Source organism: Prosopis cineraria, unplaced genomic scaffold (genome assembly GCF_029017545.1).
Source record: "Prosopis cineraria cultivar Desert tree isolate PC_DT_omini unplaced genomic scaffold, ASM2901754v1 PC1, whole genome shotgun sequence".
Classification (NCBI taxonomy): Eukaryota; Viridiplantae; Streptophyta; class Magnoliopsida; order Fabales; family Fabaceae; genus Prosopis; species Prosopis cineraria.
In genome coordinates, this window is record NW_026555332.1 from 54,148,906 (window position 1) to 54,205,030 (window position 56,125).

Genomic DNA, 56,125 nt, shown 5'->3' on the forward strand with positions numbered 1-56,125 from the left:
TGCCTAGGATGGTAATGATTAGGGAGTAGTTCTACGGTAAACATCATTCATTAAATTCCTCTTGTGATATAGGAACCTTTGGGTAAACATTTTGTAGCTCCTTAATCTCTTCTGATAGCCCAAGTATCTTCCATTTGATTTCCTCTTTATCCATTAGCTCATCCTCGTCTCTAAGGATGAAATAAGCACTATTTGCTACACCATTAAAGCCCATTGAGGACTCTTTATAAGATGGTGGTTTGCTTGTGTTTTTACTCCTAGAGCTTTGCTTTGAAGTCTTAGGTGCTGGGGATGTCTTTGTATCAATCATTTCAGCATCCTTTTCATCCATATAGTCGTCCATTATTGCTAGGGGTGGATCTCCAACCTTCTTCTTCTTTTTCCTATCATCATTTCTGACGTCCGATGGCCTATCCGGAGGTGATTTCCATTGTCTAGTGTCGTCCATGGTGTCAATGAGATGAAAGCACAAATCCAAGAGAAAGTTCTATCTTAACTCAAAGTCTCATGATGCTTCATAGGGATTGATTTACAATCGAGTTAAAATTTTAAAGACTGAATTATAATTAAGTCAAAATTATAAATACTAAAAGATTAATTTTCGCTATACTTTATATTATTATTGACATTTAGAAACAGTGGAATAGGAAGACACGGGTTAATTTTGTCGTTTTTATTTTCCAGGCAGTGCAAACCGTGAAACGACAATGCATAACAATCAGCAGCCCAAACCAGCCGGCAGCGACGACAAGGCGTTTTCCCAATTCCAAGTCGTGCCGAGGCATTTCAAATTCTCGAGGTGGCTGAACGTGACTCCGAAGGGCCCCATCACGCATCATAAACTAATTCATCCCCATCAGTTAATTAACATTAACAATGACCCCTCCCAGTATTTTCTTCGAAAAAGATTAAGAATAATAAAAATTCCGTGCCGATTCAAATTACGGTCCATTTCGTAATATCAAACGCAGGGGACCCTGACCTGCGTTTTCTAGAAAGACATTCCGTGGGATGGATTAAGCGAAAATAAAGATCGACAATAGAGCAGGATCAGAAAGAATTCAAAAGGAAGCTTAGATAAGGGACGGAAAGGAAGAAAATTGTAACAATCTCAGAGAGAGAGAGAGAGGGGGGCGGGGCGGGCTGGGTGATGACGATGGACAGAGAGAAGGAGAGGGAGATAGAGCTAGAGAGTGCAATGTACACTAACTGTTTGCTGTTAGGTCTGGATCCGGCTATTATCGGAGTTGGAGCCTCCAATGGCACCCCTCGAGTCGGACTCTTCCGCCATTCCAACCCTAAATTGGGTGAACAGCTCCTCTACTTCATACTCTCCTCCCTCAGAGGCCCAGTTCAATCCGCTAAAGTACTCTCCCTGTTCTGATATTTTGTCAACTCTTCATATTTCACCATTCGTGCATATACATTATATCTATATTTGTTTGCCTGTTTTGGCGGATGCTTCTAAATTTTTGTGTGATTTGCTCCTGACAGTAACTTTTTGGATCTCCAGGATTTTGACAAGGTTTGGCCAATTTTTGATTCGGCGCAATCGCGTGATTTCCGGAAGGTATTACTATTTAAGTACAATTGGTCATACTTTGGTATTTCTCGAGCACTATGTCCTGGATTTTGGTCCGTTTTCTCTTCCCCCTTTGAATTTGAAATTAGAAATGAATTTATTTAAATAGCGGTGTAGTTTTATCACTAGGTTGTGCAAGGGATCATTAGCGAGCTCGAGTCGCAGGGTGCGCTTCCTAGGAGCAATTCAAGAGTTTCTTCACTTGCTACGTGCTGTGGACCAAGGTCAATGCTTCTGCTCTCTCTCTTTCAAGCTCACCTTGGAAATACTCATTTTTTTATTTGCATTGTATATTGCTGGGAAAAAGTCTACAACATACCCGCTTGAAACATGTATATTTTTGCTGGTTCTGTTGGAGTTTTATTCGCCCGCATGTTTTGTTGATTGCAGCTGCTATAAAATGTTAACGTGTTTGTAGTTTCTAGACGATGCGCAGGACATTGCCTGTTGGTAACAAGCAAATTTAGATGATAATGTTTTTAATGCATTTTTATAGACAAGGCATTGTTTTAAATACTTTTATGATCATTGAATAGACGACATTATAGTGTCTACAAACTTAGTGGACAGTTGTTATTTCTGAAACTTAAGAAAGTTACTGAGAAGTCTTCGCAAATTGAACTAATTGATGGTAATGAATACCTTTTTCAATTACAAAATTCCATTTAAACAAATCCCTATTAGAATGCCACTGGGGAATCTCATGTTGTATATTGCACATGGAGGCTTGCAATTTATATTTCTGTTGAGTAGCTTTCAAGTTATTCAGATGTACATGGTGGTGCAGGTTTGTTGAACTTCTGTGGCAGCTTTCCTTGCATGCCTTGCGAGAGGTTCATAGACGAACATTTGCAGCTGACGTAGCTTCTAACCCTTTGCCTGCTCCATTGACTGATGTAGCATTCTCACATGCAGCTACTTTACTTCCTGTTACAAAGGTATCACTAATAATTATTAAAAAGAAATTATCCAAAGATTGAGTCTAAACCTAACTCTATGCATGCAGCCTTGTAATTAAACTTTCACATCCTTTTCCACTGTGACAATTTTCTTATAGATGTAACTGTTTTCGAATCTCATATCCTATAATGTTTCAAGAAACATGTTTTTAGTTCACTTTTACTTCTATTGCCATATTGCTCAATGTGACGGTTTGTGTAAGAAGGGAATTTTATTTTGTACTGGGATAAGGCTTGTTGTTGTTACCTGGTATACTCTTTAGTGCTCATGGTAATTATTATTATTATTATTTTTGGGTGATTTCACTCTTGGTTATCTAGTTGTGGTAACATGTATTATTTATCTTGATCGTTTCTCTTGGAAACAGTTGACTTGAACTTGAGGAACTAAATCATGTCCCTTGTTTTAAATAGGCTAGAATAGCACTTGAAAGAAGGAAGTTTCTTAAGAATGCAGAATTGGCTGTACAACGGCAGGCTATGTGGTCAAACTTAGCTCATGAAATGACTGCTGAATTTCGTGGCCTATGTGCTGAAGAGGTAAGCAGTTACTGAAGGTTATTTTTTGAAATTGGATCATATATAGTATATCTTTTCCCCTTTTCCCACCAAAATGTGTCACTCTATGTTTCTCTCAAATGTTGTAATGCACAACCTGGATGTAGGCTTATTTGCAACAAGAACTGGAGAAACTTCATGATTTGAGGAATAAAGTGAAGTTGGAAGGAGAACACTGGGATGATCTTGTATCCACTTCAAGTCAGAATTCTCATTTAGTTTCAAAGGCTACACGGCTATGGGAGTCTTTATTAGCTCGTAAAAGTAAGAATGAAGAATAAACCTCTTGCTTTTGTAGTACTCTAATTGACCATACCATCTCTATATTCATTTATAAAGTCTTCAAGAATGCGGCATTGTTGTAATTTTCTAACATGTTTTCAGGAATGGCACTTTGTTTTCTGTAATGTATGCCCTTTTGGGTCTTTATCTGGATGGGATAATTAACAATTGTGGACCTTTTGGGTGTTTGTTTGTCGCTACAGGACTGACTGATCTTTTAAAATTTTTAAATAGCATAAAAACAAATTATTTTGAACCCTAGTTGGCTGATTTTTGCTTCCTCAATTTTTCATCATATAAGAAAAAGGTACTGAATGTAGCTGTCACTAGTTGATGTACTGTTAAAAGTATCTCTTTTTTTATGATCACTTATCTCATAAACTCATAAACAGGGCCTAAGGTCTTTCCTCTATCTCACAAATTGTTTACTGTTTCTTCATATTGTGTAGCTCTGTTGGTCATGAAGGATTTGATTCTTGTATTCACTATAATTCTTATAGATATACTTATTTGGTACGAAGAGTTTCATGTCCATTCATTCAAGAAGATGACTGACTTCAGAGCTTGGTGCATTTTTTCTGTAAAAAAACCTTGGCAAATATCCTGAGGCATTTGTTATTGGACTCTAATAAAAATATGACATGTGTGGCCTAATCGTTCTTAATAGCAAGCACCTAACAGCAGTTAAGTTTTGTTAGTTTTGTTCTGATGTGGACTGGATGTTATATATAGTTCATGTTTCCCTTTTAATTTCTAATTCACTAATTATACTTCTCCACCTAGTTTGTGGTATTTCTTCTATTATGACATTCCACACTATAAAAATCTTTGTTCCTCCCTCTAAATATTTTCTCTCTTCTTTTTAAAAAAGCTAAAGGAAAAAAAAAGAGATAAGGTAATGATGATCTTGATTTTATTCATCATTATACAGGTCAACATGAAGTTCTCGCATCAGGGCCTATTGAAGACTTGATAGCTCACCGGGAACACAGGTAATGTAGTGATGCAGTATTGTTGGTTCAATATATAGAGATCATATTTGCTTGAACTCACTTTCTGAGGAATAAATATCAGGTACCGGATCTCTGGGACATCTTTGCTTGCCGCAATGGATCAGAGTTCTCAGGCACCTTATTCAGACATATTATCTGGTCAGCCTGCGGATTTGCCAGCTGTGCGTACGGATGAAAATGAGGAGAATGAAGGATTTCGTCTTAGCAATGAGATGCTTACAAGAGTTGACGATAGAACTGGAAGAGTCCACCAAACTGTTGATGTAGCAGAGGTTATACGGCGATGGACACATGCTTTGCAGCGTATTCATAAGCAGTCACTTCATTTGGTATGCTTTTCAAGCTTTTCTGTTCCTGTTCTTCTTGTGCCTTCTCTTTTGATCCTTACCCTTGCTTCCTTTTTCTTTGCGGAGTGAGGGGATGCTTCATTTGGCCTAACTTTAAGATACTTCATGATATTCTTTCTAACTTAGAAATATGGATTTTGGTAAATTAGTTGTTACATGCTTTGAGTTGTCACTTAAAATGATTGAGACATTAGGATCTCCTGTGTTGTTTTTTTTTTTTTGAGATTCATTAGCATTTAACAATAAGATGGAATATATCACATTATAACACCAAAATAACAAAAAAAAAAAAAACTTATGAAAGCTATATGTACAGAATATATTCACATAGAAAAGTTTATCTTTAAGTAGTATTTCTTATTAGTTTTAACTTTTAATTCTAACTCTTAGAACCAGGATTACCCAACTTATAAAGCCCCGTACTTCGTGATTGTGTTTATGAATGTAATTGTTTTCATTTTCTCATCTCTTTTGTCGCGGTTCTTTTCTTCTCTATCTTGACTCAAGAAAAACATTGCCAAACTTAATATATACTCCCTCCGTTAAAAAATATATGACATTTTTAATCGAATTTTAATTTTTAATAAAGTAGTTACTGTCTTTAAACTTACATCATATTTCTATATTTATTCCTATTTTATAGGTGTTTTACTTCAACATAAATATAAAGTAATTTATTTATTATTATGGGCATTTTTGGGAAAAAATACAATGATTACACCTTGAAACACTAGAAAATCCTTACATTTTTTAACATTAAACCCTTCAATAAGTGCCTTACATTTTTTAACAGGGGGAGTATTATTTTATTTTTTTTTTCAATTGAATCTATATAACCTGATTTATATCTTACTTAATCTTTCAAATTATGCTATTATCTGTAGGCAAAAGCAAATGATGGAGAGGGTCCAGATATATTGCGTAGTGCACAAGAAGGCGGGTCAAGTGGACATGCTGAATCTTTAGCAGCAACTCTTGCAGAGCATCAGCAACATTTGGCTAGCTTTCAGGTTAAGCATTAAAGCAATGTTTAACCACCACAAGATTTTTCCAAGGCTGAAGCACTTCCACAGGCAGCTTCAGTATCATTTGTTTTCTGCATTTTGATGGGGCCCTTTTACCATAATGACCGCTATCATGTAGAGTAGTTGTGTTATTGAGGAGTTACTTGCCTATCATTGTCTTCTTGTTCTGTTCTTAAGCATAAATATATTCAAATGTCAACTCATCTTCTCTCTTTCTTCAGGGAGGAGGGTAGAGTATTTTTGTAGAGTTGGCTTGTGAATGTCATGCCTATACCCCACAAGATTCATCTTTGTTGGATTTCTGACCTCCAAGCACTTTTTACGTGCAGGTCCTTATTAACCAACTGAAGGAAGTTGCTCCGTCAATACAGAAGTCCATATCAGAATGTACAGAAAAGGTGAACAGCATAGCCTCCAATCTTCCTCCGTCAAACAGACATCATGGGCAATCAACATCCCCTGTTCAAACGCAGAGTAGTGTGAGGATGGTAACTATTTATAATTCATTTCCTTCAATCTTTACTGATTTCTCTTGGATTTGGTTAAAATTATGCAGCAATTTCTGTTATTTTTGTGCACCATACGAAACTTAGGTCCTAAGAGTTAAAACAGAATATCACATATGTAAACGTTGTTATTTTAGTATAAATTTGTACTTTTATTTTATTTTAAAGATAAGAGGGAGGTCTGTATTAGCCTTGCCATGCATATGGGAGGTTGGTGTCTTTTATCCTGTTGTTTTAGTACTATTACTTCACAATCAGAGATCTGATTTTTTTTTTTTTTCATCATTTAGGATGGCAGCACTGATGATGTTGGTGAGGTGACGTCAAGAATATCTAATATTCAGCTTGATAAGATGTCAGCCAGTCCTCCCACTTTAAAGCTCCCTCAATTGTTTAGCTTGACTCCAACTTCTGGAAAAGGTGGAAATGTGCAAAGGAGGCATAGTACAGCTCCTCGGACCAGCCAAACTGAGAATCTTTCTGAAGGGAAATCTTTGAATCCTCATTCAAGTAATCAAGAAGAGACTTTACCAGAAGGTTTGCTGCATCTACTCTGCTGCTTGACTGGTGCATTGTTATTGAAACTTATAGGGTTCCAGAGAAAATTTTATCCGTGTCTTGGACAAACTGGCTGATGGCAGTATTTATGGGTTTTGATTTTCATTGTACGTTTTGCAGACAGTGCTAGTTTCTGCATCCATAATTTGAAGAGGTCAGTAAGAGAAGCAGCATTGTCGTTGCAGTCCTGCAATTCAGAAACATCACAAGACAGTCATTCTGATGGAAGTTCTGAGCACTTCTTTGCCCCTCTTTCAGAAACGGGGCTTTCTCATTTAGATGCTGAGAAAAAGGCTGCTTCAAGAAAGGCTACTTCATTGAGGAGTAAAAGATTATTTTTACCTCAAATGGATGATTCCTTGCTTGAGAGTCATACATCTGATGGTCAGGAGGAGTGCACGTTGGATGATTTTCCAGATATGTTGAATGAATTGGAACGACTTTCTGATTATGACCATGTGAATGGGTTTCTTTCATTTACTGGCTCAAATGCAACTTCTGATGCACAGCAGTCTGTGTATGACTTTGAGGATGCTCAAGATCAAGTATTCTCACCGCCTCTTCTAATGGATTCATCGCTTCTGGCAGATTCATTCGAGGACTTGCTGGGTATGTTGAGTTTACAACAAACTGTTCTGATTGTGGCAACCTATTATCTTAGTTTTTTTGCTCATCTTTTGTCATTGTGATATATGGTTAACTAGTCTGAGATATAATGTGAGGCCAAGTAGGGTGGGGTGAGGATTCGTTTATCCAACTTCAGAGGAACCTCTTTCTTTGGGTATTGAACTAGGGCTTTTGTAAAAGGTTTGTAGGAATTAAGATGCAGACTTTTTGACCCAATTCTTTAGGACTGGGAATGCAATTTGAAGTTTTTCCTTTTCTCATTGCTGTCTCTCACTCTTCTTTATACACCAACAAAAGTTGTTTCATACTCTGGATCAAGCATGTTTGACTGAGACATTTTTTATGCATGATTCCTAGAAACTCGTTAGCTCAGCTACTTTTAAGCCTCTTTTTTTTTTTGGGGGGGGGGGTTTATTCTTTTTCATGTCAGCAAGTTAATGAGGGAATCCTGTTTGCTGCAGCTCCACTATCTGAGACTGAAACAGCCTTGATGGAGCACTGAAATGATAATTTGGCTAACCCCTGAACATGATTGGGAAACGACATGATTGCTGTGGTGGGTTGCTCTTCATACTTTTTGTTGGGACATCACCTCCTTCAACTTTAATGACACGATGCGTGTGTAATTTCTTTTCTTGGTTTGGTATGTATTTACCATTCTCTATGCTCATCGGTTGTCCTTCTGCTTGGAGGGAACTCTGGCACCTGTGTTTTGATAGCTAAATTTGGATCGCATGTTGAAAATAAGAGTCCGACCTGGGTTTTGGAAGGTGAAGTTGGCTTTGACCAAGTAATTGTTGTTTGGACTTGAATTGTCCTCCTTGGTTTCCTCCGCTAAAAACTGTGACAACCAAAGAGGAGCGGTGGAATACATGGTGACATGAATTCATAGCTTGGTTGTGTTTTTGCTTCAAATTAGCTAACCGTGATTAATTCTTGGACTCTGACCAATGTATCTTACACTTGTGTATGAGTTAGGCATTGTCTCTTGGTGACATATCAAGAATTAAAAAATTGCATCTTATCTTATATAGTGTCTGGTAAGAGGACAATGCTCCCTCGTGTTCTTAATTACAGCTAATATAACTTTGAATGATGCTAGGATTTTGGCTGCTGGACAATTTAGTTGTTATACTGATGTGTATACTGAACAGATTAGTACGGTTCTTTCATCTAATTTTACTCCATCAACTAAAAAACTTGGTTTAAAATAGATAAACTTAATATGACTCCAACTATACCCGGAATTTTGTTCTTGTAACATGGAAGGCAATGGGACTGATATTTTGTTGTGATGCTTTGTTTTATACTGACGCTGAAGTTAGATCCTGGCGTGCTCTTGTTGTTGGAACATAGTCATGCTGTTTTAAGGAATCCAGGTATATGGTCATTTTATCCTGTTACTAGTCACTACTCATGATGTGAGGACAAAGTTATCATGTAAGCCTCTTGACGAAGGTTACGACTATCTCAAGCAAACAGAGAACAAATCTCGCCCCATGTTTCCGGGTTTTGCATCATAGTCACATGCCTCATTTGCATCAAATATCAATCATCGTCGACCATCTTTCGTTGTGGCCATTTCATCTAAGAAATTTTCGGGCTTAAGAAAAATGTCAAAACCTCCTTGATTAAAAGGGGGCAAAACAGAAAAAAAATCTCAAAGCATTGCCTTAGGATGATTTACTGTTATACTTTGCTGGAAAGCATTGCACTGCAATTATGGGAAGTTAGAATTCATGTCTCTAATGATATATCTTACGAGGGTTGATATCTTATCATGTCGAAAGCGAGGGTATGTATACTCCGAGGCCCACCCTCCATGTCCATGATATTGATGTTGAGTTTGAAGCACTCAAAAATTGTCACACAATCACATCGATGACCCAGCGAGCGAGTGGCCCACTGATGGCTGTTACCCAAAGCGAGTGGCATCTTCTTTAATTTATCGGAAAGGAAGACTGTGCTTAAAGAGAGCTCCTCTCTTTCCAATATTCATCTTCGAACGGCGACGCATCATTCTCTCTGGTTGGACGAACCCTAGTGTCACACTCTCACTCACCTACATGGCGCGTGTCACACACATCCCAGACTCTTTCCCTGACCTTTCGGGTTTCAAGTTTCATGATATGCTTCTACTCATTGTACTATATTGATGTTGGTTTTTAAGGGTGTTTTTGTTGCTGGGTTTGACTGTTTGAGAAATAAAACTACATACACATGAAGTTAAGCAACGGAAATTATATTATAATATATATATATATATATATATATATATATTTAGAAGAGTTTTGAGGCTTGAATTATACTGAGGAGGAAAGTTAAAAGGGAAAGTGGGAAGGAAGATGAAAAAAGGCGATACCGGCGGCAACAACGTAATTTGGCTAACAAAACTGTAATCGCAACTACTACCACTTCACCTAGAGATTGCTGTTCCTTATCCTTTTTATTTCTATTTCCACCAGAAGGCAATCGCTCTCAGATTGAGTGGCTGAAATCTAATCATTCTTGTTAGTATGGCTTAACCTTCTTCATTCTTAAAATTCCTCTGCTTTTCCCGCTTCGCTTTCTACTTTTTCATATTCCGCACCCGTCTTATTTTTTGAAAAATGGATAATCAACGTTGTTCTATCTTTACTTTTATTCATTTTTCAAAGCTTTGTAGGGTACAGTTTCAGCGGCTGCTATTTGGGTTTTGTAGATCAGAACCAGATCTTGTGACTGCCATCCAGCTGTATTTGCTTCTAACTCTTCAAAAAGAAGGAAGATGGAAATATGAGGTAACTGTTCTTCGTTTTCCTCTGCTTACTCTTTATTTTTGGTTCTTTTTGGTTTCCTCTACTTACTGTAGATGTATAGAGACATCAAGGTCATTTGAATTTGCTCGTTTTAAACAGGAAAAATCTTTCAAAGGACTTTTATCTTAGTTTTGGGCATGTGGTGTAATTCTGAGCTTGGCATGTCTTTGGATTCCAGATTTGTCACCAGACGAAGCTGCTTGGACGACTCTGTTCATGGCTTCTCCCATTTGAAATCTCATGTTTTGATGAATAAAGAAAACATCATTGTCTCGTGATGATGGAGATAGAAAGCTTCTGGACGTTATGTTTCATTAACTTCCTGGCTCTTCCTCCAACTTAGCTAATGCATTGTTGTATCCTGGCGCATCTGCATCTTGGGACTTGGGTTTGATGCTTTTCTGAATCCTGGAACGAGTTTCATTTAGTAGTTTCTTCTGAAGTGCATGACATTAATCTTTTGTGGAGCCAACTGGAAGTTATGATCAAACAGATATTAAATAGGCTGCCACGTAAGCCCTCCAAATCAGTGGAAAATCGAGGAGGGGGAACGTTGACAGCCTCTTCAACTGCTTCTACCAATGCAAGAAGCAGTGATTTAGCGAATTACCATTCTGGGAATTCAACTGCGTCATATATTTCAGGCCTTAATTCTTTTTCAAGTCTTGGACTAAATCATGGTGACAAGTTCTTTGTAGCTGTGAATTCAAAGCTTAACGGGAGTTTGTCTGCTTCTTCTTATGAAGCCTTGCCAAGTTTCAGAGATGTTCCAAACTCAGAGAAGCAGAACTTGTTTATCAGAAAGCTGCAAATGTGTTGTGTTGTTTTTGACACTGACCCAATGAAGAACCTCAAAGAAAAAGACGTTAAGCGACAGACATTAGTAGAGCTTGTGGATTACATTTCCGCGTCTAATGGCAAATTTACTGAAAACATGATGCAAGAAATTGTAAAAATGGTGTCCACAAACTTGTTCCGCAAACTCACTTCTCCCCCTTGTCAAAACAAAGTTCTAGAAGCCTTTGATTTGGAAGAGGAAGAGCCTTCAATGGACCCTGCATGGCCTCAATTGCAAATCGTGTATGAATTCCTTCTAAGGTTTGTTGCATCACCTGAGACTGACGCAAAGTTAGCAAAAAGGTACATTGATCATTCATTTGTCCTTAGACTGTTGGATCTTTTTGATTCAGAAGACTCCAGAGAGCGGGACTACTTGAAGACAGTTCTTCATCGCATATATGGGAAATTTATGGTGCACCGCCCATTTATCAGGAAAGCAATCAACAATATATTTTATCGGTTTATTTTTGAAACTGAGAAGCATAATGGGATTGCAGAACTGTTGGAGATTTTGGGAAGTATAATCAATGGCTTTGCTTTGCCACTGAAAGAAGAGCACAAGCTCTTTCTTGTGCGAGTGCTTATTCCTCTTCATAAACCAAAATGCATGCCTCTGTACCATCAGCAGTTATCTTACTGCATTACACAATTTGTGGAAAAAGACTGCAAGCTTGCTGATACTGTTATACGGGGTTTGCTAAAATATTGGCCCATTACAAATAGTTCTAAGGAGGTTATGTTTTTAGGTGAACTGGAGGAAGTCTTGGAAGCCACTCAACCTGCGGAGTTTCAGAGATGCATGGTTCCCTTGTTCCACCAATTAAGACGTTGTTTGAGCAGTTCGCATTTCCAGGTTTGTTAATCTTACTTCCTAGCTTCATCGGCTTTCTCTTCCTCTTTTGCTTCCCCTGTGATAAATTCTCGTTAAAGAAAAATGTTTGCTTTTTAAGCTTGATTTTTCACCTACGGTGGAAGGAATTTGCTGTAGACCATTTTTCATATCAAAGAATACTTTCATTTTGTTTAAAATATTTAATCATAGTGCATTTGCCTCCAAAGATAAAACTACTGTCCCACAAAAAATTATTTGAGATTTGGACTAGTGCTACCAATACTAGAACCAGTGTTATCTTCTCATTTTTTCTTAAATTCCTGTTTCTTAAATTCTTGTGTATTCAAATTTTGCTGTTTATATTTCTGAGAAACTTACTTTCAAAAGCTTATGTGGGATATTGTCAAGCTGGACATTCTGTGCTGATTTCAATGTTTTGTGGTCTTCTCATAGTTATCATTTTGCTAATTGATATTTAGAAATGAGTGGACAAATTTATGGTGTTGATTGTTGCTTTGACTAGTTAGTAGCTTTCGGATACCATATACCACCGTACCATTCATATGGTCATTTAGATCATCTGTTACGGAAGTGATTATACACATCATCAATTGTCTGGGTGTCATCTGGGACTCACCTATATGGGAACTTTATCGGCTGTCAATTGTTGAAGATTTTCGACCTGAGTTTTCATTGTCTGACACTTGATTTTTTTTTTTTTTTGGGTCTGTTGTAATATGACAAGCAGGACAGCGTGGAATTTTCTAATAACTGCAACCAAATTTGTTTCTTAAGATATACTGCCCATAATTGAAGGTTTCATGCTTATGAATAAATTATTTATCATATCAAGTAAATGGAATTTGTTCAAGAAGGAGGAGGAAGTTCAGAGTATGGGACCGATAACCTTGTACAGTTGCCAGCGACCTCTTCTATTTATCAGAATATATATAATCTGATTCGTGTCCTTTTTTGTTCTTGTTCTTTTGGGCAGTGGAAAACATATATGTCAGTTCTTATTCGTTGTTCCATTTTGTATTTGTAATGTCAACCATATTGTACCAGTGCTTTCTATGAAATTTTGTCAAATTCGTGACGAAAGCAATAATCGTAAAGATAGCCTTTGGCCATCTCTCTCATGTTCTGTCTCTAATCTGATTGCTTGTTCATTTTCAGGTAGCTGAGAGGGCTTTGTTCTTGTGGAATAATGATCATATTGAGAACTTAATCAAGCAGAATCGCAAGATCATACTTCCCTTACTGTTGCCTGCTCTGGAGAAAAATGCACAAAACCACTGGAACAAGGCTGTCCAGAGCTTAACAATAAATGTCCGCAAGATCTTCTTTGACGTGGATCCAGAGCTCTATGAGGAGTGCCTGCTCAAGTTTGAGGAAGATGAAGCACAAGAGAAAGATATTAAGTTAAAGCAAGAGGCTAAATGGAAAAGGTTGGAAGAGATAGCAGCCATGAAAGCTGCTAGCAATGAGCCAGTTCTAGTTTCGCCAAGAAATGCCTCGCGTGCACCATCTGGCTAGGCAAATAGAGCTTTCTTTCAGTCCAGCTGTTCCTTGATTTTTGATCTTGCAGAGCATGAGAATCTAAGGAATGACATTTAAAGCAGCTCATGGTTGGTTTTCTTGGTCATATACATTTAAGTTGCAAGGTCAAGGATGGGGCTTAGCAAAATGGCTCCATTTTATTTGTAAAATAGCTCCCTTCGGATCCATTCTCTCACCTCAGATAACAAGCATTTGGTGTGTATATATGGCATTGGGTGGACAAAATTGGGTGGTTTAGCCCCGGGTCTACCAGGGAATTTGCTTTGTAAAGCCTTTTCAGCTTGATGCTTTTCAGAATCGCAAAATGGCCTATAAAATCGTATCTGTATAGAACTAGCCATTGTTTTAGTGTCAGGTATGGGTTGTTTCGCCGTTTTCTTGTGGGGTGACATTTTATATATAGTACCATCTTAAGCAGCATTTTCCTCACAGATGACGGTCTGAGCTTTCAGTGTCATCCTTTGAGCATGAGGATGCTGATGGGGGGAATCAATTCATAGCATTTTAGAAAAAGGAATGCTACGGGCGTCCTGCGACTCCCTGGTTGAGATATTGAAGATAAATAGTAAACTTCATTTAACTAGTTTTGTTCCCAACAAAAGGTTAAAACTGGATCATTATTTCCAGCTAATGAAAGTGTTTATTGTTCGCATTGCTTTAATATTGGATAAATTAGAAAATTAATATTAAACGGTTAAACATTAACTCTTTTTTTTTTTTAATACTTGTGAATTAGATAATCATGTCTCATAAGGGGCGAGTATATTAAAGAAGATCGAATAGTTGGCACTTGGTAGTAATTGTATTTAAATGTTTTATAAGATACCGTATTCTATAGAAAGGTGCCTTGTGATCGAAAAAGACCACCGTCTCGTAAAGGCATAGAAGGTCCCTTAAATTTTGTTTGCCTCTTCCATCTTTGACTTTCCCTCACCAGCTCATTATCCGAGTTTACCAACTGCCACGTGTGTGCCAATTAGCAGGTCATTGATAGACCAAAAATGGTGGCAAAAATATTTAGGATTTGTATTAAGTGCAAGAGCCGTCATTCTGAACTCCGAAATGTTAATTAAATGATATCTGTAAATGCAAATATGACCATTCAGAATTATGAATTAAATTAAATGATATATGAAAACACGTAGCTTTCTCTGGTCACCGGGATGGCAGTATATGAGAAAGGGGCGGAAGATGATTCAAGGTGTGATATCATCCGTGTGGGAAGACACGGCAGCCACCTTGGAAAATTACCTTTAAAAACCAATCAAATTAATCGGGACGATGATGGAATAATGTTGCAAATGTAATAAAAAAAATTAAGAAGTACGTAATTGATTAAGGAGTCAAATTTGATTCGGCAATCTTTGCATAACCGTCAATACGTAAAATGGTGGAAAGCTCTCATGGACCTCGTAAGACCCAGTTTGACCATTCACCATTCCCAGCTCCCAGGTTGCAATATTTGCGGTCTGCATTTGGCGGTTGAAACGATCCTTCTTTCAAATAACTTACGAGGTAGTTCTAATATCTCAATTTTTGACTGCTCTGTGAAAAAAATCTGTTAAATTACAATAACACATACTCTCTCCCATCCTATATAAATTATTTGTTAGAAGAATGGATAATTTTTTTATGACTCACTTGTATAAAAAATGGAGTATTAATTATATTATTTTAATCTTACCATTTCGCAATTTACCATGAGTAATGTAAAATATTATACATGAGGAACAATGCACTCTCATATCTTAAATTATAAAATAATTTTAAAGGTATTTAATTGGTCAAAATATAAAATAATTTAATAAAATTAATGTTTTATTAATGATATTTTTTAATATTCACCTTCAATTAAAATGATTATAGATTTAAAATTACATTAAATAAAACAGATTTTTTAAAATTTATATTTCTGTTTTAAAAAAGTACAGTTATAAAGCGTTATTATTATTTGGCCAAAAAAAGAAAGTGTTATTATTGAATTTTTTTATATGAATAATTTCATTTTAAATTATCTTATAATTTAGGATAAAATTAATTTGTTTTAATGATAGTGAATTTAAAAAGAATGGTAAATTAAAAATTCTTTCTTTTGGCATTATCGATAATATAACTATATTTGTTTAAATTTTGACGAGTTAAAATAGCAAGTGATTCTTGGATGAGGCATAGTAAGAAATTATCAAGCACGACTTCCAATCGATGAAGCTCCAATTATGGGAGATTCCAGAACGTGATTAGTGTTAATGAAATTGTCTTATTAATCAATGTTCTTTCACACGATTCCCGACGCCGACTTGTTGCTCGTACGGTATGATATGATCTCAATTCTCAAAGCCCGGGAGTCGCAGAGTCACGTTCACGTGCCTCCAGGAACAGGATTTCGCGTAACCCCACAGACCACAGCTACAGCGAACCGCCCTGTACGACAGGTACCGCAAACCTCCGCCGCAGGTGCACGCATGTTTTTAACGCAGCAGATCATAGCCCCCTCTCTGGCCGCCACATGCCACATGTATCCCCCCCAGCACATTCAACAATTTAAAATGTAGCCATAAATTGAATTATTCTTTATTACCCCAAAAAACATAAAAAAGAATTATTCACGAAAAAATTTCGAAAAAAGTTTAAAATGCAAAACTAAAGGGTGCATGTATGTCCTCTGTCCATCACCGTCACCCACAGGCCACAGCTCAACCAAAACCTTCTCTCTCCGCCTCCCTTCTCCCTCCTCTCTGTCTTTCCCATCTCACCTCATCACACCCTACCACTGGAGCAATTTCGGGTTTCGAGAACCCTAACCCTTTTTATCAGCCTAAATCAGATCCTACCTTTTTATCTCCATGTTCTGACTCCAAAGTGGTCTTCATTTCTTGTGCCTGCAAAACAGAACACAATTTAGTACGGGGGAAAAAGGGAAGAGTTTTTGAATGCGAATTGAGTTCAGGTTGTGAGAGTGGGGAAATGCCAAGTGTAGCTGTGAAGCTCTACAGCGTGTTCTTCAAGTTCCTCTTGAAGCAGCGGTTGCAGAACCGGATTCAAGCTTCGCCCGATGAAGCGGACCCGTTCGGGGTCACCTCACGACCCGATGAATCCGTTGCCCCCTCCAATCCTTCCTTCACCGACGGTGTTGCCACCAAGGACATCCATATCGACCCCTTCACATCTCTTACTATAAGAATCTTCCTTCCCGAAACTGCACTAAGGTCCCCAGAATCAGATGCTGCAGTCCTACCCAGACAGCCTAGACATAGCTATGGGAAATCCGATCTTGAATCTCGATCTTTCCAAGTTGATACGACGAATCGCAGTTCAGATTCCCATCCCTTGCGGCCTAATAATCATGGTAAAAGCAATGGTGTGGAAGGTTCAAATTTGGCCGGCGGGGGGGTGTACAGAGGTTACTCGCCGGTACTAAATAATCGTCGGAAATTGCCGGTAATGTTGCAGTTTCATGGTGGTGGTTGGGTTAGTGGAAGCAACGATTCTGTCACAAACGATTATTTCTGTCGTCGAATTGCAAAACTCTGCGATGTGATCCTTATTTCTGTTGGGTACAGACTCGCTCCTGAAAATCGTTATCCGGCAGCTTTTGAGGACGGAATGAAGGCATTGAATTGGTTGGCAAAGCAGGCGAACTTAGCTGAATATAACAAGTCGATGGGGATTGGACGGGGTGATGGGACTGAGCTCAGAAAATCAGATACCCATAGTCATATTGTGGACACGTTTGGAGCTTCAGCGGTTGAACCATGGTTGGCCGCTCATGGTGATCCATCAAGGTTTTAACTTGTCTCTCTTTGTGATTTTATTAATTATATTCTGATCATGCTGGCTCTAGACTAATTCAATAAAGCATTTCAGACTGTAATGTGATTATAGATGACCTATTCGGCTGTAGAGTTATTTAATATAAGTGGGCGACAAGCATTGCTCCTCAGTTGAGCTTAGCGGCCGCAAGTTTAAGTTGATATAGAAGTTTAAACAACTAGCTCTATGATATGACATTTATCCTTGCACATTGTTTTAAATACACAGCACTTTGCATTTTGAAGACGCTTCAGATTTGGAGCAAAAATATGTAGCTTGGCCTCTAGGCCTTAGGGCGGTTCATGTTAAGAACACAGATCTGGTTCATGTACTGATCTAGGGATACTCCGTGTTTAAAGAGAGAAAACTCTGTCTGACATAGTGAAATTTGTTGTCTGTTCTAAGTTCTAATGAATTAATGGTGCTTAATCAATGTGATTCTGAAATTTCATCTAGCTATCTGCCTTTTCCCCCCTTCATTTTTATTGAATAATTTAGTTTGGGTTGAACTGAACTACTTTAAATCTAAAGTCTTCTCTTTGGCTACTAATGCTAAAAAATTCTCTCCAATCCTATCCTTTCTGTTAAGCCGGAAATTTATGTCTCTTTTACTATCTGTGGAAACAGCATGTTTCTCTTTCCATCTTTTCTGAAGAGATTATGTCTGATGAGTGATTTATTATTTCTATCACTTTGGAATTTAGGCGATTTATTATTTCTATCACTTTGGAATTTAGGCTTGCCCTTATTGTAACTTCAGCTAGCAAAATAGCTAAATGTTGAAAAAACGGAGAAGAATTGAAGAACATGATAAAGCAGTGGTGGAATGTGATATTGGATTTGGAAATGAGAAGATATTCTGTTACAAAATGAAGAACTTGTGGCGCTGAAATTACAGTTTGGTCCATCAGGAATAAAATTTCAGCTTTCCCCCTTTGCTCTTTGTCCCAGCCTTTTTGTTTTTCCTGTTCCTTTCAGGACATCTCATTGGCATTCATGTACTTCAATGGCATCCCTTTGGCATTTTTCTAATTGGAGGACATATTTGAAAAGTACAAGATTTTATCTGCATTCTAGCTTATGCTAGTTTAATCCAATTTCTAGGAGGGGCTTAGATGTCAGACTAAAAACTTCAGTTAAAAGAAGGGAAAGCTATACGGGATAGATTATATGGTGCTGGAGGCCAATAGAATGCCACTCACTGACCACTTTTTAGTCCTATTCTTTTGGATCTGATTTACTTTAGCCTTTTCTATATGTAATTTTATCTTGCTTGATCTCATACTTAAATTATCTTGCTCGTCTTCACCTTAACATTGTATCTCAACTTAATGTATGTCTAATAATCATAGACGACTCTGAAATCTTTTTTTTTTTTTTTTTTCCGACTGAAGCAATTTTTATAAAGTATCTCATATTTTATGTAATCTTTTTGGTTGCATCTCCTCAAACCTACCTCAACTTTCTCTTTCGTACTGGACTTATTTCTTGGGCGTGTTCCTTTAATGATCCAAATCTTTGTATCATGAAGCCTGGCTATGAAATTGGGTTAACTTTGGCTATATCCCCTAAACAATTTAATCCACAGGAAGTTTGCTGTACTTGCTTTTCACTAGATGCATGGCTATCTCTTGGAGCATGTAATTTGCTTTAACGTGATTTGAATTAAGCTTAAGGTGTTTTCGTTTTCCGCTTGATGTATTATACGAGAGTTCATGAAAGATTTTATTTGTTACCTTTGGCGGGCATGGTGGATTAAGTAGCAATTACTTGTGCAACGTTATGCCTCTCCAAAAGGGGTATTTGTTTGAAAATTTCTATGGATAAGCCCTTTAATTTCTTGATCTCTTCTTGTCATGCTTCATTCTCTCATGGTTGGACGCCAGTCCTCATTATGTTTTTAACCTTTCTCTATATTCGTGTTGAAACAGGTGCGTTCTTCTCGGGGTCAGTTGTGGTTCAAATATTGCAGACTATGTAGCTCGAAAAGCTGTGGAAGCAGGCAAGTTTCTGGACCCTGTCAAGGTGGTGGCACAAGTCCTAATGTATCCCTTCTTTATAGGAAGTGTACCTACTCATTCGGAAATAAAGTTGGCCAACTCCTACTTTTATGACAAGTCTATGTGTATGCTTGCATGGAAACTATTCCTGCCCGAGGAAGAATTTAGCCTGGATCACCCGGCTGCTAATCCCCTGGTTCCAAACCGGGGGCCTCCTCTTAAACTTATGCCTCCGACATTGACAGTGGTTGCAGAACATGACTGGATGAGGGATCGTGCCATTGCTTACTCAGAGGAGCTCCGGAAGGTAAATGTCGATGCACCTGTTCTTGAATACAAGGATGCAGTGCATGAATTTGCAACGCTCGACATACTTCTAAAAAGCACTCAGGCTCAGGTTTGTGCAGAGGACATTGCCATCTGGGTTAAGAAATATATTTCACTTAGGGGACATGAATTCTCATATTAGCCTTTAGGTACCTGTCTTCTATGTCAGCTTCGGATCACTCTCTTGCTGCTACTACCTGGCGTTTTGTGATATACTTGAGTTTTGCTGTCCTGATGAGGTTGCTCTCCGCCTGAGTTCTATTTTTTTTTTTTTTTGTAAACATGTAGAGTTCTTTGTAAGTAGGATTAGTTGAGCCTAAGATGCATTAACCTCGTGCACCTCCCCATTTGGACGTTCGCTCTGCCATTTTTTCTCCTCCTCTTGTGGGTCATGATGTAATACTTTTCATGAAAATATATGAAATTTAATGAGATGTATATTATACTAGTCTGTAAAGACAAGTGCACTGCTGTAGCTTGTGCTATTCATTAATGGACCGCACTGACCCTCAGAATTCTTCAGGTTTTTCTCTTGCAAGTGGCGATGAACCTTGCGGGGACTTGAAAATATAAATGGATTGAGGTCAGAGAGTAATGAAACCCTGCAAGAAACAAGATTTTCAATGGGGTGTTGATTCTTGGACAGCTCGAAGTGAAAGAGACTACTTGCATAGAAGTTAACATGTTGAGAAGACCAAGGAGGATATAACAAATTTGGTGAATAAATCAGCCAAAATCAAAGCCTAGGGTTCCTGACATCGTATGCTTTGTTTTTGGTCGGCCCGATGTGGCTGTCGTACCGAAGACCAAGGGGCCCCCCATTTTCTTTCCGAGGATCTATTATAAATAGGCGAGGGCATGAACATGATAGCCTCGGGGCTATTATCACAAATCTTGAGGTAATAACCCGCAGCAATTTCTTTCCCAGTAGGGGAATCATTTGGCGGCTTGATGCTGATAGTCATAGATAGAGGATCCTCCTCTCTCACACAGCGATGAGATGGAGGAAGAAGGCCCTTTATCTATGGTGATCAGGCATGGCCGTGCACCAAGCCAGTTCAGGCTTGCAGGTCTCAATATTGGAAGAACTTTGAGGGTCTGGGTGGCCACCTTTGTAACTCAATACAGTTCTCAAGTCTCAGGTTTTGATCAGCTCATTGATTGTCGTCCTCCTCCTCATCTGGATCATATTACTTAAGTGACGTCTCTGCCGACTCTGATACAACATGTGTTGAGATGCCAAAAATCGCTTTGTTTCGTTCAACTTTGTGGAAGAAATTTCCATAGAAAGAGATCATGGTATTGAGAAAGGGGGGGGGGGGGGAGTTTCCTTGCGAGTAGGTCTGCGTGGAAAGCGGCTAATCAAGTGCAAGTAGTGTCGTTTTCGGTGTTGTATTATAACTTTTTAAGTGTGTAAACGTAAAGTGTAAGAAATATAATGTGGCTACCGGATTGACGTAAAAATTCGCCGCCTTATTATTTTCAGGAACACTGCCTATATTATGACAAAATAAATGTTAAGAAAAAATTAAAAATATATCTTTAATCATTTAACTTTATATAAAGTATCCGATTTTTTAATTTGATAAAGTATTTTTTTATTTCTTCTAACTTTAATACTGTTAGTTTTAAATAATTATTTTTTATGTCAAATATTATTATTTAAAAAAATAAACTTAAAATGTCAATGTTTAAAAATGTTTTATTAATATTTAAAAGAAATGTCTCAAATATGTCTAGAAACCTTGGGCCAATAGTGGCCTTGGAGCTACAATTCATTCAAGCCCAGCCCATGTTTGTAGGGTCGCTCTCTTGTGCGAGTCCATGAGATGACGATGGCCCTGTTTCTTCCTCCTGAAAATCAGGGACTCATAAAAAATAGATATACTAGATTAGATTTTTTAAAAAAATATTTTTTAAGTAATTTAATATTATTCCTTGAAACAGAAAATAATTTTCTTCAAACTCTATTGATAATTATGATCATTAAAAATAATGATTTTCAATCTAAAATTTATGGAAGGTGTTTTTTTTTTTTTTTAATCTACACGTTTGGACAAATTGTCACATTCATGGAACGCTATTTTATAATTTTTATTTTCATCACCGCATTCTTAAAGGAAAATTACTATTACTATTGGACTCTATTTACACAGAGGTCTCACGTAATGGAAAAATAATTATGAAGTTTCCGAGGATTTTGATGTAAATAATTTATATTGTCTAATTATCAAATTTCCCGTTATCTGACAACAGAAAATGAAGGCAGCAACTCTTGTTCCAACAAACACATTTCCCCTTTTTGCATCTTCTTCTTCCAATTATTTCGCTTGTGTATTAGAAGATATAACGGTAGGATTATGGCCAGCAGGGAAGTAAACTGATTGGATCATTGAGGTTCAAGGAATGTCATTGAAAATCTCTTCGGCGTGCAATTGTTCATTGTGATTCAAAGGGAGGTCATTCAGAATGGGGTTTGCGGTTTCGGATTTGCATGAGGACTGGGTATTATTCCAAGATATCTGTCAATACTGATTCATACGATAGATAAATTCATGGAAGAGATCTCATCAGTCTAGCTGTTGTTGTAACCCATTTTTCTGCATAGTGTAGAGCTGAATTTTAGAAACCCATTACAATGAACTTGTACTCTCAGTGGATCAAGACACGGAATAAGAGACGATTAGCTTGTTTAATAATTCTTTTGAGCAATCAATGTTAAATTGAGTGAAAAAAAATATCAAAATGGGAAACCGCTATCGCCGCTCGGACCACTTCAGATGTCATAAATGGTGCATTATTGGAGCTCAAACCTCTATCACCGCTCGGACCTGCACGGACTTCGCAAATGGCAGAGGATTGTTGCAGATCTCTAATTCGAACACTCTGTTGCCTTCGCTTTGGGGAGGAAGATGAATCCGAAATTTAGAATACCTAGGATTTCTCCATATTAATCCAAACACTGCCTGGATGATGAGCACCGAATTCGCAACGCAATTCGACGATGAGTTTTTGGTTTGGCGAGGCCGCGAGGATGAGATCACTTTTGAGGGTAATTTGACGAGTTTTTTCATTGGGATCTGTCAGTAAATTTTGTCTTTTATTATTTGAGGGGTAATTTTGTCTTTTCCATGTTAAAAATAACACATGTCCCTTGGGATCTCTCAGTAATTCAGCAAATTCGGAAGACTTAACTTACTCGAGGTTAACTTTGTTAGGTGGCACTTGAATGTGGTTTCGCAATTCTCAAAGACGTTAAATATAAATCATTTATATTAAATTTAAATTATACAGATGAATAAGTTTATTAAAAATTTTCAAGTATATCTAACAAGTCAATTTATAAAATATTTAATATTAAATATAAATATTTATAATAAATATGAACTGTACAAATAGGTGAACAAATTTATTAAAACTTTTGATATTAAATACATTTAAAAAATTAATTTATAAAATAGTTGATATTAAATATAGACTATTTATATTAAATTTAAATTGTATAGACAAATAAACAAATTTATTAAAAAAATTTGAAATAAAAAACATTAAATTTGAATTGCCCAATAATCTGAACAATTCAGATTTCGCACCTCCTCAACGGAGGTGTGGAGGAGGGCTTCCTTGAAGGAGGGAAGCCAACTCCGATAATTTTTTTTTTGAAATAATTCACCCGGTATCCAACCCTTCGGGCTGACTGATCCGAATTTGGGGAACAGTTTTGGGTGGCTAGCTTCTAGCTCCCTCCCAAGTGGCCCTGTGGGGATCAAATCGTAGCCTGCCCTATCAAGCTCAGCCCCAATCATCACTGAGCTGGAAACCCTTTGGTAACTCCGATAAATTGATATAGTTAGTATTTCTCTCACCAAATATATATCTTCAGTTTATTCGTAGTTTATATAGCTAATTTTTAAGAGAATTATATCAAAGACTTACAAAAAAAAATTTTAATTATTATAAAATTTATTAACAACTAAATGCTGGACAAGCATTAACAACTATTGTCAATGGTCCTAGTTTGTCAACGACCTTAGTTGTAATAATTAATTTTTTTGGTGTGGGTTACATTAAATTCTCCCTTAATTTTTTTTTGGCAGTACAAGAAATTCCAACAGCCTTTTTTTATTGCGACGGATACTAAATTCATATGCAAGCAATAGCCTAACAAAAGGTATGTTAATTAAATATCGTTAACTCTTTTCAGCTATAATTACACAGACATTCAATCCAAAAAGAACACCATCTAGTAATTTTTGCAATGAAAATTTTAAATTGTTAAACACTTGTGCTCTTTACAAGTAACAGGTGCTTTAACAATTAAAATAATTGTCATATCATTTTCAAAATGTAAAACTTCGATGCTTTTATCACCAATCAGATTTTCCGCGTCATAACTAGATTTATATCACCAATCAAATTTTCCGTGCTTTTGCTTTGAAAAAAAAAAAAAAAAAAGACTGAAGTCCTGTTCAAATCTTTATCAAAGAAATAATATTGCGGCGTTAGACAGCTATTTAACGTCAAACATCATATTCAGCAGCAATGTTAATGAACAATTTGGCTGAGTCAAATATGGGAATTGACGCAGCTTTTAATATAATCAAAGGGGATTTCGGGCTCTAATTCTAAGATTAACGGCTCTGGATGCCATGGCCCTCAAATTCGCTCTGGCTGAAGACATAGACACACTTGTGTCAGAAGGCCCTTGGCTTCCCCTGAAAGCCTGCATAAACTCTTCCCTCTGCAACGTCAGAGCCAAAGCAGCATCCTCGTCTTGGCTCGTTATCCTTCTCCTTGACCTCCCTCTTGAAGACGACGATGACGGAGTCTGATTGCTTGAATTATTATTCTGAACCACCCAACTTTCCTCCCTCTGCAACCTTCTTGCCAATGCAGCATCTTCATCCTCGTCTTGAATTCTCGTGACACCTCTTCTCCTCAAACTAGTTGTGCCTCTGCTCGGTGCCTCAGATGTTCGTGTGCTTCGGTTCCTGAGACTATCATAGAATGCTGTTTCTGGAGTCGTGCCCCGCTGGGCTTCCCGAACATTCAAGGCACCTGCTGCTTTCCTTGCTTCCACTTCCTTGGGGAAAAGGAGCCGTATTGTATTCCAGAGAACTGTGTTCACGGTGCACGATCGTCCATTACTGAAATTCCCAGAAGAAATGGTAATAAGCTTGTGCTAGTATAAATATCATATCAAGACTGGCTTATTCCTTCCACAAATTATAAGCTTCCAGATTACCTTATCAGTTGTCTGCATTTTGGGCACTTTCTTCCACATTTATCCGCTGCAGATCGAAGGCATTTTCTACAAAAGCTACACGATGGCAGATGCTGAATTAAGAAAAAAAGATAAAACGAAGTCCACTCCTCGTACCAAACTACGAATGAATAAGCCTTAGAAAAAAAATTAAGCTTGCAACGAAGTCTACCACGATCTTGAATAATCAAGTCAAACTATGGAATTGGAGATGTACCTGTGCCCACAAGGTGTAGTGCTTGGTTCAAAGCATATCTCCAAGCAAATCTGGAAAAGTAAAGGAAATAATATCAGCACGTCGAATCGGGAAGATAGAAGAAGAAATTGAAATTAAAACGAGATCTTCACTAAAAAATTAGCGCTCTTACAGCGCAGGAAAGCTCCTCCCTGAGTTTATCAATGCAGGGAAGAGCAGATCCTGAAGGAGATGAAGAAGAAGAAGAACTAGAGGTCTGCTGCGTCAATTTATTCTCTTCCACTTCGTTAGCACTGGTTCTGTTTTCTTTCTTCTTTTTGGCAATATCTGTCCAAGAACAGAATTCATTTTAATAACGAAGAAAACGTGAATAGAATTGATGAATAGTTAAAGGTAATGCAGAGGAGATACTGACCCTTTCCGGGAGTTTCATCTTGTTCGAGGTCAAGCACAGTAGCTGGGATTGGATGTGGACTCCGTTGAGCTCTGCGTTTCCTAAACTCAAGACATATGCCACATCAAAACACTAGTAGAGGGTCAAGCGATAAAGACAAAATAATAAAGAACGCGATAATACCTTCTTGAAGAGGCAGGTGGAGTCTTGATGTTAAAATCAAAGTGTTTGCGATGCTTAGGAGGTCTGTCCGGGGTGTCTTCGACGACGAGGCTGGCGAATAGCAGGGTCTCCTCGTCCCAACCAGCCAAAGCGGCAGCCGATTTGAATCTGGGGCTGAACATGCCGCCCAAGTTGTCTCCATTTTCCAATGGCTTTGCTTCTCTGGATGGGTTCTTTTGGTCTTGTGGGCTGCGTCTTTGTTCTTGGCTCACCATTTCCCCCCGGAAAGGTCAGGGTCTGGGATGTCACAGACACAGAGAGAGAGAGAGAGAGAGAGAGAGAGAGGTTGTGCTACGAATCAGGGGAGTGATCTTGAGTCGTGTAATGTGAGCCTAACGGTCGAAATTTTTGAATGAAATCGCAGGGCCGGCAGTTGCAACGGCTATAATGTGAGGGCGGAAACGTGGTGGCTCGTTGTGCACGCGTGGTTCGGCTATTCGCTTCCGTTTTCCATTTTTCTTTCCGGCTAATGATTACCGTTTTTCGGGGACGTTGCCTTTATCATGTGTATAACGGCTCATTCCGGCCATAATTTCCTTTGTTGCGTTGAAATTAAAAAACAAGTGAAATTGGATAAAATATATTTAATACTTTTAAGATATATCACCTCAAAAATGTTACCAACGAAAAAAATAACACCCCAAACAATAAGAATAAGTTTAATTAATCATCAGATATTAGGTTTAAAAAATGAATTAATCTCTCGCAACATACAGGTTTAAATTCTCATTAAAAAAATATTTACATTTAGTATTATATATATGCATTTAGCATGCTTTCTATTTTTGTTTTAAAAAGTTAAATTTTTATTGAATTACTATGTCTTTGTTTTAAGGATTTTTTTTTATTAACTTCGATTCTAAATCATGAATATTGATAATGCATTTGACGATTATTTAGCAATTAATATCAAGAGAATTAAATTGAGAAAAACTAATGTGAGACATTGCTACATATATATTTACTTTTTTTAATCACAACTTTTGTACATATAATCTGTCAATATTCAAATATACAACAAATCACAGTATTTAGTAATCATTAATGATAATAATTAACAATGCAGCTCCCTTTATAGTTCATGTTGCACAAAAAATGTGTTTAATAGTAATAGTAATTATAACTAAGGCGAGATGGTGGTGTGCTGTGCACAAATTCTAAACTAGTATATTCACTGACCCTTAAAGATGGTACTTAGACATCCACAGATGCAAAAATTGACATAGCTCATGGCTTCTAAATAACACGTCCCCTTTGATATATGCTGTTGCGTTGACTATATGTACAAAGAGCCCGGGATTCAACTACCTCTATACACTGCAACTCTATATTGTGCTTTCCACGTCATCCTCGCGCCGAACACCACTTAAACACTTCGTTGGGTGTCGTTTTGCTTGGTGGAGACTCCTCTCTGCCTTCGTCTCCTCCTTCGTGGTTTCCTAAGATGCTGCTCAAGCTCTTCCTTCGGTTGCCACGGAAGCAGACGATTGGTCGGGTCCATGAACACCTGCACTACCCGGTTCTTCAGACCCGTGTCCCAGACTTCGCAGAACCGGTTCGCCCAATTGGGCGGCTCCACCGCGCTGCTCCCTAAGCCGGGTACTCTATCCTTGGACCCTACGTTCTCTCTTCTCTTCCAATCAACCACGTAGGCGGACACCCTCCTCTGGAACTTGTCTTTGAACACCTTCCACACCTGGTACTTGTAATGATTTATCACCATCGCGCTCCGGTCAGCGTCCACCGTCACGTACCCTTCCTTCAGATGAAAGTGGTGCACCACATTTATCAGGTTCTCATTCAACGCTTCCGGCCTCACTATGCTCTTGTGCCTCTCCCTCTCCGCCATCCTGCACGTGTACCCCACCATCACTCCCTCGCGAGGTATCTTCTTCAGCCCCGACGGTCCGAAACTGAAGCAGCTCGTCCGTATCTCCCCCGCGTTCTTGAACTCGCTCGTTTCCCGCAGGATCGCTCCTTCCAGGTTCTCTTCTATTTTCAGGTTGAAGAACTCGTCCACGTCGATGAAGCCAACCCACTCGCACACGTCTCGTGCCCGTAATGCACAGTGAGCGAACCCGGCTTCCTGGGTCTTAATCCACGGCCACACGTGGCGCGTGATGTTGTATCGGGCTCGCCGTAGGAGCGCAATCACGGCGATGATATCGTCGCTGCTGTTGTTGTCGTAGATGAACCACCTTTGGACCCCGATTCGAGTATGGTACATTATCCACTCCTTGATGAACCGGGCCTGGTTCCGTAACATGGTGCACACGCACATTACGTGGCGTTTCGGGGATGGCGGGCCAAGTCGAGGCCGGAGACCTGGCATGGCTATGGTGGGCAGTACTTTTCTGCCGACCGCCCTGACTGAAACCTTGAAGGAAGATCTCACCCTGGGGTGGCTAGTGAGAATGCTGGAAGGGGTTCTGCAGCGGATGATCTCCTGGGCGACGGAAATGACGTCGGAGGTGAGGAGATACTTGGGGGAGTTGAAATCCCAGCCGAAGAGGCACTGGAATCTGGAAGGGTCGGCTTCTCTGGCGGGACGAAGGTTGAAGCCCTTGACGAAGACGATGGTGGTGTTGTCGCTGTCGAACAGGGCCTCGTAGACGAGCGGGTGCCACTTGTAATTGGGACGGAAAGAAACCTTGGATTGGACGGCGAGGGAGACGTTGAGGCGGAGCGGGTGGATCGGGCACCGAACCATGTGCTCGCGAGCATGGGTGGGCTCTATTTGAAGCGGAGGCTCGCGAGTGGTGGAGGAGTTGGGCCAGGAATATACGCACTGGATGTCATCTGGGGTATAAAAGCGGAAAGATGGGGGGTAATTCAGGAAAACAAGAGCCTGATTCGGGAGCACGACCGTTTCTCGAACCGTAAGAGCGGGAGTGTGGGAGGAGTGGCTGGATTTGGCTTGCAGGACCCAGGTTTGGCGTGAGAGGAGGGCGCTCGGGTGAGGCGGATCTGTGTGGAATCAAAAACGGGGGAATTAAATGAACGAGAATGAGAATGAGGAGGGAGAGGGAGAAGGGGTATGCACCTTGGGAATAGAAGCGACGGAGAGTGGCGAGGGAGGTGAGGATGGCGGAAGAGAGGACGACGAAGAGGGTGCACCAGAAGAAGGAGATCCATGAAAGGGCGGGGGAGTCACGTCGGCGACGATCTTTCATGGCTGCCTGCACCTCGGAAAACTGGGGTGACATGGCAATGCTCTTGGGCGTGCGTCATGTCATTCGTTGACGCTGATGATGGCAGGAGGAAGAAAGGAGGGTGGAGGAAGGTCTTAACCTGTAAATCCGAGTCGTCTCCCCCTACCCGTACATGTCGCTTCACATGCGGTGGTTAAATCGCTAGTGCTGGCTACCACTCTCATGCATTTTCCGTTTCTTCCCGACATTTACAGTCCCACCCTTTTATATTTTTAATTCGTTATTTTTACTACATAATTTAAAAAAGGCACATGCCCAAACGCACCCACACAACCTTTTTATTTTCATGCCGTTGGCTCTTGACTTGAAATGATAGCGTTTGCTATTACGCAATACACCTAGCTAGTTTAATACTCTTCTGTTGCTAAAGACGGGAATTACCAGTTCATGAGATCAATTGATCAAAGTCCGGTGGTGTCTTCAATTGTCAAGACTTTTTTGTATGGTTTTGTGGCTGTGGTAATTACCTAAGGCGACCTTTTTTGACTTTTTATCTTCCTTTTAAGAAAAATAATAAGAGGGTTTGATGATGGCCATGTCCCTGTCGAGGCCTTCCCACGACTTAATTACGGCGGCCTAGGCGGTTACGTCCCGTATAAGGCGGCATTCATGATCCAGTTTTATGGGGCTCTTTAATTCCTCCTCCTTCCTGTAGTGCTTGGGAACATTAAGCCAGGGGGTAACTTATTTCAAGTTTACACATATGTTGTCTTTTTTCTCAAAAGAAAATTTATCACAATAAAAACTTATAAATTTCGTATTGAATATTATTTTATAAAAACATATATATGCTGTTATTAAAAGTTGAACCCTTAACTTATTAAATTTTTAAAAAGATTCTAACAAAAAATATAAATTAAAATTTAGTTTTTAATAATAGCAAATAAGTGTTTTTATAAGACAATATTCACCATAAAACTAATGAGTCTTTATTACAATAAATTTTTTTAATGGAGTCTTAAATGTCATTCTCCTATTTTTAAAGAAAGTTTTTTTTAACTTTATTTTCATCCACATAGTTTAATGTCTTGTTATAATTTAATTTAATTCTTATTAATTTTGAAAAAGTTGCATAGGCTCGGTGAATGAATTTTCCATGCACCTAGATTTCGTTAAAGTTTAAATGTCCTTCATTGTTAAACCCATATTTTCCCCTAACGCTCTGATGTGGAGAAAGGCATCCGCGATCACTTGAGCTGGACTTACAAGGGAGAGAAAATGGGAAAATGGGGCAAACTAACCAGAAGATAAAAAACAAAGCAATGCAAACTAATTGAATACTCCGTTGCCATGAATATCCGCAACACTAACCTGACATGGACATTAATTAATGGCGTGGATATATAGATATAGGATTTTTTTTTTTTAAATCAGAAATAAGGCAGAGCCCAAAACTTTTATTTAACTAAAAGAACTAGGATCATTATGACTCATAAAATCTCGATACATCTACTCAAGAAACTTCTAGGAGGTGTAGTAGGAATATATACTACACTCAATACATTGAAATAAGCCAAATTTCACAATCCAATTAGTGCACTGATTGCTTTCATGAAACATATCTCACCAAAATCTGCCAATCCTCATTGATCAAATTAATAGCACAACGCATTTGATGCTGTTGAGACTCATTATTCTCTAAAGCCAATTGGAACTCTTGAACAACAGAGATGGAGTCACTTTCCACTATTAGTTTAATCATATTGAAATGTCAAGCTACCTGTAAGCCATGGTAGAAAGTCCAAAATTCCGCTTCTTTAACCATACAATAACCTAAACTATAGACAAAAGCCTCCCATCCACTTCTCGGCCAAGTTGCGAAAAACACCACCACAGCTAGCTGCACCTAGATTACCTCTCATGGCACCGTCTATATTAAGTTCTATCCAGTCATTCAATGGTGGCTCCTGGACACCTTGAGTAGGTCTTTGAGCAACCATTGTTTGCATATTGCACTTTGTGCTAACTTGCACAAGCCTCACAAAATTGCATATTCTATTTATGAGTCTTGCAACAAATATATTATCCCCATTAGATATCCCCTCATTCCTGGCTTTCCATATAGTTTCCAAATCGTGAGGGCTAGCAATACCATTGTGATATCTACCATTTTTCAAATTCCATAAAAACCAGTCTCTCTTGTTATAAGAAAGCAGAACCAACCTCCTCCTCTTGTGAAAAGGAATTCATTTTAGGCACCTCTTGCCTTGGTATAGTCCCTAATCACATGCAACACATCTTCTGCTACATTATGGCAAAGATCACAGTAGTTAGGAACTCTAAAAATCAAATTTCTCTACTAATTTGTCATAATTCTCTTATGAATAGCCAACCACATGAAGGTTTGCACTCTTTGAGGGTCTTTTCATTGCCAAATTGAACTCCACGCTTGGTTTAGATCACCATTAGGAGCTTCGCTCAAAACTTCATACGTAAAGGAGACCATGAAGGACTTATTAGCCTTAAGCTCCTACCCAACTCTATCCCTGCCATCAAATTGACTCAATGGATGATGTCCCATGATTAAATTAAACTCATTGACATCAAGATAATTGGGTAATATAGGTAAGTTCCACTCTCTTGCATCTTTCATTGCCTCAAAAACTTTCATATCAATCATGTCCAAAGGGATTTGCTTTATACAATGATCAATCAAGCCCCTCCACCGCTAAACTACTTGTTTTTCCAAAAAGATATCGTATTACCTCCCAAATATCCCATGGGATGAACTTAACAACACTCGACTACAACTCAATAATGTTCCTCCAAAATGCAAAGTCATTAGATTTAGTCACAACCTTTTTAGTAAAACTAGCTTTCCTCATATATTTTCCTCATAGCAAGGAAGCACACAAAATGTCAAGCCTATAAATGATGTTCCAAACCACTTTGCACAACTAAGCTTCATTTATAACTTATATCCTTTGCAAACCATAACCCCTGATGTCTATAGGGTCACAAAGTGTCTTCCAACTAAGGGCATGAATTCTTCCCTAACCTCTTGAATTCTAAATAAAGTTCCTTTAGGATTTTTTTTCAATCTCATTGCAAATAATCACTAGCACCTTACTATGCATCATATGATAATTAGGGCTCTGGAATGTCACAGATTTAACAAGAGTTAGTCTTCTTGCAAGTGAGAAAGTTTGCAACTTCCACCTGCTTGATTTACATTGCACCTTCTCGATCAAAAAGTTGAACTGCTGTTTTTTATTGCACCCATTTATATCTCTCAATCTAAGGTACTTGCTAAGAGCATCACTGCTCGCAAAACCAATCTATTTGACAATCTTTTCCTGTAAATAGGAAGCACATTGTTAGAGAAAAATATAGTTACGTTGTTTTTCCAGTACTCACTTGTTAGCTAGAAATATTAATAAACATTCCCAAAGTCTTGAACACAACATCTAATTGCTCCATGCTAGCTTCCTAAAAGAGCAGTAAATCGTCTGCAAGCAAAAGATGTGAGACAAGGGTTCCATATGTTGCCATTATAATCAGACTCGATCTTGTCAATCACTATATCCACAATAATATGTGAGAGTTTATCAATATAAAGAACAAAAAGATAGGATGGTATATATTTTTATTAAAACAAAAAAAAAGATATATAAAAGCATGCATATTAAAAAAAGGACAATCACACTAGAGGACTTTTGTAGCCACTTTTTTTTTGCAATAAAGGACTAAAAGATTTCTAATTTTACACTATAGGGTTAAAGGACTAAGATGTAAATAAGTTTGAGTATGGAATGACAACAATACCCTTATTTTTTTAAAAAAGTCAATCTAATAGTCGCCAATGATGGTAGCACTATAACCAATTAATTTGATAACTAGTAAAGGTGGCTAGGGGGTTTGAACTCATAACTCGCTAACTATTTATAAGTTTTTGATCACTAAGCCACCAAATTCATTTAATTATATCAAGGATAAAAATATATGTAATAACTCAAGCTTTTAAGCCATTTTCATGTTATAATATAACTATATCTTATTAAATTCATAATGACACTTGTTATTTTAATAATTTTACTTGTTAACATGATGTAATCAATTATAAATTGTGAAGTTTAAAAATTGATGTATTTTAAAAGTTCTCATTTATAGACTGACATTAAAATGTCATTAGAATAACATACTCATATATGTGTGATAAACTTAGTTTTTAAACCACTTGTTTGTTACAATACAAGGTTGACTTAGTTAAATTTAGAGCCGCACTTATTATTTTATTAACTTTAATTTGACAGAGTTAAATACTTGTTGCTCATTTCACTCAAACTCATTAGTTCCATTTCTCCGTCAAAATAATCCACAATATACTGTCGGAGTGGGGGGTGAATGAAAGTGTGTGATGCTGTGGAATTTGGATTCCACAAAAGTTTTCGTTGGCATCATTTTTATTTGCAAGGTGGGAGATGGGCTTGGGCTCAAACACCAAGTCACCTCTTATGGGTTTGTATCTCAGTCCACAATGCCACGTTTCCCCTCTCCCGAGGGAGAAGAAAAGATCCACGTGCAATTAATAATAATACGCATGTACTACTTTAATTGAAAAATTATGCAATCGTCATGCTTGGACTGGAATATTCAATAACTAGCCCGTTCATATTTATATGAAAAAAATAACGCACTTTGAAGTTTGAGCGTAACGACCTCTAAACAAAAACAGGAGGGGGAAAAAAAATGAAATGATCCGTACGAGGGTTTATTAAGATTTAAGACGAAGAAGTCCATGGTGAGAGAATAAATAAGAAGACGGGGTGGTAGGGTGAGTGACAACTTAGTTGGAATGTACATGCACGCCTCTGAGCCTCCTCTTATCTTATTCCCCTTGTCTCCCCAACACGCCATCCTTGCTTCTCTTCATTCCATATCTCTGCATCTTTTTTTTTTTTTTTTTTTTTTGTTCAGCTAAGACATATCTTTGAATCTTAATTACGCGTCTAATTACTCAGACCTACGGGAGAATAGTTCAACACCAAGTATTTAAGTGTACCTCTATAATCTAATCCCATGGCATTCATTCAGAACTCCCTCCTTTCTTATTTTATATGATCCCATCTATTAGTCGTTGATATAAGACCCCTTACAAAATTTAATAAAATATTTGTCATTTATTTTTTTAAAAATTAAACCATGGCTTTTCCATCTGCCTCTCTAACCCGATGAATCATACCAATGAAAGGGTAATTTTTGAAAGTTGCAAAAATGTTTAACATTTAATCAATCTTAACTAACTTCCTTAATATTATAAAAGTAGTTAATATAGGACTTTACATAATAAGGAGGGAATTAAGGAGTGGCTTATTAGGTCTTGTTATGATTAAATAAATGAAGTTGGGGGCGCTTTGCTTGGCAAAATATGAACAGCTTAGATCGCTAGAGATTTTGGGGAATATTCGGGTGCATGAACCGGACGACCCGATCATGCATCAATCTTTTTTTTCTTTTTTTTTTTTTTTTGTGTGGTGCACAACACATATACAATTGACTGCGATCGATCTCGGGGGATGTACGATTTATAAATTGGGTTTCGGTTGAAGATAGCTAAGCGTATAGGGTCGTCCTCTGGTTCAACGTATGAGTATGAGTCAGCCGCTCCTAAATCACACTGTCGGGAGATGAACAAGAATCTTACAATCCCAAAGTCAACCAACTCTTATCCATTCCATTCTCGCTATATGCTACATCCTTAATTAATTTATCATCCTTAATTTTCGTTGAAAAACTATTAACACCACGGAATGAAACAAAGACCAATCAATTGAAACGTAAAATAAAACAGGAACGTACTTAACGTTTATGAAAAATCAGAATGTTAAATTTGAAGAGAAAAGCGTCAACTTTTATAATTATTATTATTTTTACAAAAAAAATTAACTCTAAATTACCAAGGGATGTGACAACTGATGACCAGCATAGTGATCAACGACCAAATTAATGTGCATTTTAACTTGTAAATCTAACGCCACAACCTAGGCAGGGAAATGATGGATGTTAACTGTCAAGAGCCTAATAAATTAAATTAAATAGATCTGAAATCTCAAAAGTGATGAGAGGAAGGGCTTGTTTGGGTTTCCCTCCAAAATTTATTTAAATTATATTTAAAATGTGCTTTTGTTAAAATGAATAAATAATTGCTATTTTTAAATAGACTTTTTAAGTTTAAGTATGTGTTAATTTACGGTTTCAAGTGCACACTGGTGATGGGATCGTGCAGAGATGTTCGGTTTATGTACTTGAACATTTTTTAAAGTGACCCCGCTGATGTCCCCTGCTCAGGAGAATAAGTATGATTGAGCTACCCCATCCAGGCTCTCACTTTCTGCTTATTTCTGGCTTCTTTGATCCCTTCACATCCATCATCCATCCAAAGTCAGAAATAATATATATAATTTGTCAAATTCAACTCTTTTGAATTTTACAACTTGGTCACGTCCTCCGGTCTCCAGTGAAATTAAATATCAGCATCCAGCCATTAAGACATATATAATTAATAATGATCACTGAATCGACTTCACTGAAGTTGGGATTAGATATCCCTTCAATTTTATTTGTAGTGACGTCCTTTTCCTACTTTATTACTTAATATTCATCACTGAGTGGGGCATTGATGTATTATTTGTTGTAGAGTTGGTAAACGGGCGGGCCTAACCATATGGGCTCGACCCTTATGAGCCTAGGCCCTAAAACCCGGTTATCCCAATTTTACCCTAAAATTAAAGCCCGACCCTTATTTATAGAGTTCAGGGTCGAGCCCGTAAGCCCGGATAAGAATAAAATAAAATAAAATTCAACATTAAAATTTATTTAGAATATTTTAAAATTTAACATATATCAAACCAAAGTCTCACATAATCTAAAAAATGAACAAAAAATTTAAAAGTCCAAATAAAATGAAGGCAAACATCATCATCAATCCTAACCAAAATTTCCCTCATTATCATCCATAAATAAAATATTAAAACCCTTAGATGTAGATCCACTTGTAAAAGATGGAGGCGGAGGCTCAATATGAATTATTTCTGCAGCTTCTTCATCGTCACCTACAATAATTATTAATTAAATTGTTTTATTATCAAATATATATATATACATATATCACAAGATAAAATATAAAAATTACTATAAAATGGCACAAAACAATTCAACCAATTGCTGGTACAAAATACAAATCAATGTTTGCACATTATCTGAAAAAAGGTGAAAAAAATACTTTGTGAATAGTAAAACGACTTCACGGGCTGTCCGAGCCCAAGCCCTTTTTTTAGGGTTTAAAAGGGCCGGGCTTTGAAGCCCGATTACCCTAAAAAATGTCAAATTTTTAAGCCCGAATCCTTATTGAAACGGGCTTAAATGGCAGCCCGTCAAACCCGACCTAAATTCTTGACTCTAATTATTACCTCTTATTCATTACACGAGCCGTGAAGGGTACAGTGGCGAGTGAATCCACGGGTGGAATTTCAGCCCGCTTTCATAGAACGGTGAGAAAGCATCTCTTGCCTAAAAGAAAGTTTGTCTGCTACGGCAAAGCTGGCCAGCCTTTTGCGAACCAAGGAATCCCATCAACCCCTTTTATTTTTATGCTTCTTCGAGGCTCACACAGACCAGGAAACAATGACATGTGTATATGTGTACAAATATAATTTCTTTTTGAAAAATAAAATAAAACTTGTCAAGGTGGAAAGATGATCCACGTACGTCTGGTTCTTCTTCTTCTTCGCCGTAATATTTTCATTATAGAGCACAGCTCATTGAATTAATAAGAGTGGGGAGTGGCGAGGCTTTTATGATAATGACGAGCCTCCATTTCTTTTGTGGTTAGCTTTCAACTCAATGCTTTCCGTCCAATCATTAATCTCCCCTCTGAGACGACACACTGCTGATTTTAATATGTGTGGGTGATCTGGCAGCATCTTTGCTTGGAATTCAAGCTCCTTTATAAGCACCTCTTCCTCCTTTATATGGTCCACTTATTCCACTCTCTGTTTATTCAAGATTAGACTAGTTTCCGAAAATGGGAAGGCAGCCTTGTTGTGATAAGGTTGGTTTGAAGCGAGGCCCTTGGACCATTGAGGAAGATCACAAGCTCATCAACTTCATCCTCAACAATGGCATCCATTGCTGGCGTATGGTTCCCAAGCTTGCAGGTGCATACACTTTCCGTGTGTTCTTAATTCATTTGCGTTTGATTGGTATTTATTGCGTGTCTAAATCGGTTCTATTTGTTTCCGTTTCGGTGATTGATCAAGGTCTGCTGCGATGTGGAAAGAGCTGCAGATTGAGATGGATCAATTATCTGAGGCCAGACCTCAAGAGAGGCGGCTTCACGGATACGGAAGAGGATCAAATTATTCAGCTACATTCACGTCTTGGTAACAGGTAAAGATTTTTATACCATATATATGATTGTGTGAAGGTTAATTTATAGGATGATCACTGTTCAGTTTCACACTAACACAATGAATGATCATCACATTCTCAGGTGGTCTAAGATTGCTGCACATTTTCCTGGGAGGACGGACAATGAAATCAAGAACCATTGGAACACGAGGATCAAGAAGAAGATGAAGCTGATGGGTCTCGACCCTGTGACACACACGCCGATCGAGCAAATACAAAAGCAAGAAGTCAGCGATAATAGGAAACAAAGAAGCCAATCAAGGCCGAGTTTTTCCACAGGGTCGGAAGAAAATGTGGAGATGATAATGAAGTCCTCGGACAGTAGCGGCTGCACACTACAAGTTGTTTCAGAAGAACAAGGGAACAAGGTAGAATTAAACAAGGTGACTTGGGATGATCTTACCTATGATCTTCCAAACAAAAACGAAATAATATGCTCCGACTTGGACCTGGGATCGAGGACGAACCAAGAGAAGAATGCCAGTACTGGCTCTTTTAGTGGCTCGTCTTTTTCTCTGGAAGATTCTAGCCACCTTTCCATGAGCGAATCTTCTTACCTGGGGGAAAACTCGTTACTGGAATGGGTCGATAGTATTAGCATGGAATCCATTCTCGAATGGGATGGCTTCGATCCTTTGATGGATCAGGATGTTTTCTGCTTTGGAAATAGATAATCAGTATAACAACCCTTAGAATTTTGACAATCTCTCTGAAGCAAAATAACATCTCTGAGAAAAAACTAAATGTAAAGAAGTTTGCTACGTGCTTCGATGTCCCTGCATTTCCTGGTTCTGTGGTGAATTAATGCTTAACTTTGAGGCATGTGATGATGCTTTTCATGTCGAATGCCAATTGGAGTTATGTGATCGCTTGGTCTTTCATTTCATTATTACTTTGGATTGATTGGGGATAGGACAGGCTTGAAAACAATCATCACTTGTTCTTGTCTCCTGCGTAACTGGCCGTGTGTAGATTTTAATTTATTGAAGTGGTCACACACAGCATCATGATCATATGCCCAGGTTTTCTCACTTGGTCCCTTGCGTCTTTTGAATCAATAATAATAATTGATTTGATTAATTAGATGCATTTTGCACCTTGTTTTCATCGATCCCATGGCTTTTTTTTTTTTTTTTGGGTCCTCATTTCTAAATCCACCCTCACTTTTGGCTTTTGATTTGATAAAAGTATATATCAAGTGAGCAGTTTATATTTGATCAATGAAAACGAAGTGATATGATATGTTCAACCAGATAGGTGTATAATGATGACTCATGACTGTGGAAAAGAAAGCAGGCAACATATAATGTATAAAATAAAGCACTTAAACATGCTTAATTAATAGAAGCGTGTACATGTTGGGACAAATTAAAGACTCGTGCAACTTTAGGACGTGATGCATATAATGCAGCTTTTTTATTGAAGCGATAAACATTTGGAGTTGAATAATTGGGAGTGAGTCGTGCCAAGCACTGAAACCAATTATATTGGAATGGGAATCTCCGTCACTTCCTCTATGCATGAATCTGGGGGAAGTTCTTTCATATATTTAATTATCTCAGATCAAAATAACTGTGAATCTACGAACATGATCTTGAGTATACATGAGGAAGTAAATTAAATTGGTGCGCTTCATATGTAGTAATATTTTTAATAATATTGATAAGAGACAAGATAATGATTCACAGTTATAATTAAACAAGCTATAAAATATTTAATTAAAAATTGAATCACGATATAATTGATAAAAGGGGGGTTGGATTTCTGTAATTACTTGGGTGATTTTTTGTAAATCACTTTGGATTGAAGTGCTGAAGCATCCACATGTGGGGGCTTAAGAATGATGAGATCATAACTTTTTATTGTTTCCTTAAAAAAGAGGTCGCGGGCATCATCATGGAGTGTCGAATAAGGTTTCTTCGCCTGGTCGCTTATTTCTGTCGGTTATTATCAATAATAATTTCGTGTTAAGTAGACCCACTTAATTCAACCCTCAGTTGTTGCTCGTCTAATTACCACTCCCAATTACTATGTACTTCTTCATTATACAACGTATTCTGCAAATAATTGATGGTCCCATGGATATTAGGTATTTGATGTGATATTAATTACATTAATTTTTTCATTATTTTTAATAGTTGGATCGCCAATTTTCTCACTTCACTATATTTTGTCTCTAATTTGAATGTTTTTCATGATCTTCATCATTTGCTTGCAGTTGTTTGCGTATTTGATTGGAACTGTTTTTCATTAATCTATATGACTCATATTTTTACCCTTGCATTAAGGGGTTTTTCACATTAATAATTTGTAGTGTCTTTGGCTAAATTTGTGCTATTTATTTTTCTGTCATATACTTGTTTATTTGCTCCTCTAAAGTTCTAGCAAGTGGTGGAAATTTATTTTCACCAGATATAAATTATTGGGCCATATTTTTCTCATTATTAACCACCTTTTTTTCTTGATTATAATGATATGTTTAGAGGTGCCTTATAATAAATAGTAGAGGGAGTATTTCCTAGTAACTTAATCTTTCTATAAATTCACTTTGAAGTTCTAGGAAGTGATAGGAATTTATTTTCGCTAGGTATAAATTATTGGCCTTGTTTTTCTCATCATTAACCGCTTTTTTTTTTTTTTCTTGATTGTGATGATATGTTTAGAGGTTCCTTATAATGAACAGCGTGGGGAGTATTTCCTAGTAACTTAAACTTTCTATAAATTCACTTTATGAACTCCAAAATACCCGCCCTTATTAATTTTTTGTAACCAATGAAGAAACATTTCTATTCATAAACAGGAATCCATCTAGTCCTTACCATTAAGGCTTGTCAAATATTCAACATAGATTGAGAACATTATTATTAGTTAATACTTTCAAAATTGTAGAATTATTCTGAATGAAATTTATTAATAATAGGGGGTTGTTTTATTAGCTAAGATATCATTTAATTTATTAGTAAATATCAAAACAAAGGTATTTAAGGGGGGGGGAATTAGTAAGGACGCAAGGGAGTAAAAATTGAATCTCACAATTTGCACTGCCCATAATGTGTCCATATTGATAACTAGAAATCATATTAAATAATTTTATTATTATCTTGTAACTTGCTCTACTAATACTTTAATTTTTAAATCAAATCAAATTGAATTAAAACTTAGACCTTATATATTTAGTGCCAGTTTGAATAGCATTTTTGAAAATTTAAATATACTTTTGATTCAATATTCAAAATAAATATTATGAAACTAAATTAATAGATATTTTAAAAAGTACATCCAATCAAAAATAATAAATAAATAGAATAAAATATAGAAAGCGCGCGGAAAAAGGCCAGTACTATTGCAATATGAAAAGTAACAATAAGGGTTTGTGATTTTGGTAGTGGCAGAGGAAGCAGCCAAATTCGTGATGTCAGGTCTTAAATAAAGAGGTTTAAATTCTCTAAAATTATTTTGAAGAAGACAATCCTAACAAAGACATCATATTTATTAACATTTAAAATATTCTCAATGTTTTTAATTAATAATTAATTTTTTGACTTAATAAGATGATAAATCAAAACTAAAATGGTCATGGCCTAGATATGGATGGGTTAGATTTGATATAAATGACTCAGTCAATAATTAAGATGCAACTTCCTGTTATGGCCTTATTTAAAATGAACATGACAATTGAATGAATGGCTTTTCCAAATATATCAAATATCACTCAAGTATAAGAACTAAATTTATGGATATCTTGAAAGAACTAAACATTTGTTGGGCTAAAAAGATTGATAAATTTAATGTTTAGTTTAACTTTTTAAAAACTCTCACGTTAATATGCAATGAGTTATTTATAAATCACCTTTTAATTCCAACTATCAACAAAATAAAAAATTTTGTTATAAGAGACTGAATGATTACCTTCGATCACGTCTATAGGGAGGCTAACAAATGTGTAATTTGGTTGACTCATTAAGCTTCTATCGATGAATTTAATATTTATATTTTTGACACCCCATCACTTGGTTGTAGAATTTGTTATATGTTGATATGACACAACATGTCATCTAACACACTTTTTGTGGCTTTTATTTAAAAAAAAAATCTCTAAAATTTAAACACGTAAATTTTTATAAATTATTTTAATATTTTTCATTTTATTGTTTTTTTAAGGCATATAAATTTCTATTTTTATTTAAATATCTCAACATCCCACAGTTGCGAGACTTCTACATAAATATACATATATCAATTTTAGAGGAGGTAAATCCAACTTAAATATGTATGGTTCTTTAATTCAGGAACGTGCTGGGAAATATAAAGGAACGACGCAATTTCATAAATAAATAAATAAATAAATAAATATATATATATATATATTTAACGTGGATGTATATGCAAGAATCGGGGCATACTTAAATTAACACAATGCGAGATCCACGATGCTTCTCCACCCTTCGCCATCCAAGGCTAAAAATCCACACACACACACACACACACAATTCGCGTCACACACACACACACACACACACACAGATATATATATATATATATATATATAATTCGCGTGGCTCATATAATGTCAATACTTCATGTAACCCAAACTGTTTTCTCTTTTTTGCTAGGGCGATTGATCCAAATGAAATGACCCCAACTTCAGCGGCAGATCTTTATTTATTTTTTATTGTTGTTTCTAATGATTTTAAAATATTTTTGCTACAGAAGAATACAAGTAACAACTAGCAAGGATTAATTACTTAAATTAAAACCATCAAACTAGATTACAGATAAAATATTAAAAAGGAAAAAGAAAAGTTAAAACTCTTACATTCGCACATAAGACTTTTAAGTTTCAAGTTTTTAAATGTTCAATTGTAATTTGACTTCTTTTCTTTTCTTTCTTTCTCCAAAAAATAACAGATTTTTTTTTTGAGAAAACCCTAAAATTCTTTTTGCTCTGGTCCAAAGAAAATAGTCAAATTCAAACGACCTAAACGGTTGGGCATGAAGTTGGAGATTTGGTTTATAACTACCTGTTTGGATTGACAGAAAGATTGACTATTGAGGCTAAATAATCAATTTTCAAAAAAGTTACCCAAACAATTAATAATTTAATAATTGATATTGATCTAAATCATGTTTTGAAATAAATCAATGGGAGTTGCTTATAAATTCAATTTTAATGTCAAATAATATATTTTACTTTTTAGATAAAGTTTAACAAATTTAATAATTTTCAATACAACTTTATTAATAATTTAATTTTAAAAAGTAATATTCTTTATTTTAATTTATACAACTAAAATTAATTTTAGCATCCAGACAAATTGCATTACAATATAATCAATTATAATTAAAATTAATTATATTAATTAATTATTTTTATAACCAATTACATCCAATTTTTCAAACGGGCCCTGAAGCTTTATTCAAACATGGGCCCCAAATCAAAGTGAATATTAGAGTTAGTAATACATGCCCAGCAGAGCCGAGCTTGCAATTAAGACCCTTCAAATGTAATTTAAGCTTAAACGGGTTGACCCTAATGGGCTTAAAAATAAATAGGTTGGCCTTAAAGGGCCAAGAGCTAGCCCATTTAAACTCATGTAACTCTTTTTTTTTTTTGTATTTAAGTGATTAAGTTTTGATAGACTCTTGGACTTAGAAAAAAGTTTAAGCATGATTAATCTGTACATGTTAGCCTATATCTACAGGGAAGAAAAAACATTAAAAAAATAACAACTAACCCTAAATCCAATAACTTAACTCTCCAGACTCCATTCCATCGATTCTACCCCTTTGCAATTTATCTCTTATTCATGTGAGTTGTACTTGTCTCTCATTATTTTTCTTTATCGATAGCATCTCCCAAATCCTAATGATGCTCCTCTATTTACGACCGTGCTTCCTTGTACTCCTTCGCCTGTGACAGTGCTTCGCCGAGCTTAAAGACTCAAATGATAGCATCTCTCAAGTCCTTCTCTTGGTCGAATAGAATTGTAGTCTAATTTGCTTTTCCTTGTTCTTCCCTCATTTTTAGTTTTGCTCTCAATCAGACTTATGTCTATGTTTTATCTCGTTTAATCATTCTGATGCTAACATTTTGTTTGTGTTTGTGATTTATTTAGTTGTTTATTTTGATTGCTGTCATTTTGTTTATTGATATGGTTGTATTCTTGATTTATATATTGGTTTACGATTTTTGAGTTGTGAAATGAAATGAAGTATTACTATTTAATTTGATAAAAAATTTAATAAAAAAAATAAAAATAAGTAATAGGGCTTGAAGCCTGCAAGGTCGGCCCAGAGCCCGCTGTCTTAAGGGTTGAGCCTATCAATTCGATGCCTTAAAAGAAAAATAGGCTTTTTAAGCCCAACCCTTTTAGGCCTGAGCCCGTTAAGGGCCGTTGGGCAAGCTCATTTTTTCAGCTCTAGTGAATAAGACGGTAATGCTCAAGCAAAACAAAGATTAGTGCAAATCATTAATAAAAGTTTATTTAGGATCCGTTTCAATTTCAGTTAGATATAATTAATTTTAAAAATAATTTATTAAATGAATTATTTTAAAGGTAAAATTGTATTTTTATCCTTAAAGTATTTTTTGAAGAGCACCCAATATCCTAACATTTTTGTTAGAGTAATTTTACCCTTAACATTATCAAAACGGAGCATTTTGATAACGTTAAATTTTTAATGTTGACATCAAATATTGCCTATTAAAAAATTTGTTGAAAAAGGCAAAAATGTTCTATTTGGATAGCACTAAGGGTAAAATTACTCCAACAAAAATGTTAGGGTGTTAGGTGTTCCTTAAAAAATATTTTAAGGATAAAAATGCACCTTTACCCAAATAATTATAATTGATTATATTATAATGCAATATGTTAGAATACTATTTTTTTAAAAATTAATTTTAATATAATTGAAGATGTTTGGATAACTTATTCATAATCAATTTTATTTGTGTTAATTCCCATAAAGGACATTTCTTTTTAAAATTAAATTATTGATAAATTTATATATAGTATTATTGAATTTGTTAAATCCTATTCAAAAAGTAAAATATATTATTTAAATTATATATATGATTAATTATAAAAAATTAAATTATACCAATATTAACAATTTTAATTTACATAAATAAATAACTCAATATATCTTAGTTCAATAAATTTTATAAAAGAGAAAGATTTAATTCTTAAATGTCAAATATTAATTTTGTAATAACTAATGAATATGATAATATACAAGTTAATCTCTAATGACATCATGAATATAAGCTATATTCGACAAAGATGATAAGCACTGTCTAGAAATTTTTGCAACATAAAAAATGTAACAATGTGATAAATGACGCAAAACTTTTTTTTCTAGACCTTTGCAACAATCTTTGTAATGATCCTCAATTTAAAATTAAATTAAATTATTTTTTCTCTATCAATTAATATTTTATTTAAATTAATTTTATAACAAGTGCTAAGTGGAGGATGGTGTTTGATAAGAATTTATTTTAGTAACTTTTTTAAGGATTTAAAATTTAAATTTTACTAAGAAAAAAATAGAAGAGAAAGGAGTTTAATTTTATTTTTATTAAATTTTGTGTCTTTTTTATACTTTGTTTTTCTTAGGCCTTTCTTATAATTTTCCCACATTCCTTTATAATTCCAACGCAGAAGCTAAGTGTTTTAGCTTCAGGAAAAAATCAATTTTTTGAAAAAAAAATCAATTCTTTGGTTTAATTGGTGTTTGAGTAATGTGATTGAAAAATCGATTTTTAACTCAAAAAATTGATTAAATTTTGTATCCAAACACACAGTTAGTGGATAATTTATAAAATAGAGGATTCAATTGTCATTGTTGTTCTTGATGTGATAATTTTGTCGATGTAAATATTTATGTAAGCATTCTTTAAACACATTATATTTTAAGGCTTATTGGATTGAATTTAGGAAAGAGTATTAAATTTCGTGAAGCCTGAATCAGTGACGTTTTTATTCTCTTTATTTTATTCATCAATTTGAGACTAAATTATTTATTCTCTCTTTTTAAGTCTGCTAACGTTAAAGGGTGGGAATTATGGCTTCCACTTTACTAACCAACCATTGAATTATTTATTTTGATTATTTAATAAGTTATTTATTTCACTGGTAAATACTCTTAAAACTAAATTATCAAATTAATTTAAAAAATTCTGTGCACGTCCTGTGAAGGGATCATCTAATGAATGGACCATCATATACAGCCACACAGAGATGGACATTAAGCAAATGAAGGTTTTTTTTTTTTTTTTATACATCTTACGAAAAAGAACCGTTGAAGTTAAGATCTTTAAGATTTATTCGTACGATAACATAAAATAGTGAGTAATTATTAGAGGAGCTCGCTCGATTATAACATGGTCAGACTTCAAACATTGCGCAGTACAAGCTTGTTTTCCAAGTCGAAGCTGTCGGCTTTAAGGCATCGTGCATAGCTTTCGATTTAAATTTCAAATTTGAACGGTCCGTAATCGCGAAGGGCTCAGCGGCTCAGACCAACCAAAAAAAAAAAAATCAAAGAGGAAACAAGAAGGGCCACGTAAATAAAATCAATCCAAACAAAGACAATCCAAAGAGTAAAAACTAAAAAAAGATCAGATCTTTTGAGGCTTCGACGTTGCAGAAAGCCAGAAACATGGGAGAATCGGCCTGTCTTTTGCAACAACAACCATTCTGCTATGCTTCCGGCATTTCCAACGAGGCCAACGAGGTCAGTTCATTCACCCTCATGCTTCATACTTTGCATTCTTCGATTCTCAAATCTTTTCGTCTTTTCCTTCTTCACGACGAACCACAAAAATTGGATCTTCAAGTTATTCCTCTGCCTTGGCCATAAATAGAAAGTTATTCCTCTGCTCTTTCTTTTACCGGACCAGTCTTCTACAATTCTTGACTTGAAGGGTTAAGTTTAACCGCTTTGGTCATTTTATTTGGGGTTCACATTAACCGAAAGTAACATTTCTTCGTCTTGAATGGCTTGAAAAACCTGGGAAAATTGTGCGTTTCAGAGCAACCTAATTCATGCATTCGGGCAGTCAATTTCATTTGGGAGGTTTGGTTCGGAGTCTTTGGCTTGGGAGAGATGGTCTACTTTCTCTCACAATCGCTACGTCGAAGAGGCAGAGAGGTTTTCACGTCCTGGATCAGTTGCAGAGAAGAAAGCTTTCTTTGAAGCTCATTACAAGAAGCTCGCTGCTCAAAAGGCTGCTGCTTTGCTTGAACAAGCAAATAATGCTACGTCAAACAATGCCACCAACCAAGAACACGACCAAACGGCTCATCAGGCCACAAGTCCACCTCCTGAAGCAGTTCACTATAAGAAACAAGAAGTTAATGTTGTTGATTCCAAGCCAAATGCCACACCCAGCGATTCACATTCAAATCTACGCGATAATAACAGAGTGGAAGAGTGCCCTCTTGTGACTAATTCAATTAAGGTTGAATTACAAAACCAGCTTGAAGATGTTGATACCCATAAGGACGCAAGTGAAAAGGTAGAATACTGAAATGTGATTGTGTTGTTCTGTAACCAGTGAATGTTTCATGTTTTAGAACTTTCGTGTTGTTTATTGCAGCACAGTGCTGATTATGAAGATGAAGTTTTGGCACCGATGAGCACCAAAAAACCGCCAGCCTTTTCCCTGAAGTCGTTCGAGTCCACTGAAACTTCCAAGTTCAGCTCGACACCTGCCAAACCTGTTTCTCAGAAAAACGAAAACATTATGGGTACCCCAGTGAGAAGCAACAAGCCAGCATTAGGCTCGGTCGATAAAAAGAAACCAACCGTTAATGTCACACCCATTGGCTCGGTTGACAAGAAGAGATCAACCGTCAAATTCACACTCATTAGCTCGGTTGATAAGAAAAGGCCAACCGTTAGTTTCACACCCATTAGAGAACTCAATAGATTGACTGCATCGGTCATGAGGAAGTTTGAAGGTGCAAGAGTTTCCAAGGCTTCAAAGGAAAGTTCGACTCCCTTGAGAACCCCAACCAAGGTATTCTTCTGGGTTTCTTCTTTTGTTATGTCAAATACAGTTTGTGTTTTCAAATCGACTTCAAATTGCCGCCCAACTGCAGGCTTCGAAGAATCAGTTGCCAAAGCATTCTTCAGTGACCCCATTGACAGAAAGGAAAAGGTAGCTGATACATTTTTTTTATGATAATTGCCACCATGAAAACCTGTTTCTTACTATTGTTTTCTTTGTAGCTGATTATGTCATGATGTTCATGTTAATGTTGTAACGCTGTAGGACCAAGACCCCTGTCGGTTCATTAGCATCGGGTAGTAATACAGCTGGCTCCAAATGGCGCTTGCTCTCTACAGAGTAAGTTAACTTCTTAGATTATGTCTCTTAAAAGCTCCATGGTTCTAGTCTTCTAGACAGAATTCAGCATTATATATCATATGCTAGATGATATTTGAAGAATATTTCATGAAATATTCAAATTTTGCTCGTGGAATTGAACTGATTGAATGAATAGCATCCGAGGTTCTTCTACCAGCAATTATAATGTCTTAAAAGGATTTCAATTTTACTGCTATTAATTTCAGATTTAGATCATTGTTTAAATTTTTTAATTTAAATGCTTGCAGGAACAAGATGAGATCCCCGATTATATCCTCCCCCTTCAGCTTGAGAACCGAAGAAAGGGCTGCCAGAAGAAAGAAGGCAACGCTCCAAACCTTGTTTCTCTCGTAATCCAGTTTTTTCAAACTTGAGGGATATACTTAAATGTGTTTCTTTCCTTGTCTATTCACTATTCATCTTCATGGAATGCAGAAACTGGAAGAGAAGTTCAACGCCAATGAGGAACAAAAGGTGCAGCTACATGCAAAGCTAAAGGTGGGTTCACGAGGAAAACTCACGGTAGTGTCATCGGATCAATTAAAAAAAAATTCAAATTCGATCGTCTTTATGTGCAGGAGAAAGCAGAAACAGAAATCAGAAGACTACGTCAGAGCTTTTGCTTTAAAGCCAGGCCACTACCTGATTTTTACAAGGAAAGGAAAGAATCGAAGAACGAGGCAAGCAAGGTATCTTTCTCAATTTTATACCTTGAATTTAGTGAGTGATTCTGTTTATAGTGGCACCGTTGTTGCCAAGCCCTACCATCCCTTGACGAAGATCTTACGGTTCAACATTGGTTCCCCATGAAGCCAGGAATGTTAATTTCTGTTTCATTTTGACACTTTGCAGTGCCAATTGACGAACCCTGAGTCACCCAAACAAGGGAAAAAACTTACTCCCAGTAGGGTACGGAGAAAATCCTCTGTGACTCCACAGAAATCTACAGTGAAAAACAATGGCACAAAGAATTATGTAGAAAAGAATGGCCGAAGCTCCAACGATCATCTAACGTCAAATCCCAGGATGAGTGCGCAGGAGAATGCACCGCCTAATATCCAGCATGAAACCCCATATGACAGCAATTGCCAAGAATCCACACAACGGCTAGAGCAGGGCATCACAAGAAAATGTCGTAGAGCTTGGCATAAAATTTAGATCACTAGAATTAAAAAGCAAAAGATGCTTGCAGAAGTGGAACGTACTAACGTACCAATATTAAATCATTGATCATGCAAAATAGAAGTCTATGGTCCTTCCAATAGAAAACCACTTCATTCTGTTTGTTTTTATCATTCTGCATTTCATAATGTTTACATGTCTCGTCTGGCTAGCATTGGCAGGAAACCCGGGGGGGGGGGGTCAATAACTAACGTTTCCCCCTTAAAATGTAAGAACTAACCTCATTGGTCAAAAACTCAAGCTAACGATAATGACCAAGCCAAAATACAAAAGATATCTAAAATGAAGGGTTCCGTCTTCCATGAAGCCAATTTCAATTCTAAATGACAAAAAGAAAAACCGTCAATTGACATTATTTGCTTTTGAAGAATATGTAAGGGAAGAAAAAACTGCTTCTTCACAACCAAGGGAATGCATAAAGAACTCCGAACCCTGATAAGATCAACAATCGAGGGCATGATTTATTCATATGATACGTGCGTAATCACCAATTCAGGGAGACAATGTTACACTATACACATGCCAGTCACATGGCTGCTCGTTTTACATTTGAAGGTAATGTAGCCAAACAAAATGATTCCTTGTAACTAATGATAATGCCCTATCATGTGATTATCACCTTAGGAAGATAATGTTCACCATTCACTTCTATTGGTGTTTTCAAGTTTGCCTCAAAAAACTCGCGTCTTTTGTCCATCTCTTTAAGATGTACAATGATGGAAGTATCCTTATATTCCTGTAATCAAGGACTTTCAATGCATGGCTGCATAAGACTCCCATGGACTCAAATTTCATACAGCTGCAACTGACAGTCTCGTTAGATGAATTAAAGGTAACTGTATACTCTCGTACGTGTTCATATAAGCTAACTTTATACTTGTACAATGATCCACTCTCACTGCAATGCTTTATCACTAGATTTAAACAAGTTTCATATTCTTTCTGAAATAATTCAAATATCTTTGGTGTGTATGGATCTCTTGCATGCTTCAAAAGAATCACATCTCCCATCAGTGCTGGCATACGCAGGCTCATATCATAATTGGCTTCTAATTCCTTATAGTGCCAATCAGTCACCACCTTCCCAAGATGCTTGAGAAATGAGATCACATCTGTATCATTCGTTAGGTGCTTCTTCAAGCTACCAATAAGATTTTCTTTCCACAGCAGACTTGTTATGTCAGCACAGAAATTTTGCCTTCCATATGCTGGGGCCCAATTGTCTCTGCTTTCATATATTCGACACAACCATTCATTTTTCCAAAGATTATACCTGTTCAGGAAATCATTCCATGCATTAACCAAGCCTTCCTCCTCCTCGTGATCAAAAAAACAGCTTCTCAAGTCATTAACAAAAGAATTAGATCCCACAGACAGGTGACTGAGTTGATTTAGTGTATTTTGGTACACATGCCAAGCACAGATTTGGCAGTTGGTTTCAAGCAAGACAGAAGAGACTGCTTCAGCTATTATTTCATCTTGATCTATAAGAATTGTCTTTGGCTGTCTCCTGGACATTGCCTCCAAGAAAACTTGAAATAGCCACTTGAAAGATTCAACTGTTTCATCATATAGAAGTGCAGCCCCAAAGATAACCATTTGCTTGTGATTATTGACACCAAGAAATGGAGCAAATGGGCGGGAGTCTCTACAAAATCTGTAACTACAATCAAAGCAAACAACATCACCAAAATCACAGTAGTCTCCTACCATCTTTGTGTCTGCCCAAAACATATTAGTTATTTGATCACTAGAATCACGTTGGAAGGCATAAAAGAAGGAAGGATTTTTGGATCGCTTGCTTCGAAAGTGATGCTTTAGCTTTTCAATTTCTCCCTCTTTCATTTCTCTTGTGTGCTTGAAAGGCAATTTATTTCCATATTCTATGGGGTCACAACCCGTATCATCTAAACCTTTAATAGCCTTGCAATTTGGTCCAGACTTAGGATGCACCTTGGAACCATCTAGCATGTTGCTCTCAATGGCTTGATTTGTGGCTATTCTCTTCTGTGATCGTAACATGTGAACTCTACAAGCAGCAACAAGCTCATGATTATGCTTTTCTTCAAAATGAGTTACACAATATCTACCATCAGGCTGACGAGAAATGACCAGTTGTGCTAAACATCCAATTCTAGTCTCTTTTCGAGGCCTCTTCACAGTCATATCACGTTTGTCTTTCTGCCGAAAACCTTCCCGAAAGCATGTGAACCTCCTAGATGCGACAGCACCATCAATTTTACTTCTATTTACATAATCTTTCCGAACACTGAAACCTACACGTCCAGCATATGTATTATAAAAGTCATATGCATGATCTTCTGAGTCAAATCCCATTCCAAGTTTTGGTACCCCATCCAACACAGAATTATTAGACAAGTTAGATTCAACTGCTTGAGCAAAACTCAATCTTCTCTGTGATGGTAACATATAAGCCGTACAGGGTGTTGCAAACTCATGATTGTGCCCTGCTTCAAAATGAGTGACATGAAACTTGCCATTAGGCTGACGAGCAATAGTCATATGCGCCAGGCATCCAGTCCTTGTTTCCAGATGGGATTTCCTTACATTGGCACTATGTTTATTAGGCCCATAACCCTGTCTATAGCAAGTGTATCTTCTAGATACCACCGCACCATTCACCCTACTTTTGTTGACAAAATCTTTTCTTATGCTGAAACCTTTCAAAACAGCATACCTGCTATAATACTTGTAAGCATGGTCTTCTGAATCAAACTCCATGCCAATTTTTGGTATCATGCACAGCTCCTCCTCAGCTGTTATGACATTACTGTTACTTGACACATCAACAGAAGAAATGTTGAATTCCTGAGACAGATTTCCATTTGCAGCATCAATCTGAAAATTGTTATCACAAGAAATGCTTGAATTCAGACAATCATCATTATTTCCCATATGAGTTTGGTCAACAGGACCAATATTTGGGCTTGCGCGCTCATTCTCAGTATCAAAGACCATGTCACAATCTGCAATTGAAGAAGCCCTGGGGCTTTGACTCTGCTGTCCGGTGTCAGTTGCTGCTCCAGATGTTTGACCTTCATTTTGCACATCATATTCTGGTGGATGGCTTTTTATATCAGGTTCTATACCCTCCATGGACCTTTATGTAAACATAACCACAAAAAAAGTAAGGGAAGAAATGTGCTGTAGCTGCAGAAGATGAGAGATTCATATAAGGATGATTGGAGACATTGTCAAACTTATCAGAAAGAAAAAAGCAGGGATAATAGTACATAAGTTTCACTTCCATGCTCTATTACTCCAGATGATAGTATCATACTAGTAAATAAATCTGCGCCATATATGTAATTTTTACTAATTCGTTACTCTAACGAGCTAACCATGCGCTTTTCAAAATTCCTCATGAATCATAATTATTAGCATGTAAATATAATTTACCCTAACACCCAGCCAGGTCTAACCCATAATCGCTCTTGAACTCCTTATCTTTTGTAGAGGAATCACGAAAGGGCTAGACTTATGTTTCAGCAGGAGAAAGATTAAAAAAAAAATAAAGCTAATTAATACAGTACGAATACATGGTCCTGTCAGGATATGTCCTAGCGTCCTAAATGTCTCACGGTTAACAATTATCTAGACGTCGACTGTACGAAGAATGCACACAACGCAAATCAAAGGGAACCATACTGCGGTCAACAATGCTGACCTTCAGAATTGGAGCTAGAATCTCAACCACTGGAAGTCTATGGATGTAGGAAGGAAAACGGACCCCAATACGAGATAGAACCCATCTGAAAGCCAATGGTGCCAAAAGGAAACATTTTTAATTGTTGCGTTATCTTCAAACAATTATATAGAGCCCAATAAACAGTTCAGAACATGAATTTTACAATGGCATCAGAAAACTCCAATAATACAGAACGTAGGGGGAACAAAAGCTGGTGAGATTTGGGCAGGGAATGAACCATAGTTAGCACAGGATTTACAAAGGTACCTGTGTTGATCATGATAAGAATTGAGAAGCACGTAAGAGACAGTGAGATTAGAACTACAAAGAGGGGAGGGGCGGGGCGGATTACGCTGCGACGGCAGCAGGGAGGATGTATGCCCAAAGATGATCTACCAAGGGGACAGGTATAGGCAGAGCAATCGGAAGTACTGTAGCATTTTAGGGCTCCAGAACCAGTTCGCTTAGAGGAAGTGCAGTGGAAGTGAAATCGCGTTTTTTCCGTCAACGTTTCATGTTTTTCTCACGGACATGAATTATTTACATTAATAATAATTTAATTTAATATATTAATATATCTTATAAAAATTAAATACATAAATATCAATATCTATATTAAATATTGCACATATGATTTATTTTTTTATTTTTTTATAAAACATTTTTATAATTTTTATATTTATATTTATCCTTTTGTCCCTACCCATTGTTGATGAAGTTATTAAACATTAGAGTATTTTATTTATAAAATATGTTTATTTAATAGCAGGGAGGTTAGAAGTTTATTGAATTTTTAAACATAATTAATAAAATTTAATATTTTTTCTCAATTCCAACAAAATATGTTAAAAAGTGACATATAAATAAAATGGTGAGAATAAACAATTGTTATCCAGCTTATAAAAGTATAAACAACCTGGCAAACTTGATTTTTGGAAACACAGTCAGTGTCTATCAATTTTGATGAGCACCATGCCCTCATCACTCTTGTGAGGTGATCTGTGCCTTTTATTTATCTTCAAAGGATTTTTACTGTTGATTTAAAATTATTTTTTAAATATTTTAATATTATATTTATAAAAATAAAATATATAAAAATTATAATATTAAATATGAACTGTTTTTTATATAATTAGAAAATAAATATTGTAATACTCATCACCTTGATAAAATCTAGATAGTCCAAATTTAAGCTTTTACTTTTATTTTATATTTATTAAAATAAAAAATATGTAAAAAACATAAAAAATCTTTAATAAATTTATTTGTCACTAATTTGATCAGTACAGATTTAATTTAGATAATTTAATTTAATGTTATTTTTTAATAATTTTATAAATTAACTATCTAAATATACTTTGAATAATATAATATAAAATTGAAAGGTTTAATTTAATATTAAAAATTTTATATTTTAATTAAATAATTATCTAAATATACTTTGAGTAGTTCATATTTAATATTATAATTTTTTTATAATTTTATTTTAATAAATTTAATATAAAAAATATTTTAAAATACTTTTAAGTCAACGGCACATATGATTTGAGAAACAATGAAGGGCCCAAATCACTTGCTTTCTACCCATTATGTTCTCCCTCCATTGTGCCTTCCCTGAATATATGAATCGCTCACATTAAATTTAAAAAAATAATAATAAATTTTTAAAATTATATAAATGATAATTTAATCTTTTAAATTTAATAAAGTTCTTAAAAAATTCTTTGTTAATAATATTTTAGTGAGAAGATAATTTTACCCTCATTGAAAATAATAAATTTTAGTTATAATTTTTATTCTGTATGTCATGAAAATTGAATAAGAATTCACATCAATTGTAATTTCAATTATTAAAAAACAAACAGCAATCACAATTTTTTTCTTAAAAAATAAAAATTTTTGTTCTATAATTCACAATAATTGAACAAAAAATTACAATTTAACAGTATAATTTTTATTTTGAAAAAATAAGTTTTTAAAATAATAAATCTCATTCACAACTTTTGTTTGAAGAATAAAATTTTTTTCAAAAAATTATAAGAATTAAACAAGAAATTAAAATTATCGATAAGGGTAAAATAATCTTTCTAATTTAAAATTTATTACAAAAAAATTCTAGGAGACTTCATTAAAATTATGATATTTTGGAAGATCATATTGTCATTTACATCATTCGAAGGATTTTATTATCATTTTTTATAAATTTTAACTATAAAATAACATGTAATTTTAAAATCTATTAAATATAAATTATCAAATTTAATCTAATAGCTTGAATTTAATCTAATATAAAATGTAGAGAAAATGAGAAAAATAAAGTGAGAGCAAGATAAGATTTTGACGTGGAAGATAAGAAAAAAGTCTTTCCATTATTTATTTCATACTCTTTTCAATATTTATTATAAGATGTTTTTAATTATGTCATTGGAACTAAGCAATAATAATTAACTATTATTATACATATATTAAATTGATTTTTATTACTTCTATAAAAAAAATAAGGAGATAAATACACGGTATATAATGATGGATCATAAAATTAAATTTATAATAAAGTGAAATTAAAAAACAATAATAATTATTTATATATCTTATATTAATAATTAATATTTTTTAAATGTACCATATAATAAAAATTCAAGAGGGATGTTTATGTGTGTACAAGAGTATTGAGGTAGACATCTTTTTAGTTACATTGCTTCAGCATTAGCATTGCGATGTACATTCTCCAAGGTTAATGAATCCAAGTGTATCTGACCCATGTAATGTTCATACATTAATAACATTGATTCATGAAAGGGGATAGAATGAATCCTCTGAATTTTAAGATACCATGAATGTATTATAACAAATACTCTAATTTTGACCAGACAATTTAAAAAAAAAAAAGAGTACAGATATTGTTAATAACTAATTGCTAAAAACGTGTACAGGCATACAAATAATTACTGTATAATTTTTATAAGACTCCCACTTTACAACCCAAAACCATATACTAAAAATTGAATGTGAAAGAAAGTAGTAGAAAAAATAAAAAGAAAAAACTGCATCAAACTCTAAAATTATATAGTTTTAAAAAATTAATTAATAACTCATTTGATCTCTTATGATAAGGACCATCAATTTTTTACGGGAGAAATCTTGTAATAAGTTCCTAATAGAGTATGACTACTCTTTTTTCTTTTTTAAAAAATTAATTACTTGATTCTTGTAGTTTTGACTTTGTTATAATTCAATCCCTAAATTTTAATTTGTTATAATTCAATTTTTAAACTTTGCCTCTTATAAATAAGTCTATATAGTTTCAAACATTTAAATATTGGTCTTTATATTTAAAAAATAAAATTACAAAGATTAATAATATTTTAAAATTTTAATTTAAGTAATTTAAAATAATAATAATAAAGGTTTAACATAATTTTAATCTTGTAATTTATTTTTTAAGATACAAGGAGTAATATTTAAATATTAAAAATATATAAGGATCGAGTTGTATAATTATTAAAGTATGGAATTGAATTACAATTGAGTCAAAACTT

At 35.9% G+C, this 56,125-nt stretch overlaps 7 protein-coding genes across 12 annotated transcripts; 5 read left to right on the forward strand and 2 right to left on the reverse strand.

The window, feature by feature from the left end:
* The first annotated feature begins 934 nt into the window (after positions 1-934).
* LOC129317202 (AUGMIN subunit 6-like) lies at positions 935-8,486 on the forward strand. The gene is made up of 13 exons (XM_054961570.1): positions 935-1,366; positions 1,514-1,570; positions 1,712-1,806; positions 2,370-2,520; positions 2,956-3,081; positions 3,207-3,363; positions 4,313-4,373; positions 4,456-4,723; positions 5,626-5,751; positions 6,096-6,254; positions 6,563-6,809; positions 6,951-7,439; positions 7,919-8,486. The coding sequence occupies exons 1-13, from the start codon at positions 1,151-1,153 to the stop codon at positions 7,957-7,959; spliced, it is 2,193 nt and encodes a 730-aa protein (XP_054817545.1). The 5' UTR covers positions 935-1,150; the 3' UTR covers positions 7,960-8,486.
* A 217-nt stretch (positions 8,487-8,703) lies between these two features.
* LOC129317237 (serine/threonine protein phosphatase 2A 57 kDa regulatory subunit B' theta isoform-like) lies at positions 8,704-13,916 on the forward strand. Its single transcript, XM_054961606.1, has 4 exons — positions 8,704-9,967; positions 10,123-10,237; positions 10,434-11,948; positions 13,104-13,916. The coding sequence occupies exons 3-4, from the start codon at positions 10,737-10,739 to the stop codon at positions 13,461-13,463; spliced, it is 1,572 nt and encodes a 523-aa protein (XP_054817581.1). The 5' UTR covers positions 8,704-9,967; positions 10,123-10,237; positions 10,434-10,736; the 3' UTR covers positions 13,464-13,916.
* A 2,197-nt stretch (positions 13,917-16,113) lies between these two features.
* Positions 16,114-20,930, forward strand: LOC129317213 (probable carboxylesterase 11). Of its 4 annotated transcripts, none has more exons than XR_008594969.1 (3): positions 16,114-17,269; positions 19,229-19,863; positions 20,148-20,930. XR_008594969.1 is itself a non-coding variant. In XM_054961592.1 (3 exons), the coding sequence occupies exons 1-3, from the start codon at positions 16,143-16,145 to the stop codon at positions 20,187-20,189; spliced, it is 1,635 nt and encodes a 544-aa protein (XP_054817567.1). In that variant the 5' UTR covers positions 16,114-16,142; the 3' UTR covers positions 20,190-20,930. The 4 variants fall into 4 exon arrangements, 3 of the variants coding, with proteins under 3 accessions (XP_054817567.1, XP_054817574.1, XP_054817557.1); XM_054961592.1 differs by having other exon boundaries at positions 19,229-19,694; XM_054961599.1 differs by having other exon boundaries at positions 19,229-19,604.
* A 3,170-nt stretch (positions 20,931-24,100) lies between these two features.
* On the reverse strand, positions 24,101-29,088 carry LOC129302497 (glycosyltransferase family 92 protein RCOM_0530710). The gene is made up of 8 exons (XM_054941440.1): positions 28,743-29,088; positions 27,074-28,666; positions 25,661-25,928; positions 25,499-25,578; positions 25,256-25,410; positions 25,105-25,154; positions 24,870-24,944; positions 24,101-24,771 (listed from the first exon to the last, which is right to left on the reverse strand). The coding sequence occupies exons 1-8, from the start codon at positions 28,903-28,905 to the stop codon at positions 24,225-24,227; spliced, it is 2,931 nt and encodes a 976-aa protein (XP_054797415.1). The 5' UTR covers positions 28,906-29,088; the 3' UTR covers positions 24,101-24,224.
* A 7,643-nt stretch (positions 29,089-36,731) lies between these two features.
* Positions 36,732-38,344, forward strand: LOC129312770 (transcription factor MYB20-like). Its single transcript, XM_054955478.1, has 3 exons — positions 36,732-37,067; positions 37,170-37,299; positions 37,403-38,344. Exons 1-3 carry the CDS (start codon positions 36,935-36,937, stop codon positions 37,992-37,994), a joined length of 855 nt encoding a protein of 284 aa, XP_054811453.1. The 5' UTR covers positions 36,732-36,934; the 3' UTR covers positions 37,995-38,344.
* A 7,525-nt stretch (positions 38,345-45,869) lies between these two features.
* Positions 45,870-48,987, forward strand: LOC129312765 (protein WVD2-like 7). The gene is made up of 9 exons (XM_054955467.1): positions 45,870-46,056; positions 46,355-46,840; positions 46,922-47,344; positions 47,427-47,485; positions 47,600-47,674; positions 47,944-48,019; positions 48,131-48,193; positions 48,274-48,384; positions 48,548-48,987. The coding sequence occupies exons 1-9, from the start codon at positions 45,982-45,984 to the stop codon at positions 48,851-48,853; spliced, it is 1,674 nt and encodes a 557-aa protein (XP_054811442.1). The 5' UTR covers positions 45,870-45,981; the 3' UTR covers positions 48,854-48,987.
* Positions 48,988-49,174: 187 nt separating this feature from the next.
* On the reverse strand, positions 49,175-53,094 carry LOC129312747 (protein FAR1-RELATED SEQUENCE 5-like). 3 transcript variants are annotated; one of them, XM_054955438.1, is made up of 3 exons: positions 52,854-53,094; positions 52,566-52,650; positions 49,175-51,998 (listed from the first exon to the last, which is right to left on the reverse strand). In XM_054955438.1, exon 3 carries the CDS (start codon positions 51,992-51,994, stop codon positions 49,538-49,540), a length of 2,457 nt encoding a protein of 818 aa, XP_054811413.1. In that variant the 5' UTR covers positions 51,995-51,998; positions 52,566-52,650; positions 52,854-53,094; the 3' UTR covers positions 49,175-49,537. The 3 variants fall into 3 exon arrangements, with proteins under 3 accessions (XP_054811413.1, XP_054811422.1, XP_054811429.1); XM_054955447.1 differs by having other exon boundaries at positions 49,175-52,048; XM_054955454.1 differs by lacking the exon at positions 52,566-52,650.
* Between the last annotated feature and the right edge of the window lie 3,031 nt (positions 53,095-56,125).

Excerpts from the sequence above, each read along its gene's own strand:
- LOC129317202 (XM_054961570.1), top strand. The coding sequence starts at position 1,151 with ATGACGATGGACAGAGAGAAGGAGAGGGAGATAGAGCTAGAGAGTGCA. Across the intron at positions 1,571-1,711 it reads AATCGCGTGATTTCCGGAAG|GTTGTGCAAGGGATCATTAG; the intron begins GTATTACTATTT and ends TTTTATCACTAG. Across the intron at positions 6,810-6,950 it reads AGAAGAGACTTTACCAGAAG|ACAGTGCTAGTTTCTGCATC; the intron begins GTTTGCTGCATC and ends TACGTTTTGCAG.
- LOC129317237 (XM_054961606.1), top strand. The coding sequence starts at position 10,737 with ATGATCAAACAGATATTAAATAGGCTGCCACGTAAGCCCTCCAAATCA. Across the intron at positions 11,949-13,103 it reads TGAGCAGTTCGCATTTCCAG|GTAGCTGAGAGGGCTTTGTT; the intron begins GTTTGTTAATCT and ends GTTCATTTTCAG.
- LOC129317213 (XM_054961582.1), top strand. The coding sequence starts at position 16,143 with ATGTCCTCTGTCCATCACCGTCACCCACAGGCCACAGCTCAACCAAAA. Across the intron at positions 17,270-19,228 it reads GCTCATGGTGATCCATCAAG|GTGCGTTCTTCTCGGGGTCA; the intron begins GTTTTAACTTGT and ends GTGTTGAAACAG.
- LOC129302497 (XM_054941440.1), bottom strand. The coding sequence starts at position 28,905 with ATGTCACCCCAGTTTTCCGAGGTGCAGGCAGCCATGAAAGATCGTCGC. Across the intron at positions 25,579-25,660 it reads CCACCTGCCTCTTCAAGAAG|GAAACGCAGAGCTCAACGGA; the intron begins GTATTATCGCGT and ends TCTTGAGTTTAG. Across the intron at positions 24,772-24,869 it reads AAATGCAGACAACTGATAAG|TAATGGACGATCGTGCACCG; the intron begins GTAATCTGGAAG and ends TGGGAATTTCAG.
- LOC129312770 (XM_054955478.1), top strand. The coding sequence starts at position 36,935 with ATGGGAAGGCAGCCTTGTTGTGATAAGGTTGGTTTGAAGCGAGGCCCT. Across the intron at positions 37,068-37,169 it reads TATGGTTCCCAAGCTTGCAG|GTCTGCTGCGATGTGGAAAG; the intron begins GTGCATACACTT and ends TGATTGATCAAG. Across the intron at positions 37,300-37,402 it reads CATTCACGTCTTGGTAACAG|GTGGTCTAAGATTGCTGCAC; the intron begins GTAAAGATTTTT and ends TCACATTCTCAG.
- LOC129312765 (XM_054955467.1), top strand. The coding sequence starts at position 45,982 with ATGGGAGAATCGGCCTGTCTTTTGCAACAACAACCATTCTGCTATGCT. Across the intron at positions 48,194-48,273 it reads AGCTACATGCAAAGCTAAAG|GAGAAAGCAGAAACAGAAAT; the intron begins GTGGGTTCACGA and ends CTTTATGTGCAG. Across the intron at positions 48,385-48,547 it reads CGAAGAACGAGGCAAGCAAG|TGCCAATTGACGAACCCTGA; the intron begins GTATCTTTCTCA and ends GACACTTTGCAG.
- LOC129312747 (XM_054955454.1), bottom strand. The coding sequence starts at position 51,994 with ATGGAGGGTATAGAACCTGATATAAAAAGCCATCCACCAGAATATGAT.